Consider the following 71,943-nt stretch of genomic DNA (forward strand, 5'->3'; position numbering starts at 1 on the left):
GCTGAGGAATCTAAGGCCCCAGTGAGTGGTGTAGTCCATTAATTATGTCCAGAGAGCACCTAGGCTGAGGAAATGGATCTGATTGATTGGTGATGTCTGCTGAGGATGTAGAGTGGTCTAGGTATGTTGTATGCATTTGCTACCTATGGGCCACTAGGTTTTTATTTCTCCCCAGTCCACACGTCCTAGATTTAAAAAAAAAAAAAAAACATGTATTTTACTTGTAACTTTTTATGGCCTATTATTGTTGTTTTGTTGTGTTTATTTGTTTGCTTTTGAGACAGGGTCTCCTTACCCTGTCTTGGAACTAGAGATTCTCCTGCCTCTGCCTCCTTAGTGCCACTGTGCTCAGCTTTATGTTTTAATTTGTCACTTTGTGGTGCATGAAGGGTATCAATGGGAAAAGCTGAGCCAGCATTATTTAGAAACCCTAGCCCTGGAACATGGTAAGTGTTCACCCAGGTCTCAGAGAAGGCCCCACACTGCCCTGCTAAACCCTGCCTTCAAAAACAACAACAACAGCAACAACTGTGGACTTGCTGTGTGCCTGGAACTGTGCTCAGCTCAGGGGCACCAAATGGATCTGAGGCAGGAGCAGCTGCTCCATGCTGAACTGTGCTGACCTCAGGCAGGAACTACCGTAATTACTGTAATAACAGCGCAGTTAAGGTTTGGACTGGGCAGGACACAGGCAGTACCGTATTACTTGTACATGGTGCAACTTAAGTTTTTAAGAACTGCTTAACATTTTAAGAAATGATCCTGGATAGTAAAAAAAATTACAGATTCACAATAGAAGAGATTCAGACACTGTTGGATGAATGTACGTAGGCTTGGGAGAGAGAAGAAAAAGAATATAAATAATAAAGTTAATTTCTTAAAAAGAAGAGTAAAGTCTTTAAAGAGATAGAGTACAGATAGTTAAGAGATTAAAAGAAATAAAGAAAAATAAGTCACGTAAAAATGGAAAATTCACAGCGAGTCTGGATTATGTACATTATGTTTTCTTTAAAACTTTTGACTGTGAAGGAGCTAAGTACAGAGAGACATTTCATTACATCAGCTGCCAAGCTAAACCAGAATGGATATAAGGGTATTACGATTTCAAAATTTGGGTCTAAGGATATGATGGTTTGGAGCAGGTCTTCTTTTGTTTTCACAGAGGACCAGACCCTGTGGATTGATTCTATCCAGATATGGTATGATAGACCACGACCTCCCGAAAAGTTACTGTGAACACCCTCAAAAAAATTACTTCATTCAACTGCCAACTGAGATAAACCTGGCACACAGGTTACACCCTAAATGATCTGATTAACAGTGCCCCCATTCAGCAGGAAGCAGTTTGGAGAGAAATAACATAACTGTGCCCATGTTCCCAAATATTGCTTATAAATGTTCTTTTATATTTAAAGGGGGATATGATATAGATATGAATAATTTACATTGGTATGGATTTTAAGGTCAATTTTGTTATATGTATATGTATTTCTGATATTGATTAAGGTATTGTGATTGTGTAGTTCATTTAAAATGTAATGTATAATTAGGAAATATGGGTTGCTAATGGATAATCATCGATGATAGTAAAGCTTGTAGTCATGTTAGTTAGATTTTCTAGATATATAGAGATATATTTCAGTTAAATAGGCATTCTTCATATCTTTCAAAGACTGCAGAATATGGCATTTTAAATGTTTTAATAACTTAGGGCTTTTCATGACAATGAGACATGTCTGCTCCTGGTAGCATCAATCTACTTCAAGAGGAAGATGGGCATCGAAGAGGATCCTTATGGAGTTTGATAGTCATTTGGGCAAGAAACTGCTCTTTCCTGGACTGATGCATGAACTGGACACAGAGAACCTGCAGAGAGAGGACTGCTGAACTTGCCTAAAGGTGAGATGGTCTTTTGGGGTTCCTGATTCATGAAAGAGTCTGCGAGACAGTCTGCAGGACACAGCAGAAAGTGACTGAACTGTCTTTGAAATTTCTTGCTTCATGAAAATGTCTGCTGGATACTATGGGCCTATAGGCTGAAGATGGATGCCCCAATGATACAGAGGAACTTTGGGTGACTGTACAGGCAGGGAGATGTCTCTGTCGTTTCTAGAGTTTAAATTTCTTATTTGCTGAGGTAATAGTATATCCTTCTGGAGTCTTTGATGGAGTTGAAGAATGGATAGATAATTATAGTTTTCCTTTGTTATGATAAAAGATAAAATAGATATAAATATTGTAACTGTAATTCTTGCTTGATAACTGTTTTGCCTTATGTAATTTTACTATGTTAAAATGAAAGCCTTCTTTTTTGTTTAAACAGAAAAAGGGGAAATGATGGAGGTGGGTATTGTATCTTATCTGTTGCTTTCATTGGTTAAGTAATAAAGAAAACTGCTTGGCCCTCTGATAGGGTAGAATTTAGATAGGCGGAGTAAACAGAACAGAATGCTGGGAGAAAGAAGCTGAGTCAGTGAGTCGCCATGATTCTCCCACTCCAGACAGACACAGGTTAAGATCTTCTCTGGTAAGCCACCTTGTGGGCTACATAGATTATTAGAAATGGGTTAGATCAATATGTAAGAGCTAGCCAATAAGAGTCTGGAACTAATGGGCCAGGCAGTGTTTAAAAGAATACAGTTTCCGTGTAATTATTTTGGGGCATAAGCTAGCCATGTGGGCAGACGGGCGCCAGGAACGCAGCCTGGCCGCTCTTTCTTACAACAAATAACAACAACGAGTCCTAGAGGTTGAAGTCCCCAGGGAACTCAGCATCCTGAGACCCTAGCCTGGTATAGAGGGAAACTGTGGGTCTGACCGTGAGGTTACACAGACTCTGAGCACAGAAAGTCTCTGACCAGGCTTTCCAGCCGAGCCCTGCCCACTCCTTCCTCTTTGGCTAACCAGTGGCTCAGTCTCCCAGTCCCAGTTAATCTAAACCAAGTCAACTCAACTCAGGAGTCACTTCCTGGATTGCAAGCATGCAGATTCCTTGTCCCCTCCAGCTCTGCAGCTCACAGGATCTTGAGCCCTGGAGTCTGCATTGTCTTAAGTGTTCCCACTGGCTGAGAGAATACCAGATTTGGGGCAGGCCAGGTGCCAGCAGTTAACAAGAGTCTTTGGGTCCCTGGGCTCTTAAAATGGGACAGCAGCGCCCCCTGGTGGGTCCTGCTGTAGCATCACCCTGCATAGCCCCTCTCTAGTAGGACAGGGTGCCTCCCCTGGAGCCTGACCTTCCGGGTCCTCCCAGGCCCACAGCTGAGTGGAAGAAGTGCCCACTGACCATCCTTCCCACCTCCCATCTGCTTCTCTGTGTGTGTGCTTCCTCGTCACGCCATCTGGCTCAGAGTTTTTCCAGGCTGAATATGCCAAGGCTGTGAGGGACAGTTCACTCAAAAGGCCCTGGGTCGCACATCCTACTTGCTTTATTGTTATGAAAAGTTTTTATCTGTGAGTCTTAATAGAAACCTGATGCTCCAGAAAGAGGTCAGCTGTACTGTGGCTTCCTGGCTCTATACAAACCCACTGCCAAGCACGTGGACCCAGGTCTCTGAGGAGGAAGACCAGTGAAGGTGAACACAGGAACCCCATATCATGCTTTTGGGCTCATCCCCATGTCTCCCTCCAGCCACCACCATGTCCTCTCCATCCCCTAATTTCGGACGCCACCACTTTAGGCTGTATTGTTACAAATCCTCATTTAATAGTTGATTTCAGAGCTGAGCACACGGAGGCCCCTTCCCAACCCTGCAAGGCACAGCCTCAACCACCCTCAGCCCAGGGGACAGGGAACAGCTGCCAAGAAACACCAGTCCAGCTCCTCTTTTTATGGTCCACAGACAACTCAGGTCCTGAGCCAGACCTGAGGTTCCCATGTCCCTTATCAATGAAGAGCTCACTAGAGGCTGCCTGGGGTAGTCCCCCAACCCCTGCTGAGCTGAGCTGCTGGGGATGGGACTGTAAGTTGTGGGAGAAGAATTGCCTACTCTCTGTCTCCCACAGAAACATGAAAAACCCATAAAGAAATTATCAAGGTAGTGGGGGGAGTCACTAACCTTTCCTGTGGCCTGACCCTTGGACATCCATGGGGGCTACAACCACCCTCCCTGGTATTTAATCTAATATGACTTAAGGGTAGGGACCCAGCCATCCTGTACAGTAACACTGGGAGTCATTTCAAGCTGTTAAGAGACCCCAGACAGTAAGAGGAAGAGCCACAGAAGATCCGGGACCCCATACTGGAAGCAGAGAGGCAGGGAGTACGGTCCAGGCCCAGAAAGTCCCTGACATGGCCCTTGCTCAGGAGGGGCCAGAGGCCTTAGTGCTGGATGGAGCATAGGCCATGGGAGAAAGAGCCAGTGAGGGCCCATGGGAGGCTGAGGGTGGAGAGACACAGGACAGAGAGAATTCCAACAGTCTCAGTACTTGGGAACCTTGCTGTAGTCTTCAGAATGAATGTGCCGGCACAAACAGACGGACAACAGCAGCCCCAGAAGCTGAAAAGGACAAACGGAAGTCAGCATGGCCAGCCCAGGTCCCAGGACCCCAGCCCCCAGTTCAACACTCCAGTAACAAGCACCTGAGACAGGCAGGCTGCTGAAGGGGACCCAGAGACGGGCAGTGCCCGATGGGCTGAGGTCACCGCACCTCTAGAAGTCCAGGCACCACTCACCCCCACAGGATATCAGTGCAAGTGGGGGGGGGGCAGAGAATGTAAAACAAAGCCCAGGGGAAGGCTTGGGGAGGGACAGACCTCAATGACAGCAACACCGACACACACGCCCAGGAGGATGGCGAGGTTCTCCTGCAGCCATGTCTGCACCTTCTCCATGCACCCCTGTGGGAAGATTGCATGTCAGGCTACATGCCCCGCAGCAGGAGGCCTTCCCAGGGCTCCCTGACTTATGAGCAGACCCCTCACATGCACGTAGATGATGGTGTGAGCAAAGAGGGAGGCGACTGCGGAGGGAAAGAAGCCCGAGTGCCGGCCTGGGCACAGCTAATGTCTGGAGCACCCACCGTCTCCGGGTGACCACCAGCCCCACACCGACGCACCTCCTCGTGCACAGGCCAGTCTTGCGGGTTGTTTCTGTTCAGGGTGCTGTTGCTGCAGAACCCCTTTTTCACAATGTGCTGGTTGTCCTCTTCCTGCACTTTCTCACAGGAGCAGGGGTACAGAAGCTCTGTCGAGTTCTGGATTTCCCAGTTTTCTGTCCAGTTGTAGAAGCTGGCCCAGCCACAGCACTCCACCTGTGCAGAATGGGGACAGGCTGCTCGATCCACTACTCAGCCCATCTCAAGCAGCCCCCCTCTGGGGAGACACAGACTGGCCACCTCTACATCCCCCGATCCCTGGGGAAGTGTAGCCTGTGGGCTGAACTTAGGTGCTATGCATCAGGGGGGGACTTCGGGAGGCTTTTGAGAAGTAGCACAAACTACAAATACAGCAGCGAGCCCAACAGGGAGCAGTCAGTAAATGCATATGGGGTTGAGGGGGTGAGTTCAAGGGCAAGACCAGTCTGCACAAGCTTATGGGGGTGTAGACCTGGCAGGTGGCAAAGGTTGAGCATGGAGTCTCGGGTCAGGTGCTGGGTTCAAACCCCAGTTCCTTCACTTCAAGCTGAGCCGAGGTTTCCACAAAGGAAGAAGAGGAACTAAGGTCTGTATGGGGTGAGGCAGGTTATACACAGATGGGCCCAGAGACAGTCAGGGCCAGGGCTGCCTCTCAGTGCTCACTCAGCACCAGCAGCTGAGATCTGGCGCTGACTCCCTGACTGTCAGAGAAGAAGGAGACAGGACCGATTCTTCTGTCCTGTCACAAAATGCTCTCGTTCAGAGGGCAGAAAGCCTTTCTGGGATGTAAGCTCAAGCTGCTATCTGCGGGTCCCTTTGGGGATCAAATGGGAGTGACTAGTATCTATTCTGACATCCTTTGGGCCATCTCGTGCACCCAAGCTCAGATCTGTGGTAGCCAGAAGGGGGCGCTCCAAGCATGCACAGAGGAGCTGAATTCTAGGTTGTCTCCCCAGCTGTCAGTTCTGAGAGAAAGGCTGGAGCTTCAGGGGTGGGCCTCACAGGCTCTTTCCCACTGAGCAGACAAAGGGAGGCCTCGCTTATTCTGTGACACCTGGAAGGGACCACCTTTCCAGGGCCAACAAACAAGAGTCAGCCCGTGAGCCCAGGAGCTGTCTCCGAGGCTGTGCTTGGGGGCCAGGGGCACTTGTGTTCCGTCCCCACACATCCTTGCTGTGCAGACATCACACTGCAGGTGTGCACCACCCACATGTCACCACCAGCCCTCTTTACCTGAGCCTGCACATAGTCCCAAGCCTCCTGCAGGCTCTCCTCGCGGCTGCTGCTGGCATTGACCTTGTAGTTCCGAATAATGTCCATCACCATGTTGCCCACCTCCTGTTTCAGCTGCAGAGGGATGTAAGGATCAGGGATGGCCTTGAACCTGAGCCTCGCAGCTGCTAACACACACCACCTGCTTCCCCATAGCAATCCCAGGTCACACTCAAGGCTCCAGATCATGTCGACCACCTTCCTGCTAATTCCTGGTGCCTGTTTGGTCAGTGCTGACCTTATCTACATGAGGTCTGTCCCTTAACCGTTCATCTTTCCTGTCCACACTGAAAAGCCTCCTGTGGCATCGCACACCTTTCAGGACACATGTCAATGTCCTCTTAGTGACTTGCAGGGTCCCACACCATTTGTCCAGGTCTTCCCAATCCCGGTTTCCTCTCTTTCCTGCTGTGCTCCATTATATAAGGCCTCTTGCTCTTTGTGTGTGCTGTTCCCTCTGCCCAGAATGCTGCTCCCCTGTATATGAACATGGCTAGCTTCCCCGTCAAACTCCATCTCCTCAGAAGATCTTGGGCCTGCTCTTCGGAATGCAGTGTTTCCTCTGCCCTCTGTCACCCTTCCCTGCCCTCCTTGTCCTGTAGGGTTATGTGTTGGCACCACAGGTTCGTCTATTCTTTCCTCAACTGTGGGGGCGTGGGCTGGCTCTGGGTGCTGGCTAGAGCCCCCAACAGCTGGAGCGAAGTTAGATGTCTTCACAGAGACTGAGCATGAGGCCTATTGGCTGAGCATGTCCTATTTCTTGCTTTTGTGGAGTGGGCTGCAGTTTCTCCAGAAAGTACTGGGAGTGCCGGGAAGGCAGCTGAGGGACCCCAACCAGAAGCCCGCTTCAGCCTCAGCCACTCAACCTCCTCTAGAGTCAGCAGCACTACATGAGGCTGAGGGCCTCACATCGGTGAGAAGGGGGGGGGGGCTGCAGAGCTGCCTGGCCCTTCGTAGTGGCCCTCCCTTCCCTAGCACTTCACAGCCCATATTCTGACTAGTCCTCGCCCAGCCGAGGAATGCCCTGGTATCTGGTGTGGGGAAGCCCAGGGGTGTGAGGCAGAAGAGGGCTTCAGGAGACGCTGGCCATGGACTCCCAGCTCCTCACCAACAGCCAGCAGTGCATGGGCGACCTTTCGGGTCTCACTTCACTCTGGGGCTAGCTGCAGTGCAAAAGTTCTGCCCCAGAACCGCAAAGGTGGAGACATGGCCTCAAGAAGCACTTGAGCAGTTCCTGTTGGCTTCCCTTACACAGCATGAACAAGCTGGCCACCATTACCTACTTACCTATGCAAGGCCAAGAAAAATCACACTTGGAAGTGAGGAAGGTCACACATGCCCCTCTTCCTGATGTCAGCATTTAATATATTCTTCCCCAAAGGGAGCCTTTGGTGCTGTACCCAGGATGCCCACCTCCTTCAGCTGTGCCAGCAATCTGGGCTGCTCACTACTTCCCTCCTCAACCCAGGGGACAAGTGCAGTGCATCCCTCCCTCGTAGCAAGCTCCTAGCATAAGCTTCAAAGAGCCTCATGGACTGGGGATGAGGCTCAGCTGGTACAGAACTTGCCTAGGTCAACCTGGGGTCAGTCTTTACCATTGCATAAACTGGACATGCTGGCACACATCCGTAACCCCAGCTCTCCAGACTTCAGCAGGCAGGTCAAGGTCAAGGTCATCATGGCTAGGCCACTCTGAGATCAGCCTAGACCACATGAGACCCTGACTCAAAAGACAAACAAGCAAACAAACCACAGAAAGAGAAAGAGAAAGCAGAGGAACAGCACCATAGAATTCTACAGTTTGCAAATCTTTTCAACTCACAGTTCATCAGCGGCTGACTTACAGAACACAATTACTGAGCTATTCCCTGACCCTTCCACCAGGCCCACGGCCCAGGAACCATCCCTGTTCCCTCACCACAGGCCCAGAGAGGTATGTGAACTTAGCCAAGTCACATGATCACAGGCAAGAACTGAAGTTTGGACGTGGGCTTGTTCTCACCCTGGACCCAGATTTCCAGCCACCCACAGAGCTTCCACAGCATTCAACCACATGCTGGTCAGAAAAACTTTAGCTGCATCCAGAGACTCGCCTGTGGTTTGGGTGCCCCACAGTTGGGCTGTCTGCCTGAAGGTCTTGAGTCTGACTGGCCTGACCACCTGGACCTCACTTCTAGCCTCTGGTTAGGAGATAATCCCCAGGCCTTGAAAGCCCGCCTCCCAACCACGTCCGCATCCTCCGCTTGCAGTAGGTCTCCCTTTTATGGCCACAGGGCTCTGTACTTTCCCAGAATGATTGCGTTGACGGCTGGACTTCCCTATCTCCTCCACCACTGTTACAGATAGCCGAAGGTGAGAGAGGCCCTGGGGGACTCCCACTACGTCGGTGATTTCCGTGGAAGTCGCCCAGCATCCTGTAGTCCAGGATGTGGCTGACACGGCTGGGTCTGGAGACCTAGGGTGTCACCTGGGGCTGTACAGACATGTGTGTGCACCTCTTGTGCCAGTGGAGAGGCTTCCTCAGGGACAAGCCACCTCCGAGGGAGGACCAACAGAGGAACGAGCCAGCAATAGTGAGGGACTGAGTGCTGTCACAGCTCTGGAACGGAGATTCATGTCCTCTTGGTCAGTCCCTGGGATGCTGTCAACCCCCCCCCCCCCGGTGTCATCATCCTCTCCCACTTCAAATTGTTCTTCCTAATGAGATCCCAAGACTCCTGGGTCACACCGCCAGCCTGCAGCAGACTCTGTGCCCCAGATCTAGGCAGCTCCCATGATCATAGAGGCTTCCACCTGGACACCCCACCCATCTCACCCCCCCCACTCCCCACACACCAAGGCTGTGCTGTTATCTTTCCAGGTAGAGTGCTGTCACCATCTGAATGGCGGAGGACCTTGAAGCACAGCACACCGCCCCACTTAAGATTCCTTCCCGTGCCTTCCTGTCCCCTGCTTAAATGTTTTCTGTCACGGAGAATGCAGTGCCCTACAAAAGCATGCCACAGGTTGGGATTTTCTCAGCAAGCAGCTCGCCATACTTTATCAGTCTCTTACTGTCTCACTGGCATCGGTCCCCTCAAGTCCTAGTTTTAACTACACAGGATCAAGTAAGTCCTTTCCTGGGCCAATCATCACTGGTGCCCTCTGTCCTTCTCTCCAGGTTCTGTGGGACACTGTATAGTTTTCTAATGTGTCGAAGCAGCCCAGCTTCCCAGGGTCTTACTGAAGAAGTTGCCTGGTGTCCCTCTAGGAATAAGACCCTTCACTGGGGCCATGAGACAGGATATGTCACCTCTAATGACCACTCAAGTGCAATCCGCAGTCTCTAGGAGTGTGTTATGCCCCCCCCCATCACCATAAGCTGACAGAGAACCTGAGTTCCTGTGCAGAGTGAGACTCCAGGGATCAGGGCTCACTGGAGAGACTCCACCCATGTCTCTGTGACCCTGGGCAACCAGCAGCCAGCTGCCTTCTTCCTTCACAGCTGGGAATAAAAGGTCACCTGTCCTGTGACTGAACACAGAGAAGGTTTTGTCTCTGTAGACCTGGCCTAACACCTCTGCCACACAGGTGTGAGTACACTCGTGATTTTAGGCTTCTTGGAGCTGGGAGGAGTTCAGCTCACCTAACACCCTCTCTGGAACATTCTGGCCTCACCCTACCCCCACATGAACCTTTTCTCCTACAGTTCTAGCTCCAGGTTCTGTACTCCAACCCAGCCTGAATCCTTGACACCTCTGTATATGTTAATGGGAGCTATGGTGTGGCTGTCATTCTGCAGCCAAACCAGCCTGTAGCAGGGAAACAGGAAGTCTTCCTTTCTTTCCTGGTCTTCTCACTTTCTACTGCCCTAGGGAGGATCAGCAGAATCCCATGCTTAGACATCTCCCAAGGCACACAGCAACCAGCATCAGAACTTTCCAAGAAGCAAGCCCCCTGAATGCCAGCCCTGGGCCCTTTCTTCTAACACACCAGCTGGATGATTACATAGCAGCCAACAGCCGATGGATGATGACCACACCCTAAGTTCCTGTGACTGCACCCTAAGTCTTGCTCAGCCAGCCTGGCCTATCCTAACGTTGCCCACAGTGGGTGTAGCTGCTATCTTGAGCCCTTACCAGGCCCAGCAGTCTCCAGGTCAGTGATGCCATGACATTTGGCCAGCCAAGAGCCCTAGGCTGCACACCATCTACCTTGCCGCTGTCCACACAGCACTGGGAGATCTTGAAGCATCCAAATCTTACAGATGTGCTGGGGAGGCTGGAGGTGTGACTTGGTGGCTAAGTGCTTTGTGAGCATGCACAAAGCCCTGGGTCTCATCCCCATACTGATTAACACTGGGGGGGGGGGCGGTGAGAGGTGGGAGGGAGTGGGGAGGAGCATGTGACTGTACTCCTAGCACTTGGAAGGGCAGAGAGAAGTATCGCAAGTTCAACGTTATCCTTGGGGACAAAGTAGCTCCGAAGCTAGCTTGGAGGATATGAAACCCAGTCTCAGAACAACCAGACAGGGTTGGTGACATGTCACAGCCCAGAAGGATCTGGGACGTTAGCACAATTGGACCCACTTACTTCCCCAGGGACACCAGCTATAGTGCACAGGGGCCTGGTGTCCTGCTCATGAACCACACTGCCACTGAGTGTCTGCAGCTGCTGTCTCAGAGGACATTCCTGACAGAGACACACCCAAGGGAGAGTGGTCTGAAGCATCGCTCCACAGAAGAGGAAGCTGAGGAAGAACGAGGCTGGGGGACTTCCCACCCAGAGTCTCGGAACCAGGTTCTGATGCACCCTTGAGGAGAGGCCAGTCCATCTTCTAGAAGGCTTCTTCCTCTGCTCTGAGAATCGCTGCCCCACCTCCCCAGCCGTGCCATCTTCAGGAATAAACACCACCAAGGGATGTTTAGTCTCCTTCTGAGATTTACAATGTGCCAAGAGTGGAAATTAAATTCCTTCCAACTCAGGGGTGCAGGGGCAGAACCTCATCCAGCTCAGGGGATCCCCACTGTGTGCATGAAGGAGTGGGGTGTGGAGCCTGAGGTGGCATAGGAAGAGTTGTGGGGCACACAGCATTGGAAAGAGCCAAGGCCCAACTCTTCAGCCAGCCCTGGGCCAGGACTGGAGGCACCTGGAGGTGGGTTCCTGGACTTCTACCACAGAAGTGGGTCAGCAGGCAGAAGGACCCTAGGGAAGTCACTGTGAGGCTGCTAAGTGGGTGACTATGGCCATATTCACCTTGGCTCCTGTGAACCTCGGTTTCTTGGATGGGAAATGTTTGTAAATCTGAAGCTTGGCCCCTGACATAGGATTGATGTCCCCTCAGAGGGTGCTGCTGGCATCACCATGAGATGGTGGCTCCCCTAGGGGTGAGGATGGAGGAGGCTCAGGCTCCCTGCAGAGGCCACCAGCTTCCTACTTAATTGCATTGCAATGTACCCTGGCTGGGCCCCCAAAAAGCCACAAAAGGCAGGAATGAGTACCTGACCCTACATGGAGTTTCCCTTCTCTAACCACGGGCTTCCTGTCTGACATCCAAGCGAGCTACCTTTCATCTAGTAACCCTACCATTTCCTCTTTTGCCTTGGCCACCTGGAGGCCCAGGGCTCAGGTTAGCCCTCCGCTGTCCAGATTCAGAAACAGCAGCTCTGTTCTTGGCACATGCTCTCTTCTCTCTCATTTTGTTGTTTTGTTTTGTTTTGTTTTTTTGAGACAGGGTTTCTCTGTGTAACAGCCCTAGCTGTCCTGGAACTAGCTCTTGTAGACCAGGCTGGCCTCGAACTCACAGAGATCCACCTGCTTCTGCCTCCTGTGTGCTGGGATTAAAGATATGTGCCACCACTGCCCGGTTTCTCTCTCATTTTAATTGTCCATGCTGGGAACCCTCTGTGCAGCTCACCTGGTGAACAGGCTGGGGACGGATTATAAACCAAAGCTGAGATAAGGAACCACTGTGGTGACTATTGTATCAGCATGATCACTGAACCCAGAATGCCTGGATTTCTACCCTGCCTCTGCTGCTCAGTAGTTGTGTGAACATGGGTAAGTTGCTAAACCTCTCTGTGCTTCAGTTCCTGTATCTGAAAATGATCACCTCTCTGATCTTCCGCACACTTTTAAGAAATGACCAAATGACAAACTCGTGTGTGTGTGTGTGTGTGTGTGTGTGTGTGTGTGTGTGTGTGTACAGCTCCAGGCTCCTTCTCAGTTCTGCAAAGCTGAACGCTGGACCAATGTTCTCAGCTTCCAAGAGGGACCTACAGCCACACAGGAAACCCTCACTCGGACTGCACGGCAGGGTGAGAGGGAGGTCTCGGGGCTCAGCTGGGCCCCAGTGGGGCCTCCGGAGGGAGTCAGAGAGCCTGGGCCTCCCTGATTTCCCCACTGGTAGGACCCTGCATCTCACATGACCTGGCTGGTGACTGGTCATGGGTGTGTAAGAAGGTCAGCACTGAGCTTGGGTTGTGGCCTGTGTGGACCCAGCCACAGAGGTGCTGGGGTCCTGGTGACTGGCCAGTGTTTTCCTCTGCATCCACTTCTCTAGACACAGTGGTGCATGTGTTTAATACCAGCATTCGGGAGGCAGAGGCAGATGAATCTCTGAGTTCTGGGTCAGGCTGGTTTGCACAGTAAGGCCCTGTCTCAATAAAAAACATTCGTTTCTCCACCTGTCAACATGGAAACTTCTGGATTGTTCCAGCAGGTGCCCAGACCTGAGCACTGGGCAGTCATGATTCCCAACAGCCAGGCTGAAGGCTTCATGCTAAGTTTCCCAGGTGCCTTTGCGATCCAGTGCAGGGAGGCTATCTGAGAAAAGCCATGGCCTTGCCTGGCATTGCCCTCTCTTTTTCCTGTCATAGCAGGGAAAATGCTGTGCCTGATGCTGTGGCAGCCACCTTGTGACCAGGAGGTTTCATGCTTGAGAACAGCCATCCCAACCAGTCAGTCTCTGAGCTTCTAAATGAGAGTTCTGGAGACATCAGTAGCAAATATCCTTTGGGCTTAAGCTATAGTAAGTCTGATTTTCCATCCTGAGAGCCAAACATTTCTCTGCTTACGAAGCACTAACATTAACAGACTCCTCCCTGGCCTCATCTGCAGCAGACAGACGAAAGTGCTTTAGTGACAAAAAGCTTGCATTTGCCAGCAGCTCCCCCAGCCCCGCCCACTCTGGTGGGTTCCCAGGATCAGCACATCACCAGTCCTTGCTGACTGAGGGTAAGGCAGGCACAGAGAGGGAAGTGGTTAGTCTAAGGCAACACAGCAATCTGAGATTCCATCCCAGGCTCTGATTCCCCCCCACACTGTCCCACATTCAATTACAAGTGCCACCAAGAGGTCTCCTAGGGGCAGAGGCCTGCCAAGGCCAACCCTAGCGTTCTGCCTGGCTGCTCTCACAGCCTTGGTTCCCTAGAGGGGGAGAGTGTCCTTGTGCAGAGGGCTGTCTATGACCTCCTGGGCTGTGACAATGAGTGGCTTCCTATCCACCCATACCCAAGGTCCCTGCTTCAGTGGACCTCACCCACTGGCAGTGGAATGGCTGCTCACCTTGTCAGAATTGAAGTAGAAGAGGACCCCTACAGTCACCTGTGCGATGAGGATCAGCAGAAGGAAAACGAAGTACTGGGGACAAAGAGGTACAGAGTTAACTATGGACCCAGGGGTGTTGTCCCATCCCAGGAAGAACTCCCGACCTGGGGATCTGGGCCCCACAGGCTCAGGGGCCTACTCACCAGCCCCAGCAGGCAGCGGACCTCATTGACAGCACCAATACAGCCCAGGAGCCCCATGAGCATGGTAACGGCGCCCACACCGATGGAGACATAGGCCCCGACCTGCAGCGAGCTGGAAGAAGTTTCTGAAGGAGAAGGGCATCCGCCCAGTGAGCCATGAGCCGCAGGGCAAAGGCAGCCTGAGCCCAGGGCTACTGCCTGATTCTCAGGAGCTGGGGTGGGGGCAGCCATGTTCCCACCCTCTCTTAGTCCTGTGCACTCCGCTCTCATCCAGCCCAAGGTTACTTTTCCTCCTATTGCTGTCTACACCTCACGCCTGATTTTCCCTGAACCCGGAGACTCAGAAAGCAGAAAGGGAGAGTTTGGGTTGCATTTCCTGGGAGGCCTCGCATGGCAAGCTGACATTTGGAGGAGCATATGAGTCAGGGGGCAGACAACACAGGGTCCTGTTGAAGGTGTCCCTAACTGTCCGGACCATGGTGCAGGGAGAGGCTGGAGGGTTGGAAGATGTCAGCTACTACGGGGTCCAGTATGCTTTGTAGGTAGAAAGCCTAAGGAGGTGCAGAGGTAAGGGCAGGAAGTTCGGCATGTATAGGAAATGGGGATCCACCAGGGAATGGCACTGGGGAGCTGGGCAGACTTCATGAGGGAAAGTGGGGCCTGTGGTCAGAGAATAGAGGGGAACTCTGCATTTTGTTTGTTTATTGTTATTGTTTGGATTTTTTTGTTTTGTTTTTGAGATAGAATCTCTGCAGCCCTGTCTGTCCTGGAACTCACAATGTAGATCAGGCTGGCCTCCAACTCACAAAGATCAGCCTGCCTCTGCTGAGATTAAAGGGGTGCCACCATGACTAGCATTCTTTTTTGTTTTGTTTTTCTGTTTGAAACAAGGTCTTGCTACGGTCTAGGCTTAAACCCTTGATTATTGTGCCTCTGAGCACTGGCATGCCTCTGAGACCCAGATTCATACAGGGCCTCGGGACGGAGATTTGCTGGAGAGAAGGAATCCTTCACATGGTGCTCCAGGGGTGAGGCACAGTCAGGGCCAGTTCAGGCGCTCCAGCAGGGGACATAGAACTACTTTGTCATTCTTACTATTTGCTCATCAAGGTGCTGCCTGCAGAGTGGGATGGAGTGGGCACTGTCCTCAGAAACAGACGCAGCTTGGGGTGGTAGCAGAAGGCCCCATGAACCTAGGTAATGTTCCAGGACACAGGAAAGCCCAGGCCCGCTCTCACTGCTGCCATGGTTCTGGGGCCGGCTTCTTTGCAGTTCCACTTAGAGCCTCCAAGAAGCTTGGGGACGTCTTCTGGGATGCGTGGCAGCTCCTGGAGTGGAGCTCCTCACATTGGCCTCACATTCTTGGGTCACAGAGATGGGGAGAGGCCATCAGCTCCCCAGTCTGGCTTCCAGAAGACAGATTGGTTGAGACAAAAAGGGTGCCAGGCACCAGACCATGCAGAGCAAGGTCCTTGGACTAAAGCCCTGTGCACACGCCAGCACTGTCTGGGGAGGTAGAAGTCACACCCTGGTCTCCCTAAGAGCTTCCCTGAGACTCAGGGAAGCTGAGGTACAGGGAACCAGCCCTGTGACACCCTAAGACCTGTTGTCTCCACTCAATCTGTCTGACTGAATCTGAGCAGCCTGAGTTGGCAACTGACAAATGCCCTTGCCCTGTGTACAGTGAAAGAATGTGTCTGACTCAGCCATCAGGGACTAGGGAGACAGAGAGCAGGCTATACAAACTGAAGGGGCTGGGCAGCCATTCAGGTGACCAGTCTCTGCCAGCATGCCACAATTGGTGGCAAACCACTTCCTCCTTCCTCCTCTGGGAAATGGGACTTTGGGCAGTGTCTTGTGGTCATAAGGATTAAACTGCTTACACAACCACTCAAAGCCATCCTAAAGGCTCCACATGGAAAGGAGGGAGCCTTTCTGCTATGCTTGTTTGAGACAGGGTCTTACATAGCTCAGGCTGGCCTTGAACTTTCCCTGTAGCAGAGGATAGTCTTCAGCATCTGCTCTTCCTGCCTCCAACCCCCAGGTGTTGAGATAACAGGCGTGTTATCTCCACACCCCACTTTAGAAATGAGATTCTGAGGTCTATGACCTCACGAGATCCATTGCTGCCATTCCTGTTTTGTAGGTGAAGCAGTGCAGAGAGGCAAAGTAACCTGCCAAGGACCACACAGCAGACCTGTGACGACTGAACCCCACCCACTGGCCCAGATCCAGGGTTTCCTATTAACCATGGCCACCTGCTTTCTCTCCTGAAGATGCCACCTTGAGGGACATGGCAATCACATGATGCAAGGGCTGGGGCATGGGTGCCATCCCTTACCCCTATCTGTGTGCCCTCAGGCAGTTACCTCTTCTCCTGTTCTTAGGATTTTTTTTCTCTGTAAAAGGGGATGGTGTGTGTGTGTGGGGGGGGAATGGAGCCCAGCAGTAGGGACTCACAGCAGGGGGGGGGCTAGGTGAAGGACAGCTATGTCATACAGCAAGTCAGGAGCCCAACATCCCTTTTTGATTCTCCCTCGTAAGCAGGGCCTCTATGAGCCTCTGTTTGCCCAAGTGCCTGGGCTCCTAGATCAGGGTTTCTTTTCTTTGTATTTTGACCTTGATTTTTGTTTTGGTTTTTTTGATATAAGGCTTTCCCCTATAGCCCACACTGATCTAGAGAGCACAACAGTCGCCTGCCCCAGCCTCACAGATCAGCGTGTCTGAGCCTGGCTGCCTTTGAGCCCCTAGAGATTGTAACACAGAACAGCAGTAGGTGGGTGTGTGATGGGTACAACCTGGGCCTGGAATTTATAGAGCTGTGGAGAGTCAGAAGCTTGATCACAAATGGCAGAATGCAGGCAGAAATGAGATGGCCTGCTGACTTTGCACCCTGGCACAATGCCTACCGGGTGTGGGCTGGACCCATTAAGCCAGACTGATTCTAAGGAGAGCTTATCCCTGTGGGTGGGCATTGGGGGTGAGGGTGGGCACAGGAACCACTCCCAACCCTAACCTCACGACAGGATCACTCCTGCTTTCCTCCTGGAGGAAGGCCTGGCCCTGGGAGCCTGGAAACAGGTGTAGACCCTCCTGTCTGTCCCAGCCAGGTTCTGTCTTGTTTAAATCAAACAGCTGTCAGATTGGCCAAAGTTCAATCCAGCTGCTTGGGACAGCTGCTGGAAGTGAAGAGAGCCAGGGCCTGCCACTCACTGGGAAATGGCTGGCACAGAGAGCTCCTGGCAGACTCCACCCCTCCCCACCCGGAACTGAGACAGACCAACACAGCCAGTCATGAGGGCCTCCTAAGGGAGGAGGCAAGGAGGTCAGGCATTATAGCCTCTGAAGAACAGGAGGGACCTTGCATGGAGGCTCACCCCACCCTGGGCTGCATTGAGGACCAGAACTCGGGGTTGGGTCTTACAAATCACCACCAGGAGTTGTGTGAACTTCAGTGTCCTAACGGCTCTTTTCCTTCATTCATTCAGTGGGAACAGAACAGGACTATTGGGATTCAGACCCTGTGTGCACCCGGCTGCCTGCCACTCCTGGCTCTCCCTGTGGTCCTCTGAGGAGAGGACCAACTGAAGCCCACATTTCACTGTGCAGTCAAACACAGGGACAGAGGATGTGGGAGGCTTTCCTGAGGGTGACGAGAATGAGTCCCTCCACCCCCAGCCCAGTCACCCAGGCATCTGCAGACAATGGGGCTCTGTCTGTGAGCGGGAATTTGTCCTGGAACCCTGGCAAGGGTCCCCCGTGCAGTAGTCAGTAACAGGAGCTGGCCATGTCCCTAAGGGCAGCTGTGCATGTATGTCCCTCCCTTCAAGGGCAGGCTGTCTGTGCAGCAGGGGGTGTCTTACGCAGGACAGAAATGAAGCTGTTCTTGTCTGCGAGGATCCATACCCCAAAGCCCAGGATCACGGCACCCAGGAGCTGCAAGGAGAGGGGCAGTCAATGGAAGCCTGGAAAGGTAGGTCAGAAAGCTGCCCCTGAGACCCCAGCAAGGGAGGGAAGGGTAGGAGGATGCACAGGTGTTTCCTCCATCCTGAGAATGTCCAGGGTATCCCTTCTGCCATACACAAACATACACACACACACACACACTGCTCCCACTGATGCCCTTCTTCCCAAGAACTGAAGTTTCCAGAAGAAAATGCCACATGCAGTGAAAGTGCCTCCAAGGGAGAAGAACTGCAGCTGTGACCGCTGGAATGTGACAGGCTGTCTTTGGTCCTCTGAACAGCCATGTATGGCATGCCTTGTGTGTGATCTAACATCATTGTGACTTTTACGGGAATCTCTTCGGAACACGTAAACATCTACCAACCCGAGCACTAAGAAAGGCATCAGGTAGCATCAGAAGCCACAACAGAGATCCTCCCACACCGGTTTGCTGTCACCCACCTACCAGCTGTTTCTACCAATGTCTTTGAAAAGTTCTTGGAGCTCACTTCCGGTCAGTTGGCCCTGCCTACTCCCCAGGCTACCAATCAGCACCCTCGACGTTCTATTACGGGAGCCCTGATACCAAACCTGACTGGATGAAAGGCAGGCTGAGCTGGGGCACCATGACCTTCCTGTGAGTCTGCCCCAGATAACTAAAAGAAGCTGTTTCAGAGCGTAAAGGAAGAAACGGGCTGGAACAAAGCTTGGCCATCTGCCGTAGTCAGCAACTTGACAGCCCAGAGTCAACTGAAAGGAAAGCTCCATTGGAGGACTTGCTAGGTCAACGGGCTTGTGGGTGTGTGTGGAGCTCGGTCATTAACTGATGCGGAGAGCTCTGCCCACTGTGGGCAGCACCATCCTCCAGCCAGTGTACGAGAAAAGCTCGCTGATGATCTTGTGAGTGAGCGAGCAGGCAGCAAGCGGCACTCTTCTATGGTTTCTATTTTAGGGTTTTTTAGGGGGACAGGGGGTTCAAGACAGTGTTTCTCCTTGTAGTATTGCTATCTTGGAACTCCCTCTGTAGACCAGGCTGGTCTTGCACTCAGAGATCCGCTTGCCTCTGCCTCCCAAGTGCTGGGATTAAAGGTGTGCGCCACCACTGTCTGGCCTGTTTCAGATTCTTGTCTTGAGTGTGTGCCCTGAATTACCTCAATGATGGTCTGTGGCCTAGAAGTGTAAGGTGGAATAACCCTCTCCATCGACAATGCTTTTGCTCCTACTGTTTATCATAAAGCAAACAAGCACCCCATCCTAATATAGTATGCTCCACACAGTGACCACAGCTGCTAGTCTAGACCGCCAGTCCGTAGGGTTGTAAACATTCTAGAAAACTATGAACATATATCAAGCCAGACTTTGGTTTTTTGTATCATTAAATAAAAGAAATAAAAATTCTTGAATTTTTTTAATGAGCTTTAGTTTATGACTTCCTTTGATCTCTTACTAGAAAAGCCTCCTGAGGGGTTGGGAAGATAATTCAGTGAGCTTGCTCTGCAAGGACCTGCGAGGACCTGCGAGGACCTGAGTTCAAATCCCCATAAGCACCCACATAAGTATCTGTGCATGCTGAACATGCTGTGCATGCATGCTGCAACCCAGCACGAGGAGGCAGTGGTAGTGCATGAACTGGACACAGAGAACCCGCAGAGAGAGGACTGCTGAACTTGCCTAAAGGTGAGATGGTCTTTTGGGGTTTCTGATTCATGAAAGAGTCTGCGAGACATTCTGCAGGACACAGCAGATAGTGACTGAACTGCCTTTGAAATTTCCTGCTTCATTGAAATGTCTGCTGGAAACTATGGGCCTGTAGGGCAAAGATGGATGCCCCAATGGTTCAGAGGAACTTTGGGTGACTGTCCAGGCAGCGAGATGTCTCTGTGATTTCTAGAGTTTTGTAAGTTGCTTACTTCTCATTTACTTAGGTAATATTATATCCTTCTGGAGTCTTTGATGGAGTTGAAGAATAGATAGATAGTTATAGTTGTTTTCCTTTGTTATGATAAAAGATAAAGTAGATGTAAATATTGTAACTGTAATTCTTACTTTATAACTGTTTTGTTATATGTAATTTTGCTATGTTAAAGTTAAATCCTTCCTTTTTGTTTAAACAGAAAAAGGGGAAATGATGGAGGAATGTCATTGGTTAAATAAAGAAACTGCCTTGGCCCTAATAGGACAGAAAATTAGATAGGCGGAGTATACAGAACAGAATGCTGGGAAGAAGGAAAGTGAGCTCAGACGCCATTTCCTCTCCTCTCTGGAGCAGACGTGATGAAGCAAGCTGCCAGGTCAGTCATGCTGAATCTTTTCCGGTAAGACTGGTGCTACACAGATTATTAGAGATGGGTTGATTGGGATATGAGAATTAGCCTGTAAGGGCTAGAGCTAATGGGCCACGCAGTGTTTAAAAGAATACAGTCTGTGTGTTGTTATTTCGGGGTATAAGCTAGCCAGGCGGCTGGGATCTGGGTGGCAGGAATGCAGCCCGCAGCTCCCTTCAACAGATCATGCTAGCAAGGCAGCCAGAAACTAAGCTTTTGATTCAGTTAGGGACCCTCTGTCCCCAGCCACATGTGACCACAGCATGGCTCGCCTTTTTTGCCTTTGGGCCTGGTCCTTTGTGGTTAGTACCTAGTACTCTACCAACCAAGCAGCAACCCCAACTTCATCCCCATACTTTAAATCAGCTCTATATGACCTATGACACTTGACAATTGTGGGAAATGCTATACACACAGTGGCAATATTGCAATGTCCGGGGCCAGTGAGCGGGAGTGGTCTGCACATGCTCAGTAAGGATATAGCATTTTGGAGATATTTTTGAACTGTCCTGGGTAGAAGTCACAAATTCATAATCTGTGGCCCTGCGCTGGAGGAGTGACGGGGAAGGAATGGATAGGCGCTGTCCCCACCTCCCTCCCTTGTCCGGATAGATGAGCACCTAGGCCCATACACAGCCAGTTAGCACCTACCAAGCCAGCTCTCTGGCCTCTGGTCCCATGTGTCAGCCTAGAGCAGCTCAGAGGAGAGACCCAGCCAAGCCATCCAGCCTTCTCTCCTTCTCTACTAGCTCATCGACCTTTCCCATTGTATCTCCCAAACTGCATAGAAGACAGAAAGAGAAAAAAATGTGTGCCCTTCATCCCAGGTCCTGCGCCTCATCAAACACGACCCTGACTCCTTTCTCCAGTTTCCAAGGCCTGAGATACAGCACTATCATGTTGGCCTTACCCTGTAGTCCCTCTCACCCGGGTCTTGGCCAGTGTCTGTAATGCCACCTGCTCTGTCTGCCCGTGCAGTTGTCCCCTAGATCTGCCAGGCTGGGAAGGGCAGTTCCCATGCTCTGTGTGCCCAGCATAGGTGGTTTCTGTGACTGATGCCCCAAATGCAGGACCTGAGGCCTAGGAGGACCAGCTGGCCTGTTCATCCTGACCTAGTGGAACCTATGGTGGAGCATGCCAGAACGTCCCACCTGTGTGTGCATACGTGTGTGCATACATGCATGAATGTGTACCAGGGGCACTGCTGTAAGTACCATGTACTGGGATAAAGTTTTGAAGAATGATTCTTTGTGAATATTCCAAAGTTCCCATAATCCTTGTGCTTATAATATGAAATTTCCCCTATAAGTAACTCATTCATACTTCAGAGAAACTCCAACACAAGTGGGGTTCTAGACACTATAGAACATAAGACCCAGTTGTGGCAAGTACCTGCTTTATGTAATCTGTGTCTCACAACTATGTAGGGTGAACCAGTGTGGAAAAGCCGCAACTGCAGTGACACTCCAGATCTGTGGAAGCCCCTTCAGGATGCTCACACTCCCACCACCACACACACACACACAAGCCAACACCCATGTGCACCCACTCACACACATGTGCACACCACGGGTCTGGCAACACCAAGGCAGGACTGGTGGTGCCAGGACAGAGGGGAAAAGAAACCCAGCTGCAGATGTCCCACAGAGCTCACATCTGGGAGGGCCTGTCGTGGGGATTTCATAGGTTAATAGAGGGGTGTGTGGAAAGGATGTCCCTGTGGCCTCTGAGAGTTCAAGGTAGCTGTTGGGAGCCTGTTCAGCTGGAGCTGTAACAGGCAACCGGCGAGGGGTGGGTAAAGGGAAGAACAGCCCAGAGATCCCGAGGGGCTTTCTTCTGCCACCCTGCCTTAGAGGAGCGGATGTGTCCACCCCCAGCTGGGCAGAGGGCGCTGGACGGAAATCTTTGCTTGGTCAGGGACTCTATCCCACCATCACCAGTTCTCTTAGGAACAGTGTCCTGGGACCCATAAGCTAATCCCACCTAATACCTGGCCAGAGTCCGGGGCCTTGAGAGGGTTGGGTATCCTGGCAGACACATACTTACAAAGAACAGCAAGTTGAAGAGGAAGAGGAAGTACTTGGTGACTTTGATGCAGGCTGTCCCCATCCTGCAGGCTGTGGAACTCCCTGGAGAGAGAGGGAAAGGGAACAGGTGATGGAGGCAGTCTAGGGACGGGGGTGGGGGGCAGCAGGGAAGAGATCCACTGTCATCATCCCTAGGCCCAGTCACCTCAGTCCAAGCACAAGGTTGCAGCTAGAAGTGTGCCTGCTTTTCATGGTGCTGAGAGACAGAGAGGTCAGATGCCTAGCCCAAGTCACACAGCTGGGAAGTCTTTGGTCCAGGCTCTAGAACTCACCTGGGGAGACACTAGCAGAAGTGACAAGGCCAAGAAATTAGTAAGTGACTGCCAGACCCGAGTGAGACCTAGGGCTAGCTCCCCAGCTTGGTGAGCCTTTCCAGGACCAAGGCTGGGGATTCTCGGATGCTGAGGCTGGAAGGGCCTTCGCTTCTATATATCACAAAACATCCAACAAACGCAGAGAAACACAAATGTCAGCCATGGACTCTCACTCCCATAGCCCCATAGCAACTGCCACATCTTAAACAGCTGCTTCTTGTGTGTGTTTTGTAGCTAAACTGTTCATGCTGGGACGAGGGTTTGCATAATCTCTGCAAAACAGCATTTCCCCAAAACACAAAATCACACAATCTTGCATGTCTCATAGGAATATATACTATTGGTCAGTGCCTATTCATATTTGGGGTTATATGTTCCTTCTGAAAATTCATGTGTAAGTAGCATTTCAGACTCTGGGGGAAGGGGGAAGGGTTATAGGCCCAGCTCCAGGAAAACCATTAAAAAATCCCCATGATGCTGCATTGAAACCCCTAGTCCATGAAGCACATGGCTGGTAGTCTACCCTGGGATGCCCAGGTTGTTTCCTAGTGTTCATGATGGTCCCCTTGAATAACACAAGCCACACTTCCAGTGTGAGGAACCATGACCCCCCACGGCAAAACCCCCAACTCCCTGGGAGCTAGAGAATTCAAAAAGGCCGGAAGTTGGCCTCCCTCTCCTCCCCAAGGCCTGGCGGGTCCCATGGGATGCAAGGACCATCACCAGGCAGCTGGGCAAGGACAGCTGCAGGGGCAGCCTGCCTGTGTCCTACAGTCCTGGGAAGGGGAACCCAGGGCAGAAGCGAGTGGAGACTGTTCATGTCACCCTTCTCTGAGTCTACCCACACAGGGTTCCCCCACTCTTTTCTGATCACGTTCACACCCTACCCTCCATGCTGAGTAGAGCCCCACTTCTACCCTGCACACTTCCAGACTGGAGATGGGGCTGGGCTAAGGGAGAGCATGCAGCCTCCCCTGAGGACCCCGTCAGCCTGTGATAGCTCTGTCATGGGAAGGGTTAAATGCTCCTTTAAAAGGGCAGCTTTAGGTGTGGCTTGAGGCAACACCATCCAGAGAATGGGAAAACCAGCCAAGGGAGGTGATGTCCCCATCTCAGGTGGCATGCAAATAGCGGAAATTCCTGCTCACAGGGGCTCAAGGACTACATGGGGAGATGAGAGGAAATGGGGGTTCACTCTACCAAGATGCCAGGCCTAGGTGTGAGAACTGCAGAGGGGCAGGGACTTTCTATTTTGAGGAGCTTCTGAGAAGCTCCCACACAGTCTCCCGAAGAGGGAAAACAAACCTTGCATCAAGCAGAGTTGGAGTGGGAGATGCCTCCGCCCAGGCCTGGGGAAGGGCAGTTATTGTTTCTCCTCCCCCGCCCCGGCCTCCCAGAACAGCTTGGACCCCCACAGACATGCCAGAAACTCTGGGATAAGCAGTTCCAGAGGAAAGCTACCTCCCGGAGGGAGGACCTGTCCCCACCTATCAGGTGACAGCTCTGCTTAGGCCTGTCTGTTTCCTTCCAGCACAGTCGTAGGAGCAGCTGGACCCAGGCAAGCCAGAGACACTCCTCCCTCCGCATGAGAACTTAATCTAATAGTGTCAGGAAGGCTGAGTGAGTATCGGGAGCTGGTGCCCACTCGCCTGCTTAGGAAGGGGTTGCAACTCTCCCAGCAGGAACCCCTGATGCAGGCCTGTAGTGCGTGCGATTTCAGAGTTTAGATTATGTCCTGTATTGCTTGGCTCCCACATTCTGCAGGTAGTTGGGGTCTCCAGAACAGGCGTCCAGGGAGTAAGAGTGAGATCCAAACAGTTGGGCCTGCTAGGGCACAAGGAGTGGCCTCATAAACAACACCTGCTCTGGACAGCCATCCTTGTTTCTTATTCCCTTCAATCCGCCCAACAAGCCCCAGGGGACCTGGGTTGGACAGGCTGTGACTGGCCCAATCAATGCCCAGTACTGAGTGGACAGTCAAGCTCCTCCCACAGGCAAGTGCTCCCAAACCACTAAAGAATTAGTTCTTGCACTCACAGCGATTCACCTGCTTCTACTTCCGGGCATTAAAAGTATGACTCCATATAGCAATTTTCAAGCTAACCAGGACTATATTCTTTCCCAAAACAAGCAAAATAAAAACAAGAACACTACAGAACAAAAAAGTCACAGTTCTATCTGTAACAGACATTAAGCCAAGACTGGAACTTGTGGGCAGACAGGGCAGGAGGCAGGCAGAGCAGCGACTGCCATGTCAGGGGTTAGCCTGGCTGAGAACTGCACCCTTAGTCCTCACTGAACCTTTCAGCATAGTAAGATCTGCAGGGTCCAGGCAGAGCTGGGTCAAAAACACTGGGATTTTTGAGCTCCATGCAGACTAGGAAGCTGTGAGGCACTGAGAGTCTCCTCCCTCTCTAAACACTCAACCCTCCCCAGTACACCCAGATGAGGTGGCTGGCCCCTCCCCTCAGGCACCGCAGCTGCCACCCACCACCTGGGGCATATTCGCAGGGCCCCTGTTCCAATGACAGAGCCTGGCTCTTCAGAACTGGTCCAGGTCTGACTGGTACCCTACCGGAGATAAATGACCACTCAACTGGCAACAGGTGGTGAGGACACAGGGTTGCTGCTCAAAGGAGCCCTGGCTGGGAGGCCAGGAGGGAGCCTCACTCAGCCTTGGACACATTGGCCACACCCCAGGCCGGAGCCTGTCTGGTATTCCCCTAGTATCCCAGGCCCTGGACATTTGCCTGGCTTCTTGGTTACTCGTCAGATCCGATCACACATTGGTCTAAGTGCATCAGCTCCCTGAAAATAAACTGAGACCCGAAGGAGTAAAGGACCATGGTCAAGGTCTCCAATAGCGGACAGGCAGGGACAGAGCCACTTTGGAGGCAATGAGTTCCTGTCCTGAAACAAGAGCTAGGCAGTGCCTGGCAGGCAGCTCAACTAACTGGGACTTGGGAGCCACCCCTGTCAGTGTAAAAGCCAAGAAGCAGCTTTGGGGGAGAGGGCGTTGGGTGGCCCCACATAACTGTTACAGGTCCAGGCCACAGGTGATGGAGGAAGGTCATTGGTTAAAAAAATAAAGAAACTGCTTGGCTGGCCCTCATAGGTTAGAACATAGGTGGGTGGAGTAAACAGAACAGAATGCTGGGAGGAAGAGGAAGTGAGCTCAGACTCAACAGCTCTGCTCTCTGGAGCAGAGAAGCCATGCTCCCCTCTCCCGGGCAGACGCTATAGCTCTGCTCTCTGAGGCACACGCGATGAAGCTCCGACCCAGGATGGACGTAGGCTAGAATCTTACCGGTAAGACCGGTGCTACACAGTTTATTAGAGATGGGTTGATTGGGATATCAGAATTAGCCAGTAAGGGCTAGAGCTAATGGGCCAAGCAGTGTTTAAAAGAATACAGCGTCCGTGTAATTATTTCGAGGCATAAGCTAGCAGGCAGCCGGGGTGCTGGGGATGCAGCCCCGCCGCTCCTTATTACAACACACAGGTCTTTGTGTTATCGGCAACCAGCAGGCAGTAGAGCAAGATCATTCTCCACACTGGGCACAAGACAGACAAGAGTCTCCCTAGAACAGACAGGCAGTTCAGTTCTGGCTGGGGGCATGCTCAGGTTACCCTGTGATGGGAAGTGATACCAGCTTCAGAGAGCCCACAATCACTATCATACATGAAGGAGACCCCAAAGTCTTATTATGGGGGCACAGGGCTCACCATGCCATCTGAAGGGACACGCTGCAATTCTTGCCCAGTAGGCAGAAATAAGCTCTGGTGAAGGGCAGGGTCTGGCCAACCCCTGCCTAGGCCCCTACCAGCTAGGGTATAAGAACAGACTGAATATTTTAAAATAGTTAAAAAAACAAAAGCTGGGGATTGAGCTCAGCTGGTAGAGTGCTTGCTCAAACTCCAGCAACCTAACAAGTCTGAGAGCATCTAGGGCTATAGGAGACCAGGTCTCAACAATCAAAAAGAAAACCAAAACAAACAAACACAAAAAAACAAAACATACATTTTGCAGTGCACAGAAAGGACATGAAATTCAAATTCCTGTGTCCATAATTAAAGCTGTTTCGGCAAGCAGCCATACCCACCAGCCCATGACATTTAATCCCTGGCCCAGTCTTGCCAGGAGATCAAACGATATTCACACAAGGGTCTGTGCCCACAGACGGGCCTGTAGGAGGTAGCAAGGGTCATGACTGGCCTCAGCTGAGATCTTAGATAAAGAGAACAACAGATGAGGCCAGGGGCTGACTGCTTCTGGGATAGAAGCAAAGTCCCAGGTCAAAAGTTCAGATCCTGGCTCTGCTAGCAAAGTCATCAGGAAGAATGTCCTGGGGCGAGGCTCCCCTCTGTGTAGCAGGCTGTCCTCTGTGCAGTGGGCTCCTCTCTGTACAGTGGGCTCCTCTCTGTGCAGTGGGCTCCTCTCTGTGCAGTGGGCTCCCCTCTGTGTAGCAGGCTGTCCTCTGTGCAGTGGGCTCCTCTCTGTGCAGTGGGCTCCTCTCTGTGTAGCGGGCTCCTCTCTGTGTAGCAGGCTGTCCTCTGTGCAGTGGGCTCCTCTCTGTGCAGTGGGTCCCGTCTATCCAGTGGGGTCTCCACTATGCAGTGGGCTCCTCTCTGTGCAGTGAGCTCCCCTCTATGCATAGGGCTCCATTCTGTGCAGTGGGCTCCACTGCATCCAGTGGGGTCCCCTCAGTTCAGGGGCTCTCCATGGTTCTGACTATCAGGAAAAGAGGAAGTTGGGGCCTGGCAGTCCTGAGGTTGGTGCTCAGAATACCAGGGCTGCGCCTTGTGGCACCAAGGGACACAACACTTGCAGAAGTCAGGGATGAATGTTCCTTTGCAAATGGTGCTGAGCTAACAGAGCCCGCCCTGAGCTAGATGCTCTGAACACTTTTTATAGATGCCTTCCTGCCAGGGTAAACACAATGGCAAGCACATCTTTTTTAAAAAAAATATTTTAACTTTATTATATGTGCATTGGTGTGAAGGTGTCAGATCCTAGGGAACTGAAGTTATAGATGTGAGCGGCCATGTGGGTGCTGGAACTTGAACCTGGGTCCTCTGGAAGAGCAACCAGTATTCTTAATCATTGAGCCATCTCTCCAGCCCCATGGCAAGCACATCTTATGGGAAGCTCTGGAGTGGTTGTGGGGAGCCATGGCAGCCACCCTGTGGCAGGCCAGTCATCCATTTCTAAGCAAGAATAATTTAAACTGGTGGAGTGCTCAATTTTGCGCCAAATCAGTTTATACAGGAAAATGAACACAACAGTGTTCCCTTCTGTCATCTGTGGTATCCACTTTAGGCCTGACCTCCTTTGCGACACTCCCATAAACAGCCCCCTCAGTCCACCATCACCCCTTGGCCCGAAGACACATATTAGTTGGGGGCTTCATTCCTGAGCACTGAATACTAGAGAATCTTCCAGAAGAGGGGTGCAATATCTGACCATCCAGGTTTGAATTCAGTTTTATTACCTCCTAGCTGTGTGACCCTGGACAAATAATTTAACCTCTCTGGACTGCATTCTAGTCCTGTGCAACGAGTAAGCTTCAAACCTATTTTTGTTTGTTTGTTTGTCTTTAATTAGTTTCCCAGGAGCTGATGTAGGTTAAATGTTTGGCATGTGGTGGGCAGTTGCTATAAGTTACTGTCTGTGAACTGGGAGGTCTTGAGAGGAAGACCCAGTGTTCTTTGTAAGATACCCCATAGAGGTGAGGTGAGACTGGATGTAAAGATGACCGGTGGAGTGGCTGTGGTGGATGGTGGATGGTGGACTGTGGAGAAGGAGGGTCTGCCCCAAAGCGCGCATGGCTCTGTGCTCAGCCGCCTGAAAAGTGTCTGAGATCTACCATACCTGAGTTACCCAATGTGCCGCTCATGGGGTACAGTGAAGCCATGCCTGGGCAATGTCAGCCAGTTTTGAGAATGTGCCATGTTGACAGACCCTCCCACCTTCCCAGGAGCCCCCGCGTGTATTAGCGAGGCCCAGGGAGGCCGGTGTCTCTTTGTACTATGTATGGGAGTGGGGGAGTTGTCACACTCTGGGGCACAGGAATGCTGCTCCAGCCTAACCTGAGGGTCTGCCCCTGTGTTCCTAGCCATTCCGAGGTGTAGGGACCACAGTGCTTTCTGGTCCTGTGTTGGGATATGCGGGTTCCAGGGTTCCACTGGAGAGGCCATGCATGACCTGCAGAGGTGGCTGCCCGCCCCCCCGCTTCCTCCTCACCTGTTCAGGGATCCGCTTGGAGCAGAGCAGTAATTTCTGTGGTGGTTTCTCAGATAAGTTCCGGACAATGGACACCCTGTGAAGAGCAAACACCTCTGCTGTTACCAGGCCGGAGATCAGGAGTCGCTGAGTGTTGCCCATTCTAATTCCTAGCATACCCATAGGCAAACACCCCCTCATCTAATGGCTCTAAACACTGTGTGTGCCGCTCCTCAGCATGCATCCAATGGGAATCCCAGCTTTCCAAGGTCCCTTTGGGATCCCATTCCCGGCTCTATGTGCTGTGGGATTGAGAGAGGAGGAAATGGTCCATCATCAGAACACCTAAAAGCTACACAGGTCTCCTTCCACCCTGCAGTTTACCACTCCCCCGCCCTCCTGCCTCGGCCAGCCCAAAGCTGAGCTGGGACCAGTTCCTCCCCTGCTCACCAGCTGCTCCTCCACACTGCAGGCATACCACTGCAAGATCCAGATGCTGGGCACGGCCCTCTGGGCCCCGTCTGGTTTTCCCTTCCTTATCCTTGCCACCCTCGCTCTCCTATGCATGCTTGTTGCCACAGTACTCACAGCCCTGTCTACATCAGGCCCCTTTTTTCACAATTCCTAAAGCAAACTTCTGAGATGCTCCCGCCACAAGTCTCACTTCTAGTGCACAGCATAGCCAGCTTTACCAATGCCCAGTCACACACTGCCCAGCTCCTACATCAGAGGCTGTAGAGATGAGATTGTGTCCCCAGGTGACTCTATCCCATGCTTTCCTCACTGAGGCTTCCTTCCTCGCCAGATCTCCCTAGAATTCAGGGTCTTTCTGCACTTATCTCCTGCCCATGACTCTACAAATGCCCAGGATGCAGTGAGCTCCGTGCACATGGGCGTGAGAACAAGGTAAGAGCTGGGGATCTGGAGAGCTCCGGACGGTCCCTTAGAAACACAGACCAACGTTGATCCTGCAGAAGCCACTGAGCACCGAAAATGACATCACTGACCCCAGCATGGGGCACAAGCTTGAAACCCCAAAAGGATCAGAAATTCAAGGCTAGCCTTAAGTTACATAGCAAATTTGAGGTTAGTGCAGACTAAATGAAATGCTGTCCAAAAGAAGAAGAGAGAAGGAAGAGGAGGAAATGCTGGGTTATTGCAATGGGAGTTAGTTGACTCCTACCAGGATTGGTTTTGAATCTCCTTTGAGCCTGAAAGCTGGGGAAAGCACAGATTCTCTTCCTAGGAAGATGCATGAAGGAGGCAGAGGCAGGAAGATCTACAAGACTGAGGCAAGCCTGCCCTACACAGTAAATTCTAGACCAGCCAGGAATACATAGTGAAATCCTGTCTCTAAAGGAAGTGCTTAGGGTCTACACTCAGTGGTTAAAGGTGTGCACTGCTGCTGCAGAGGGCCAGTTTGATCCCTAGCACTTACGAGGCGTGGCTCACAAACAGCCCAGCCCGGAACTCCAGCTCCAGGGGTCTGGCATCTTCTTCTGTTCTCTTCGGACCCTGGCACTCACATGCAAATACCCACATGCAGACATATAATGAAATATAAATCTTCACAAGTAAGTAAATAATATTGATGAGACGACTCAGCAGGGTACAGACACTTGCTGTCAAGTGTGGTAGCCTGAGTTAAACTCCAGGACCCACATGCTAGAAGGAAAAAGCAAACTCTTAGAGCTGTCCTCTGAGCTCCACGTGCATGCAGGGGTGCATGCACACGTAATACAAATAAACAATTGCAAAGACAAACTTTTTTTTATTAATTCAACTCTTTTATCATTTATTCTTTTGGCAAACATCAGATAACATGAGCAAAGCTACCTTGCTCATAATACTGACATTCCTGGTTTCACTTTTTATAGGCTGTAAACATATGTAAGTGGACAAAACTCTTGGTTGAAGATACATTCCAGAATTTTGACATACACGTTTCCAATGCAGACTACAGAAAGCTCGTGACATTCCCACTAGACTAGCAGCAGCAGCAAATTTAATTCACACACACTGTTTTTACATTAGCATCTGCCAGTCTTAAAAGACTTTAATTTTCATTTAAAGCTAAAATGGCCATACACTTATATCATAAATATACTGGCCATTTTAAAATAAAACATATACACAAAGCCCAGAAATACATAATTAAGTATATTTCAATTCTCATCAAAACAACAAAACATTAATGAGTTATTTTAGACTATCTTTATTGAAACTGGAAGTTGCAGTAACTAAGTTTCACAATATTTTGCTTTAATTCTCAATGCTGATATTTTAACATGAAGATAACATTGCTTCAAAATAAACTCAAAGCATTCAATTCTCAACTTCATTCTTTTGTAAATTTCAGAGGAAAACCAGCAGATCAGAAGTAACAAAGCAGGCACCTTTTAGAAGGCCCTGTGCAGGAGGCAGAGGATGTCTTGTCTGCTGGAGTGCCCTGCGGACCAGCCTGCCACAATGGTCCTGCTCTAACACCACACGCCCTTATTCACTCTCAGACAGTATTCACAATCAAAAGCCCAAATACAAACGTGATGCTCAATCTTACTATATTTCTAACTTGGAAAAACAGATGAAACCAAAAAGCTTCATTTTCATAAATTTGTTTTGTTGGTGCAAGAAATTGCACCTCGAGCCTCTCGCATGATAAGCGTGAGCTACACCCCATGCCATGGCGCTGTGCTGCAGAACAGCAGACTCGCTTATGCAGGAGGGTCACAGCCACATTCTCGTTCCATTGTTGCTGCCCCAGTTTGTCCTAACAAGAGCTCTGCTGTGCTCGCTTTCTAGGACTCAGAGAAAGCCTTGGCTGTAGGTTTGCTTGCTCCATGTTGTATCACTTTTCTTCACTCAAATGTTTAACTATTATATTGTGTGTGTAGGTAAAGCTGAGGCCACTGTTGAGGAGCCGAGCTGAAAGTCAGTCCAGAACAGTTCTCTGTGGACTAACTTAGGCAACTAGGACTCCAACTCTCTTCTAACAGTGTTCTTTGTAGAAGAGTCGTAAAGACAAACTTTAAGATAAATAAATCAATAATAGATTTCTAAAGTGCTCAATGGCATGCTTCCACCCAGTTTCTAAGGATTGCCAGCCCTGGAAAGCCCGTGTGGGACCTGAGTGTCTGTCTTCCGCATCACCGAACCCCTCCAGAGCTGTGTGTGCTCCATCTTGGCTGCACACTGGAACTGTCCTGAAGCACTAAAGCTTGTGGCACTTGATCCCCAAGGCCAGAGATCCTGGTGAACTGTGCAGTCAGGGTCAGGTTTTTAAGCTCTCGGGATGGAACAAGTTGAGGAGCACTCAAGGGTCCAGGCAGGGCATCTTGCTCCTATGTGGGTCAGGCCTGAGTTTCCTGGTGCCACGGTGGCTGGGCAGGAGCAAGTGGCCAGTGTCACGCCATTCATTCTCCCACGCCTCTGCTTTTCCTCACCCTTCCAGCAGTTCAGTTCCCTCCAGTCTCTTAGCCCAGAGCAATGTCATGAGGGCCATCCTGGACATCACTGTCTCTTCTCTGGAGGGCCCAGACAGAGTGAGAGGCACAGGCCACACAGCGAGGCCAGTGCACAACAGAGTCCCATCAATACACAAGTTTATGCCTGAAGAGGCCACACGGGCCACTTCCTGCACCCTGTGTAGCGGGAACCACCTCCTTGCCTATGCTGTGGCGTTCCCACCACTGACATGAGCTGAATAGTGAGCCCCACGAAGCCTGTGGGAGCTGGGGAGGCGGCCGGCACTCACTGTCAGAGTCAATGGCAATGATAATTGAAGTTGGACAACAGTCAGAAACCACTGGAAGCCTGCCGTAGCCTCTGATGGGCACCCACCCTGTAAACATCTACCCAGTGGCCATGGCCTGCTTGGAAGCAAGGTGGGGGTGGATCCCCCAAGAAGGGAGACCTCTATTATCCCCATGGGAGAGCAGGTCTGGCTGAGGCCCCTGCAGGCTGGGAAGTCTGGCAATCATGCCCAATGAGAACGGCCTGCTTACACATAGTAGAACATGGAGGGAGAAAAACTGCCTCGCTTCAGGGCCCTGGAGACCACCTGGTCCAGCCTGGTCCCACAGGCTGGTGTCTGGCACAGGTCCCCAGCCTCTGGACTTTGTCCTGATTGTTCGTGGGTGGAGGCTGGAGATGGTGGTTGTGTCTGTAGGCACCAGTGTGTTCTAATTATCTGTGCAGCCGACTTTGGATTACTGGCTTTTGACCTTTCGTTATCTTAGTTTGCAATCTCTGGTTGTACTTTCGGTTGTTGTTGCTGTGTTAAAATAAAAAAAGGAAAAACAAACAAACACTTGTTGCTCTGGCAACAGAGAAGCATGGGGCCATAAGGCAGTCTGGGAGTTCAGGTTCCCTGGAAGACCTCTTGGGAACCTGCTCTGCTTCCTAGCTGTGGTGTGACCTGGAGAGGAGAGTTCCCAGACCTCACAGGGCCCTGATGGGTCTCCCCTCCAGCAGAGCAGCGCTTGTGGGAGCCTGTCCCACTGAATGCTGGGGGATAAGAAGAAGCAGCAGACACAAGTGCTGTCTCCCCTAGCACCCCACATGTTTACTCACAGGATTCCAAAGTCCAGTCCGTCACCTGACTCCATTAGCCAGACCAACAGGTTCCCACTCTCCGACACTGAAACACTGTGGCTCCGAGATGACAAGCTTTAGCCTGTCATCTGCCACCACAACTTCTCACTGAAGCTCCATAACAAGCTTATAGTTAAAGCACTTCCCTGAAACTGAGGCTCAGAGGTGCAGTGACTTGCCTAAGGCCACCCAGTGACAAGGCAGCATTCCTTTCTTACCTGATGCTATGTTACAAGTTGGTGGAGGCCCCACCCAACCCTTCCTCACCCCTGTCTACCCCCAGACCCCTTTCATTCTGACCCAGCTCCCAAACGGTGACGTTGGCTTCCAGTCAGGGAAGGAGACCAGATCTTCTATTCTTGGTCAGGATGTCCCTTTAATTTGACCACTGAGGCCTATAGAGGTGGCTCTTCTTGCATTTTGCTCTAAAACCTGAGCCATGTGACTGAAGAGGCCTTGATGGAAGGAGAGGCTACCTTAGAAGGACGTTCCAGAACGGGAAAGCAAGACCCTTGAGCCAGCCTACCCACCCAGCCCCGTGCACCACAGGCGTGCACTGAACCACGGCCCCAACCGCCCCAGTGTGCTGGACTCTGTGGCTCCCACACTCAGATGCTCTATGCTAGGAATGACTCCAGACACCCCAGTCCAGTCTTCACTTCCCAGTGAAGAAACTGAGGCCCAGAGACAGCACTTCTGGGGAAATGCATGCTGTGGTGTGTGTCAGAGCTGAGGGACTGGTGAAAGTGGCCAGTGCTCTGGGAAGCTTGATATTTTGATGTATGGGGAGATGTGTCCACATTCATCACATTGGGATGTACAAATCGAGCTGGGCTTGGCCTGAAGCATCCAACCCAGGACTCTGTCCTTGGAGGCAAAAACAAATGACGTCTCAATCTAACTGGCGCTAATTTGGAAGGCCAGAGAGAAAGCTCTAAGTCCCAGGAACACTCAGACTCTGGGACAGAAGTCTCAGATCTCAGATTCTAGGGTCTTTAGGTTCTCACAGACTTCTCAGAAAGCAGTTATCTTTTAATAATCTCACCTCTCTGAGGTAGGGAGGGGAGCAAAGAAAAATGTAGAGCTCAATAAAAAAATTTTTTTTAAAAAAAAAGCAGGAAATTGGGGGGAAAAATCTCCTCTCCCCAATAAACCAGGTCATAGTGTGGATTTTGAATTGCGAGAGACTAACTATAATCTCATTACTCAGAGCTGTGTGACCTTTGACAAGGACCTTGCCCACTCTGGACTTACTGTCTGTAAAGAGGACTATCAAAATGTCCAGAAAGAAGCCAGTCCTGACTTGCTGACACTCTAGGATGTCTTTGGCCAAGTAGCGAAATATCTTCTCCTCATATGAAGAGGGTATTCATGAAGATGTCCCTTGGGATGTGGGACAGGCCTGGGGTTCCTGCAGATGGGCCCAGAAAGGTCAAGGCCACTAAGTCCTTGGAATGGAGTAAGGCAGAAGGCAGTGTGGGGGACAAAGGGAATATGCTCACTGCCCAATCCACCATATCCAACCCCCAAACCTAAGCAGGCCCACTGACGCTCAGGAGGGAGGGGGCAGCACTTGCCCTGATCACACAGGGTTAGTGGTCTAGCTCAGGTGGGCCCTCAGGATTCTAACTCTGCAACACAAGGCCCTGCATATTTTTGATGGGAAGACACTGTCCCGAAAGTCAGGGACAACGTGAGTAACTAGCTCAGGAGACCCTAGAGTCTAAGCAGACAGAAGTGGTGTCCAGCATCTTCAAGGTCAAGGGCGTGGCACTTCACAGTTCTGCCCGCCCTGCCCCAGCCAGCTGGCCAGAGCTGACATACCTAGCTTGATGAAACCCCATTATAAGGCTCAGAGGTAAAGGGCTCAGGGGTCCAAAGGCCACTGAAGGGAACCCCAAGTGACTTCCATCATGAGCTACTGCAGCTCACCAAGATCCCACCACGGGCTAGCCCCAATCAGGACACAGAGCATAGATGTGTGGGACCCCTTCCTCCCTCAGGAGAGCACAAGACAATGAGGCATCAAATCACACACTATGGCAAAGGCACAGCTGTCCTGCTCCCTCCGAGGGACAGCTGGGTCGTGGGAACAGTCGGTCACAGTTCTAAGTGCCTGCAGTTATCCTTGACGGAGAAACCTGTTTCTCCCACCCCCACGCTTGTGACGCAGTAGGCAGACTGTTACTTCAGGAGCCGGTCCAGATGCCCTGGGCTAACCGCCATGCTCACAGCCAGCAGAAACAGTTTCCCATAATGAGGAACTGAGAGAACCTAAGCAAGCTTATCGCTTCTTAATCAGGGGGTTTATAGTCCAAGCACCAGACCTAACCTGGGGCAGACACCTACACTGGACATTGTGAGGTCTGGGGAAGAGACTTGCTCACTCACTCATATGATGGGCACGCTCTAAACCAGGGCCAGGGTTCCTAAAACAGAGCCTGGGTGTGGGCCCCGAGTGGGTGATTAGGGACAAGGAGGGAACTGTAATCAGGACTCCCACATGGCAGCAGGCAGCAGGTTCTGCCAGCTCCATTGTACCCTCCCCAGGCTGAGCTCAGGACAGAGGAGAGGTATGGCTTCAAGGCTGTTTTCTGTAGGCAGCCCTTCCAGAGCCCACCCCACAGCCCTGGCATCTCCACAAGTGTCCAGACAGGTTCACACTCTGCTCACACTCTGCTCCTTCTGCCCCCTGCCAGGCACTTCCTCCTTCCCTCCCTCCCTCCCTTTGTAGATAGGTTATGATCTGAGCCCTACTGTCTTCAAACTCACTCAGCAGCCAGGGATTACCTTGAACTTCTGATCCTCCAGCCTTCGTTTCCTGAGTGCTGGGATTTCAGGCATGTGCTACCACACCTGATGTATGTGATGCTCGGAACCGGACCAAAGCTCCATGCACACTAAGCAGATGCCACCAACTGGGCCACATCCCAAGCCCCTGTGACTTACTTTCCTGGACCTCTGCTTTCGTCCCTGAAAAATGACCAACTTCCTGCTGCCCGTGACTGCAGGTTTAAGAGGTATTTGGCCTCTTTGGTGGGAACATAGGGTGAGACTGCGTCACACACCGAGGAACACACACTCCTCCCAGGTGAACACAGAAAGCTGGGGTGGAGGCAGATGTACTCCTAGGACAGGGTCTTGCTGATCTCCTGCTCCAAGCAGTGGCCCAGGCTGGGAGAGAGGAGAGGATAGGGCCCTCTCACCTGTCTCCCCCTCTGTGGCTCCTGTGCCTCTCCCAGAGTCCTCTGGGCCACTCTGCCCTCTCACCTCTGGGCCACCTCTCTAACAACTGCAGGGCCTGTAACACACAGGGTCAACAGCCACTTCCCTAGGAATATAGCTCAGACGCTGGCCTCATCACCCTCTGTAGGGTAGGCACCAGGCTCTAAGGAGGGGGTGGCTCAAGACATCTAGTTCCACAAGGAGCAGCGGGTTGCACTCTCAGGAGGCCAGGATGAAGGCTGAGCTGCCCCTGACTCCCCAGCAGGCAGGGCCTAAGCACAGCACAGGCAGGAGAGCAAGCACTGAGGAAGCCACTGCATTCTGAGCTTCCCACTGGGACCCCCTGGGGCTCTTGGGTTTTGTGGGGCTGCTCAGGAGCCATGACCAGGAGCCGTGTCTAGGGTGGCTGTATGATTAGCCAGGATGGCTGGGACATTGATGCTTTGCTCAGAGAATAATAGAGGATCTTAGGGGGAGCCATGATAGGAAATGAGAAAGGTGAGGGGTAAAAAGAGGCAAAGGTGTGTGAGGAGGGGAGAGGAGGGGGAGGGAGAATAAGAGGAAAGAAGACAGACAGATATCCAGGTGACAGGACCTCAGGTACGCTGGTCCCTACAGGTATGCTTGGGAGAGGCTCTCAGAGGGTAAGTATGCAAACCTCGGGTCCTACTGGCACACCAGAAGTCTGACCCCCAGGTCCCTAGCAACTCCAGATGCTGAGTTTCCGCTCACCATGTCTTGCAGCCAGGGCCCTGGACTCCAGTGGGGTGTCTACGGGCCTTGTATCAGCTCCTCTGCTCTCCCCCAGGAGCTACCAGCAGCTACCTGCCTCCCCAGTCTGTTTTCCTCAATCCAGGCCATATACCCTCCAGACTCGTGAGTAGTCCTCAGGGCTAGTCTTTATCGCCAGACGGAGACAAGGGAGCTTGGAACCTAGCCTCTGCTACACCCAAAATCAGGAGAAAAATGGGGAGCAGGAACATTTTGGGGGTAGGGAAAGTTAAGACAGTCTTTTCGCACAGCTAGGCTGGCCTCAGACTTAGGGCGGTCCTCATGCCTCCGCCTTCCAGGTGCTGCAATTAGAAGCCCCAGCCACTGTGCCTGTCCCCCCCGAAGGAACTCGGTGTCAGCCAGCAGCAGGGACGCTACAGCAACAGAGAGCCCATAGCCTCTTTCCTCAGACTCCAGAGAGAAGGACAGGAACCAGCTGGACCGGCTCTTTCCTTCATTCCTTATGGTCGCAAGCCTCGCTATACCAATATGTGACACCCCTACCACAGTCCCTAAAGTTGATGGGAATCCTGGCCCTTATCTCCTCTCTTATGTCTTGACACTCCTCTCTCCTTGCATGACTGCCGCTTCCTTTCCTTCTCTTGGCAGGTGGTAGGCCAGGCCTCTGGGATGGTAGGTCCTGCTGCGGGCCCCTTCGAGGGTGGCTGTGTTCCTTCCTGCTGCAGGAGGTAGGAAGTCTAGGTGGTAAAGGGATCAGGGACCAGTATGCTGATGACTAGGACAAACAACAAGCCTTCCTGAGAACCCCGGCTCCCTGTCTAAAAACTGAGGCCTGGTGTGTGTGTGTGTGGGGGGAGGTGGTCAGGACTGAGCCTAGCCAACTCTGGGGCTGGAATTGGCAGTGCCCACATCCAGCTGCAGTGCCAGCACTCACGTTGCCCTGGACCTGCCCTCGCCCTGGTACCAGGGAAGAACATCCTGCCCTAGAGTAGATGCAGGCTGTGGAGTCACTGGCATTTGAAGAGAGCCTGGACAACCCAGGGGGGATTAGTACTTTCCGAGAATGCCTCCAAGTCCCTCGTGGGAAAAGCACCCTTTCCTTAAATGATCAGCAATGACTCAAGGTCAAGACATGAGAGTCACAGAACTGAAGCTGGCAGTCCCTGGAGCACACAGACCTGAGAGCCACAGGCCTGAAGCCAGCAGTCCCGGAGCACACAGACCCAGATATTCTGAGCCCCAGGCGTCTGCCAGGGCCCAGTCCCACATCTGCTCTAACCCTGTGCTCAGGCCTAGCTAGGGGAGGCCACTCAGCGAATCAAGCTGGCCAGGCAATTCATGTCACCAGCCACATAAAGCTTGAGGTTGGACATTTATGCCCCCATGCCTAACTGGGAGAAGAAACTCAGGGAAATCACAGCTACACCAGGTCCCAAGCCTGCAGACTTTCCTCTGCTCAGTCTTCAGGGCACTAGGGAGGAGGAACAGGAACCAGTTGGACCAGTTGCTTGGTCCAAGGACCAAGGTTTCCTCCAGAGAGGATGGTGGCATAAAAGAAGGAGGACAAGAGATGGCAGACATTCAGGCAGAGTAGTAGGCCCCAAACCCTGATATGTGCAAGTCTGCAAAATACTGTTCCGAAGACATATGTGCTCTAGGAAAAGGAAGGGGCAGAGTGTGTCTAGGATCCCAGCCCCATCTCCACACCCACCTGGGCTCTTACACGCCAGGACTGCAGGCTGCCTGGACCATAACCTTTCCTCCACATGGGCTCCAGACCTGGTCCTTCATGGGGTCTTGGGTCCTCATACCAGGGCCCACCAGCTCCCTGGGGCTGAGGAGAGAGGGGCCCAGAACCCTCTCTTCTTCAGGAGGCAGTGTGGTGGGGGAAAGTCAGGTACCTAACGGGGCTGACAGCAAAGTTCTCCTGAGCTGTGGGATCTGGGCAGCAGCACCCTGCCGCTGTAAGAACAGACTAAGAAACATCCCCTCCCTGGCTGTGAGAAACTCTCCATGGCCAACAGCTGTAAAGCCCAAGGCATCATTATGAGAAAAGAGGAGCGGTCGCCCCAGGAGGGAGTGTGGGATCTGAACGCCAGCCCCATGCCTTTCAGATGGCAATGTGAACAGGCACTTCTGCTCTCAGCCCTCAGTTTCCTCAGACGTGGGCACTGGTGACCTCCACCGGGGAGGCTGACCTGGTAAAGAGTTCTCTGCAAACAGCCCCAGGTGGGCCTGGCTCACACCAGATTCACAGGAGCCACAAAGCACCCTCCCTCTGTTGCAGAGCCCAGGCTGAGGGAAAGTTTCTGGCTTCCTGGAGCACATACTGGCTGGGGAACTTAGATCGCCTGTTCCTGAGGAATCGGGGAAGCAGAACAAGGCTCTGTCTTAGGAGGCCCTCAGTTCTCTGTGGATCTCCCTGGGTAGGCGCAGTGCTGGAGAAGGTATAGAAGGCCTGGCAGCTTCCCTACCCACACACAGGAAGAAGCCGAGGAAGGTGAAGGGTCAAACGTTAGTGTAAGCCAGCTTGCCTGAGTCTTGCGCCCTCACACCCAGGCCTCAGGAGCTCAATGCAGAGCCTTGGGTTCTCTGGGGCTGAGGGGACAGGGCATGTGCCAGGGCCCCGGTTCTCCTGCAGTAAATGGGGGCTCTGATATGTGTGGAATTCCCCATTCATACAGTATCCCCATGGGAGAAGGGATGGAGGGTGGTCATCAGCCTCACTGGGTGCCTCACTGGGTGAACCTTTATGGAACAGGACACAAGCCCCACAAGTTGGATTCACTAAGGGTTGCCCTTAGTCCTGGGATGGAGGGTGTGTTAGAAACGTGTTGGTCAGATGGTAGAGCAATTGCCTAGCATGTGCAAGCCCCTGGGTTCAATCTTCAGTGTGGAAAGGAAAAGAGAGAAATGCACATACTTGGCCCAGCGAGAAGCTTCAGCGGGTGAAGGCCTTTGTGGCCAGGCCTGACGACCTGAGTTCAGTTCCCAGGAACTCCCAGGTTCCATGTGGTGGGATGGGAGGACGAATTCCCACAATGCATCCTCTCGCCTCCATGCCTGCTTCCTCCCCTAGCCCTCATCCACATACTAAAACGGATGATGCACACTCCCAGGCCATGTCCACCCCAGTGGGACAAAGCTTTCTTAAGCTTCCTACAGACTGGCGCGCACACCAGAGTGTGAGAAGCACAGCACCTGTCACACCCACCTCCCACTCCTGAAATGCCCCACCAGTGGCTCATCTCCCAGAGCTCTGGTTCCAGAAGGCTACTAGAAAGAACAAGTCATGGCAGGGACAGGCCATTAAATAGTAAAGCGATCCATGACTAGTTAATGATACTGCAGACTCCAAGGGAGGAGGGTCCAGAGTCATACGGAAGAGAGACCCACCTGCCTCCCAAACACAGCACGCTCCTGTGCCCACACTGCCTTTCCCGTGACCACCTGGCCCAAAAGCTGCCTTGAGGAATTTACTACTCACTCTGGGGGCCAGAAGGCCTGATCACAAAATACAGCAGGGGCAAGGTGACCACTTCAGCCACATGGGTCATTATGAAATATTAAAATGGGGCAGGCAGATGCTCAGCACAGGGGATGCACCTCCTCTTCCTGGAGCTAGGAGCGGGGTTGTGGGGAGTCATGTGGCAAACTCCTCCCTATGCCACAGTAAACCCAGGCTCAGGCTCACAGGAAGCCACTCTGATGGCACAACCCCAGTCTGGGGGTGTGAACACTGCTTTTAAGGTTTTTTTTTAAAAGCCCAAACATCAAACTGTTCACAGTGGTTATCTCTGAGTAATTGTTTCCTTTAAGCATATGGTTCTGTGCACTGTAAGTTTTTCCACAAAATCTCTCTTCAATGATTAGAAAGTTTTTCATTTTTGTTTTTTATTTGGTTCATATGGAAAGAAAGATTCTTTGGTCACTGTTGCTTTGGGACATATATGTGTGCATGTTGTTCCTGTATGTATGTGTGTTCACATGTATATAGGCACACACATGGAAGGCTGAAGTTAAAGTCTATTGTCTTCCTGGGATTCCTCTCCACTTTATTTGCTGAGATGGTTTCTCACTGAACCTGGAGCTTCCCAGTTCCAGCTAGTCTACCCAGACAGCTTACCCCAGAAATTCCCTGTCTCTGTTTCTAGGGCTGAGGGGAGAGGCAGCTGCCTCATCTGCTGAGATTTTATACGGGTTCTTAGAGTCCTCACATGTACAGGGACCACGTTTACCCATTGAGCCACCGCCTTAGCCCATGAGGTTGCTTTGCTTTGATTTCTAAGTCTATGTAAAACCACCACTCCTTTTTAATGCTAGAACCATTGTTTGGGTCTACTCAACTCTAAAGCAGCAACACCCAAGTCTAGGCTGGGCTTCTTCAATCTGAACACTAGCAAAAACATAGAGGTCCAAGTCCCTAGCTGATCCTTGGCACTCCAAGCAGCCATAGCAAGCTCCCTAACCCCAGTGCAGGGCTGCCTGGCTCAGCTCTCGTTTGCCATTGCCATCACACTTGATCTTCCTGCCAGTAGGCATTTTGTTTAACCTACCTGCAAAGAAAGGTGAGGAAGTGCTACAGGCAGTCTGGGTGTGACGGCGCACGCCTTTAACCCCAGAACTTGGGAGGCAGAGGCAGGCAGGTCTCTGTTGATTTGAGGCCAATCTGATTTACATAGTTCCATGACAGCCGGAGCTATGTAAAGAGACCCTGTCTCAACCAACCAACCAACCAATCAATCAATCTGGGTAACCCTGGAGTGCCAGTGTCTGAAGAATGCAATGAAGGTGTATGGCCCTCCCAGCAGCTCTCTGCTTACAATGTATATGTGTGCCTTGAGAACACGGCACCACGCTATACTGTCTCCTGGCAAAGGACAGGCCTGCTGCTCTACCCTACAGATGATGGGGTAACAGTTAAACTAGGCCAGGGGATCTTTTGGACAGACTAGATAGAACACACATCCTCTTGCCCTAGCCCCCTCCACAGGCCAGAGGTCAGAGAGGCAGATGTCCTAAATGACAGAACATGAACTGAGGCCTAGACACACACACACACACACACACACACACACACACACACACGCGCACACACACAGGCCAGAGGTCAGAGAGGCAGATGTTCTACATGACAGAACATGAACTGAGGCCTAGACACACACACACACACACACACAAACACACACACACACACACACAAACACACACACACACACAAACACACGCGCACACACAGGCCAGAGGTCAGAGAGGCAGATGTCCTAAATGACAGAACATGAACTGAGGCCTAGACACACACACACACACACACACGCGCACACACACAGGCCAGAGGTCAGAGAGGCAGATGTCCTAAATGACAGAACATGAACTGAGGCCTAGACACACACACACACACACACACAAACACACGCGCACACACAGGCCAGAGGTCAGAGAGGCAGATGTCCTAAATGACAGAACATGAACTGAGGCTTAGACACACACACACACACACACACACACGCACACGCACACGCACACACACAGGCCAGAGGTCAGAGAGGCAGATGTCCTAAATGACAGAACATGAACTGAGGCCTAGACACACACACACACACACACACACACACACGCACACACACAGGCCAGAGGTCAGAGAGGCAGATGTCCTACATGACAGAACATGAACTGAGGCCTAGACACCCACACGCTCGTTATATAACTTCAAAGACATCAATCCTCTCCAGTGAGTCCACCGAGCTTCTATGTCCTCTATAAATGGTGATGCCGTGTCCAGCCCCCTGCAGCAGCACACTAATAATCCAGCTCCTGAGACAGAGTCGGAGATTGTTTTCTCCCTATAGATGTGCAACTAACTACTAACTGCTGTTATTAGCAACAAGTGGTGAACCTGTACCGAGTGCTGGCCACATTTGAAGTGTATGTGTGTGTGTGGGAACACACATTCCTCTCTCTGCTTGTTCCACCATGGAGGAGCCTCTATCGAGTATACACTTCCAGCCTTGTGCCCAGCCCTGCCCTTCTTCAGTCCCTGCCCCAGATCCAAGGGTAGCTTATCTGATGGACTCTCTGGGAGACACACTAGGCTTGCTAGGCCAGGCTCCCCTGGTGCAGAGCCAGGTTGTCTGTAGAAAGCCGCCATCCTGGTGTTATCTGCTCTTGCCACCTGGTCCTACAGCGGGGCAGGCTCCCGACAAACGCCATCTGCATCCAAACAAGTGACTCTCCTGGTTCCAGAATAGACAGTGTGCAAGCCCCAGGTCCAGATCTAAAGCCATTTCCTACCATAGACTTCCACATATGTTAAACTCACTTAGCCCTCATTCGACGCCCTGGCTCAGAGAGGCAATTAAGCAAGCTGTCCTTGTCGACTGCTGGTGACAGGCTCTGTGAAAAGCACCTAGCTTTCGGTTGGGTCACACCTCTGCTACCTGTGATATTCTCACCCATATCTGGTGTTGGTTACCCAATCAGGCTGTGGCCCAGGCACTCCCTGGGAGTCGCCTGAGTCTTAACAAGCTGATATGTTCTTCAAACCCACACTCCACCCCTCCTCTAAAATACAGGATTGATTAACAACCAAAAACTCAATGTGACTTCAAGTTTACACAATCCATTTTCTTAATTTTGTTGTGTGTGTGTTCATTTTTTAAAATTGAATATCAAAATAAGTTGAGCTTCTGACATAAGGTTTAGAAAATAGGAAAATTTTAAAAAGCAATAAATGTTTCCAATATGCATATTTGGATATAGTAATGGGCATATATATTTACTTGGGGTGTTTAGTTATTTATTGCATGTATGAGTGTTTTGCCTATATGTACATAAATACACTGTGTGTTTATGAGGCATCCACGGAGGCCACAAGAGGAAGCCAGATCTCCTTGGAACTGGAGCTGCAGACAGGTGAAAGCCACCATATGGGTGTTAGGAACTGAACCCAGGTCCTTTGCAAGAGCAGTAAAGTGCTCTTACCTCCTGAGGCAGCTCTCCAGCCCTATTTGGTGGTTTTTCTTTTGTTGTTGTTACATTTATTTATTTGTTCATTCATTCATTCATTCAGTGTCTGTGTGTGTATGTGTGTGTGCATGTGTATGTGTGTGTAGGCACAAAAGTGGAGGTCAAAGGACAACTTTTGGGAGCAGTTCTCTCCTTCCACCATATGTGGCTTGAACTCAGCTCATCAAACTTGGGAGCAAGCTTGCAGGCTGAGCTACCTCTCCATCCAGCTGTGCACATTTAAACAGGTGTTTATCTGCACTGGGGCCTTGGTGAGGAGTCATGAGGGAGCAGCCCCTACCACTGTGTGCCTACAGAGCCTCCTAGCAGCGACTGAGCTTTGACAGTCTCCACCTTCCTCCTGGGCTGGCTCAATGCAGGCATCAGGCCAGCATCCAGATGCCCTCTCCCTGGGAAAAGCTCTGCTCTGCCTACAGTGGCCTCACATGTGCCTGGATGACAACAGCCCCACAAAGCAGCTGCAGGATGACAGCTAACAGTCTGGGAATGGCTGCAGCTTGTCTGAGGTTTCACAACAGGTCTTAAGGACAAGCTGGAGTATGAAGCCAACTGCCTGGTCTTTAGATTCAAGGCTGCCTTGAGGCTCTGGTCTGCCAGAGACTGGAGCAATGGCCATAGCAGCAGGTATGGAGACAGTACCTAGCAGGAGCCAGCACTGTTAGAATTCTTTCACGAGCATTAGCTCTTATGTCTTTGTCAAACACACAGTGAAGTGAGCATCGCTGTCCCTTGGTGCCTGCAAAGGGCACCAAATCTGGGCATGGCCAGAGTCCCTTGTGAACAGTAGTGCAATGTGGATAGCTGGAGCCCATCCAGTGCGCCTTGAGCTATCACTACTGTCACCCTGCATCACTAGGAACTAATGACAACTCCGCAAAGCCTGCCCACAGGACAGTTTCCCCCAAACACACCAGGTCTACAGCTAGGCAGAAGTGAAAGCCCTACCTTAGGAATGGTTAATTCTAGCTGCCAAAGTAACAAGATCATCTAGGAGACCAGACTCTGGGCTTGCCTGTGAGGGATTATCTAAATTGGGTTAATTGAGGTGGGAAGAAACACCCTGAGTAGGCAGCACCAACCCACAGCCTGGTGTTTCAAACTGCAGGAAAAGGAGGAAGCTAGCTACTTTCTGACGGCAGATATAATGTGACCAATCGCATAAGCCGCTGCTCCCATAGTATCTCTACCATAGCAGATTGTATCCCTTCAAACTGTGAGCCAAAATACACCCCACCCCACCCCGCTTTAAGTTGCTGTTTATCCAGAATTCTTTCATAGCAACAAGAAAACAAGACAGCACAATGGGCAAGCTGTGGCCGTCACCTGCACATGTACTGACACTGACTGGTACTAGGGGTGCAGATGCATGCCCAACGTTACACCCAACTAGTAAACAACCCCGAGCACTCTGTTCAGTGTTGTGTCAGCCCTAAGCACAGGCCCAGACACTGAGCTAGCACACAGGGGACTCCTACCTTATCAAGAAGAGCTGGGTTGTGGCCCAAAAGGCACAGACACTGTAGCACAGGTCATGAAAGCCAAGCACTTCCCAAACTGCCCAGGTGGTCTGTGGATGATGCCTGGCCTGGGCATCCTGGAGCTTCCTCAGCCCAAGTCCACATGCAGTAGCTCTGTCCACTGTCAGCTGCTGCCGGGGAAGTGCCTTTGGCCGAGTAAGGGTTCACTAAGGGCTGCAGAGGTCCCTCACTAGGCTAAAACTGAGGAAGCTGGCTTTTTCTCCTCCGTAAAGGCCCAGGCTTCACAGGGAAGCGGAAGCCCTGTTGGCAGCCCACCCCCCCCTTCCTGGTGCAGTTTCAAGGTCCTGCTTCCTGAAAGTGTGACCCCAAAGAAGTCACCAAGGATCTCACACTGAGCTAAGCCCTACTGAAGTTTTCCAAAGACAACCCTCTTATCAGCCATTTCCTGAGTGTTCACTGTGGGCCAAGGTACATAAATGGGCGGGGTAGTCCCTGCCCAGGAGGCTGTCTATATGAGTCTCTGTCTGTACGCCTCAAACCAGTCGGAAGAACCTAGGAGCACCCAACACTTAGAAATGACTAGTGTCTTGGGACACCCTATTATGAGTGCATATTGGAGAGGCATAGAAGGCCGAGGAGGAAGGCATATTGAGAAATGTCCCTGGTGGAGCTGGAATGAGCTAACCAGATGCAGACCCTACCTACACTCAGCCATTCAGCATCTGCCCTACGCTTTTTCCCATACAAGTGTTTGTGGGGTCCTCACACCACCCCACGAAGCCATAACCACCACTATCATCACTTTCCTGGTTCAGAAATTGAGGCTCAGAAAAAGTTTCAGAGCTGGGATGTGGAGCCCGAGGGTGCAGTGCTGAGCCACATGACATGATATGTGCTCGGCTCGATCAGGCAGAGTGGGGGGTACAGACCAGGAGGCGGGACAAGCCTGGCAGAGGGCACTGCTCAGCCCACTGTACTGAGCTTGGGCCTTGTATGTGTGTGCTGCCTGAAAATGAAGTAATGGCTGGCTGACAGCAGGGCCCGGAAGAGATGCCCAGAGAGGACTCCTCTCCGTTCCCATGTGGACAAGCACGAGAGCTAGCCCCCATTTGTCTCCGCTCTTCTCAGCTGCTTCTGCGCATCAGCCTACGTGTGTCAGCTGCTAACAGGAAGCTCACTGTGGTGCTGGGGGAGTCCCAGGAGTGAGTCAGGAGTAAGTCAACTGGACAGACCCCAGCTGGACCCTGAGGGCTCTGGCTTCAGGGAGGTTCCTCTCAGCAGGACAGCGTCAGCAGCTGAGGGGAGGGGAAGGACATATCTAGACCACTGGGCCCTGTTTACCTCTGGGCTTCCCTTTCAGGCTTCTCAGACTCATGCTGGCCCTTTCCTGTGATTAAACAGGTCACCTCCCCAACCCCATCCTGTTCTACAGAGGGGTCCAGGCAAGCAGCCTGGGTTCGCCACATCTACACCCCTTCCGCCAGCTGCCTCTTGCAGAGCCAAATCTCGGCTGTTTGTTGCTAGTGATTATATCATGGCTACAACCCAGCTTCCCACAGGGCAAAGGAAGTGGGCATAATGGCTTAGAGAAGAGGCTAAGGCTAAGGTCTCAATGCAGGAGAGCCTGCAGGCTCCAGACATTTTAAATCAGGACCTAGGCCGCTGGGTAAGGCGGCAGTGTCTTGGGACACCCCCTTCCCCAGTGAATGAAGATCAGACCCTACTTGGCCCTCAGATGAAAGAATTGGGTCCCCAAGGTGGAGGGAGTTGCCAGTCAGTGGGAACTTCCTCTTCTAAACTAAGGGGATGCCCCTGCAAGTCAGACTTTAACCCCAGGGAACCAAAAGCCATTCCTTGTGGGAAATTTGTGCCCAAATGGCTGACCTCTCACCCTACCTTCTTGGGGCTGAACAGGGAATCCTGGGTACTCTTCCTATCCACTCTGATCAGATGTCCACTGCTGGTTGACACAGGCTCCCCAACTCAGCCCAGACCTCACTTCTTCATTCAATAGCCTTCATCTTCCTGTGACTGCCACTCACTCAGTGTAACCACCTTCATGAGCCCCAGTTGGGCCCCACAGCAGGGCAGGGCAGGGCTATACCCCCTCGCCCTGCTGCATCACCCTTGACCCGCTGTCTTTTCTAGCCTGTAGCCTCCTTCCACCGCAAGTCCCTAGCCTTGTTAGGTCATCTGCCCCTGTATGTCTGGCACACGCGGTGTCAAGTTTTACATCCCTCCCCTGCTCTCTCTAACCTTCGGTAGCTCTACTCACTCTGTGATACAAGCCCAAGCTTTCCTTATTCAGAGCCTTCTGGGGTTCATCCCCCCACTATCTCTGCATTGCCCACCCTAAAAGCCCAGCTGTAGCTAGAGCAGTGTTTTTTTGCACAGTGTTTCATTTGGGGGGTCAAATGACCCTTTCACAGGAGTCACCTAAGGCCACTGGAAAACACAAGGTATTTACACTACAACTCATAACAGTAGCAAAATTACAGATATGAAGTGGCAATGAAAGCCATGTCATGGTTGGGGCTCACCACAACATTAGGAGCTGTATTAAAGGGTCGCAGTGTTAAGAAGGGTGAGAATCACTGAGCTGGACCAGCAACTCAGCCATTTCCCCAGAGCTCGCTCAACAGGCTGGCCTTGTCTTTGAGCATCTTCCTCTGCCAGAACACTCTGCCCGAACTTCCCAGTCCTGAAGGCCCCAAAGGCCCTTCTCATCCTTTCTTTGACTATCTTGTGTCTCATTCCCTGATCCAAGTTCCTTCCCAGATGCTGAGAAACCCAAGGTGAGGGCCCGGTGTCGTGCTATTGCTTGGCATTCAAGGCACAGAATGGGAGTGGTGGTGGGAGGGGTCTCTTTCCACCAGTGTGGCTCCCTCCTCATGGCAGAAAATGCTCATCTAGTGCCACCGAAATGCTGACTCTCAAGGAGCAGGGAGTGTCGGTCCAAGCTTAATCAGGACAGAGGAGTTCAGGCAGAAAGTCCTGCCCATGTCTCATTCCCATCCCTAACACTGGCTCTGGCTCTCCAGAGTCTCCTCACAGATTATAACACACACACACACACACACACACACACACACACACACACACACACACACACACACCAGCACCTTCCATGCCTCCTGGGCCCATTCTGCTCCCACAGACCATTTGCTCATCCTACCCCAAACTGAGCCTCCAGCCACTAGAGCTTCACAGCGCCCTGGGACTTGCCCTGGACTTATACTGGCTGTAAGAGAGGCTCTCCAGGCAGGGAATGGGTGAGAGTCTCAGAGCAGCTCAGGATGAGGGCAATGCCAGCCAGGTCCCTTCAAGAACGCACATCTACATCCTCAGCTCTGTTGGGTATGCAGTATGGACTCTTTTGGGGGTCTTTAAATTCAACACTCATCAACCCCATGCAATGAAATGAACTCAGGCACTCTTTAGTTCATGTACAACAGAACAAGGTGATGGTGGCTGGTGGCTGTTTCTGGCTCTGGTGAGGTCAAGGAGGAGACAATGGCAGCTACCCATCAGCCCTTCAAACCAAGATGAACCCCCAAAATAAGTAGGTTTATTTCCCAGAAGAAAGGCAACCTATCACCTGCCCACTGACATCACAGGAGCCTCTCAGTGAGGTTTCTGGGCCACCAGTGTCTTGTCAGGCATTGCACACACGGTTTCATTTAGTTCTTTGCTACTACTGTTAGGTCGTTTTCCCCAGAGTCACAGATGAGGAAACTAAAGTTTGAAGGGGGAGTGGAATTTAAATTGGCTGAGTCCCAAATCCTTGACAAAGCCAGGACCCAGGGACCCCCACCACTATCAGGAGTGGAGCCGCTTCAGCACAGGTACCTAATCCTGGGCACAGCAGGGAGCTCCCGGGCCTGGCTAGATTCTAAGCAGGTTTTGTAGGGTTTCTCCTTTTACTTTCCATTCACCCCAAAAGTGCTATTCCTTCACCAGCTCACCTGGAAAAGCCTGGCCGTTTCCACTGCGAGTCCGGCTCAGTGGAGCGCTCAGAAGTTAGAAGGAAGGAAAGAATGTTAATTGCTCTACTTTGGAGTCCTGTCGTGGGACTCAGTAACTCAAGGTGACATATCAAGTCATTTTTCTCAGTGGCATTTTGCAGCTGAGGTCTAGCTACGCAATCTGAATGCGGGTGGCCTCCCGCATCGCAGTGCCTGTTACCTGCTAGCCCTTACCTTCCGGGGCTTTGGTGAGAAAGGGCACTCCGGGAGCACCAGGCTCACTTCAATCAACTTCCTCCTTCTGGAACCCGAGTAGCTCAGGGTTGGGGGCAGGGACCGGCCTAGGGCCACAGGGCTGGTGTGTGGCGCAGCTAGAACTAGGGAGTTCGGGACTCGGAGACGAATGATCTTTCTCAGCCCCTAACTGCTCCGGTCTGTTACCTGTTGCCAAGCCAGCCGCGAAGGCTGCAGAAGTTTGCTTCCAGCTGTCCCGCCCCACTTCAGGCCCCTCTTACCTGCTGTCTCTGTTCTGGCTATACGCTTTAAGTCCGGCTTCTTGAACTGGCACCTCAGTCCGCGTCTGACTGCGCAGCTTGGTTCAATCCTTCCACTCTTCCCCGCCACCCCCTCCCGGAGTCCACAAACTCAACCGCCTGTCAGGCCACGCCACGCCCCCGACACCACGCCCTCGACACGCCCCCATACTGCTCCTTTGGGGCCTGCGGGAGGTAGCACCAAGCTCCGCCTACCACGGCCTCCTGGTCCAATCAAACGGTCACACCCTGGGCTGTCCTTTGCCAACCCTCAGCTCCGCCTCCAGCCCTGCAGTCTGCAAGCAGCGCTCTTTCCTGTCCACTAATAGCCTGGAGGTGAGGCTGTGCGCACGGTTTGCTCCGCCTGCTTTGGACCTCCAGAGGATGAAGCCTGCCCTGGAACCCAAGTCTCTGCATTGTTTTCTGTGCCCTTCCAGCCTCTAACAGCCCTGCCTAATAGTCCTTTCCCCTGCAGTCTTTCTCATCCTTCCCAGGTCCCTCCTAAACCGCTGGCGGCCCTCCTAAACCCTTCGCTCAATCTCTTTCTCCAGCGGTTTACCCCCGGGCCTCCAACTGGGAGGCCACGCCCCATCTCTGCTCCTCCCCAAAGATTCTCTGCTTCGCCCTGATCTTGTTCCCCCTGGCAACCCCTGCCCAGGGCTGCAAGCCTCGGGCCCCCACGCTGGCATTCTATGACCTGGCTTATCCTGGCGCAACCCCGGGAATGGCGTGGGAGCGTTCACGTTCCAAGACTAGGACTCCACGTGGAGACTGCCAGGACCCAAACACTTTTTGAAAATATTAATAGCTACCAATGTTTGAACCCTTGCTGATTAGCCAAGAGCTGTGAAAGCCGTGATCTTTGAGTTCTACTAATGGACTATTTTCCTTGAGCCCATTTTACAGATGAACAACCCAAGATTTAGAAAGATGAAGTAAGTCATGGGCTAGAGTCTAACAGCATAGTCACCCTAGCTTTCTTGGATTTGGGCCCTTGAAGAAGTGGCCCAGGCCAGCCAGCCATAGTACAGCAGGTTGATGAGGGCCTACTTAGCAGGAGAGGGTTGAAGGCCTGAGTCCTCCATGGCTGTCTTCTCCCTTTAGAAAGTGGGCTGCAAAGATCTCCAGAAGTCTGCTCACCTTACCTTGCATGTCCAGACTGTGGGCGAGCCTTAGGCATGTTATCCAGACCCCTTAACCTGTGCGCTGGCAAAGCTTGCATCAGCAGGCATTTGCGTCTCAGAGCAGCCGCTGTGGAGGGTATGAAGGAGCCTGCTTCGCAGGAACCCAACGCATAGGGAACGCTGGATGCCCGGAGGTTGGCAAAAGCTCTGTCCTCACCCCCAGAAGCGCCACCACTGCCTGGGAACTTGTTAGGAGCGTGTTTGGAGTTTGAGACATCCCAGAACAGAGTGAGAAACTACAGTGGTTTGTTTTTACAAGGTTTCCAGATGATTCTGAGTTAGCTTTGAGTTTGAGAGCCACTACTTGGAATAGATAAACACTTAGGGTCTAAGACTCACAGGACCGAGGTAGACCTGGCAGCTGTGCAACCCAGGGCAAAATAAAGTACTTAGAATTTGCCTGTAAGAACTAGAGACTAACATGCCAGGTGGTGGTGGTGCACACGTTTAATCCCAGCACTTGGGAGGCAGAGTCTGGACTAACAGCCAGGTATGATGGCTCACACCTATCCCAGTATTCAGGGTGTAGAGTCAGGAGGATCAGGAGTTTGGGGCCAGCCTTACCCACACAGCAAGTTTGAGGTACTACATGGGCTGCATGAAATCTTGTCTAGAAACAAAAAAGAAACAAAAGACAAGTAACAAAATTATTAATGTTAATTCTGAGGGTAACCCTTTGAAAATAAAAATTTATTTTCTTTTGACTTGGTTTTTTGAGACAGGGCCTTGTGCAGCCCAGGCTGTCCTCAAATTTTGCTTCTCCTCCAGCTTCCCGAGTACTGTGCTTAAGGATATGAGATACTGCTCCTGACTTGGGGATAAGGAGAGATGGCGTTCACTGAGATGTTGACTGAGGTTTCTGTCTGGTCCAATCCCGCAACTGTTTAGTCCCAAAGAAACACACAGAGGTCTACATTAATCATAAACTGGTTGGCCTTCTTATGACTCTTATAACTTATATTAGCCCATAATTCTTGTCTGTGTCAGCCATGTGTCTTGGTACAGCAAGGCATTCTCATCTTTCTTCCTCTGCATCTGGGTGACAACTGCAGACCGACTCTTCCCTCTTCCTAGAATTATCCTGTTCTCATTGTCCTGCCTCTACTTTCTGCCTGGCTACTGGCCAATCAGCATTTTATTAAACAAGTACAAGAAACAAATCTTTACAGGGTAAAACCATTGTCAGAAACCTCTGTTAACCAATGTCACCCAACGTGAGGCAACTGCATCCACATAAAACCTGAAAGGGTTTGGGAAGGAATTCTAGACACAAAAAGAACAGAGTTAAGCATGGCCTCATGGCAGCATTTTCTTGGGTGTGCTCTGTTTGCTAGAGGCAAGCACATCTCATTTAAGAGAGATTTCCTGATTCCACTTTAGCTGCAAAAATCTTGCAGCTCTTTTAAGAGGTCCCACCATGAAACACTTAATTGGTGTTGATGAATAGCCAACCGCATGCTTTTTGGTGGTGGCAGGGACCTTGAAACTTCATAAAGTTGTGACAATAAACATGGTCCCAGCCAGTACCTTTGACATGAGGGTAGACTCTCAGAAAGCTAAGGAATAGGGTGTATCCAGTCATCAAAGCCACAGCTTTAATTCTAGCCATATTGCTAGCAAATTAAAAACTCATGTGGTCAGAAAAAGAGAGATATACAGTAAAGAGAGATTCAAAGATGAAGAAAGCCTCTAAATGGTTTACAGTGTGTTTTAAAATATATGTAGGCTTGGGAGAGAAAAGAAAAAAAGACAAAGTCCTTAAAATAAAAAAGAAAGAAAGAGTAGTCAGGTGTGGTGGCACACACTTTTAATCCTAACACTTGGGAGGCAGAGGCAGGAGGATCTCTGTGAGTTCAAGGTGTGGTAGCACACACCTTTAATTCCAGCACTTGGGAGGTGAGTTAAATGACAGCCTGGTCTACAAAGTGAGTTCCAGGAAGCCAAAGATACACAGATAAACCCTGTCTCAAAAAACCAAAAATTAAAAAGAAAAATAAGAGAGTTTAAAATAAAGCCACATAAAGATGGAAAATACACAGAGAGTCTGGATACTGTATGTTATTGTGTTGTATCTGAATTGTTTGAATGCTGAAGAAGAAGCAACAGCTGCTAAAAGATATTTGATTATAAATGCTGCTGGATTAATCTAAGATAGGTATTTTGAAAATGCCTTGACTTAAAAATTGGAGTCAAAAGATATGCTACTTTGGGGAAGAGGTTTTGTTTTTGTTTCCACAGGAAATGAGAGGCTGTGGATTCATTCTGGGCTAAGAAAAATCAAGTTTGATCAAGGAAACCCCAAAATCTCCGGTAGAAGATGGCCAGATGATCCAACGTTTCAGAAGACCTCTGTTGGAGTTTCCTCTGAGTTCTACATCCAGAACAGTCAAGACTGCTAGCTGAGATGATCGAGCCTCACAGGACTTTCTAGTCAGGACTTGACTGTAATTAAAAATTTTCTTTAGGTCCCTATAAGATTATCAGTGCCCCAAATCAGCAGGAAGCAGCCTGGAACACTATGCCCACATCCCCCCAAAATGCATTATGGGTGTTTTTTTGTTGTTGTTGTTTAGAGTGTTGGCTACAAGTCATGTGGATAATGGTAAGGAAGAAAGCTAAACAAGGAAGATTTGATTCAGAGTTCTTGTTTTGAAAAAAAAGGAGGGGGAAGTGCTGTCAGACAATGGTTTTACCCTGTAAAGATTTGGTTTTTGTACTTGTTTAATAAAATGATGATTGGCAACTAGTCAGGCAGGAAGTATAGGTAGGGCAACCAGGCAGGAAGTAGAGGAGGGGCAATGAGAATAGGAGAATTCTGGGAAGAGGAAAGTCAGTCTGCAGCCGTCACCCAGATGCAGAGGAAGCAAGATGAGAATACCTTGCTGAAGAAAGGTACCAAGTCACATGGCTAATACAGACAAGAATTATGGGCTAACATAAGTTATAAGAGGTTTTTTTTTAAGAAAATATTTTTTATGGTTTATTTAACTTTATTTTACGTGAAGGTGTCAGATCCCCTGCAACTGGATCTTCAGACAGTTGTGAGCTGCCATGTGGGTGCTGGGAATTGAACCTGGGTCCTCTGGAAGAGCAGTCAGTACTCTTAAGCACTGAGCCATTTCTCCAGCCCCAAGTTATAAGAGTTTTAAGAAGCCTGAGGTAATAGGCCATCCAGTTTATGATTAATGTAGACCTCTGTGTGCTTCTTTGGGGCTGAACAGTAGCAGGACCAAGTGAGAAAGAAATCTCATGCCAACACCGAGAGTTCAGCCTGGTGTGTGGACTAGCCAGGTCTGGTGGTATAAGCTGAAGTCCCAGCACTTAGGAGGCAAAGGCAGGAGCATTATGAGTTCAGAGTCATCTAGGCTGTCTCCAAAATGGGTAATGAATTAATTAAAGAATTCATATACCTGAGTTTAGGAAACAGGCTGGAGAGATGACTCAAGGGTTATGAGTGCTTGATGCTCTTCCAGAGAACCAGAGTCTGGTTTCAGCACTTCAATTGGGAAGACCACAGCAGCATGTAACTCCAACTCCTACCCACCTAAAATCTTCTTTCTGCTTCTGAGGCCACCTTTGCATGCGTAGCATGTACACACACACACACACACACACACACACACACACACACACACCATGTAAATTAATAAATAAACACACAAATAAATAAAAATAATCTCAGGGACCTTTCCCGAGACAACAGCCATTTATTCTATAAGATGCCAAGATCTTATCAAGTTCCCAGACACTGTGGATGCTACCAGTGCAGAGACACAATGAGAGACTAGGTATGTTACTGTGTCCTGGGCTGGGTGCTAAATCTTGACCCTGTCCAACCTTTGCCAAATGACCATAAAACACCATTCCCTCCCATCCTGCTTGGGGTTCTGCCTTGATCTCCATGATAGGATGTTTGTGATGGTGATTCACAGACTGCTGCTGTGTGACAAAACTTTTACTGGGGTGACCAACACACACATCAACTCACCGCAAGCAGGGAGCTCACAACAGACCAAAGTGTAAATGCCACCAAAGTCCAAATTGGTGAAGCAATGAGTTTTATTGGGGTTACTTACTGGAATATGGGTGAGGGGGTTACTTACAGGAGTAGAAATGACTCATAGACAGCTGCGTTACCACAGCCTACCCCAGCATGAGTGAATTTAATTGAGGCTGGCTTACAGTTTCAGAGAGTTAGTCCATTATCAGCACGGCCCATAATATGAAGGCACACAGGCAGACATGATGTTGGGGAATTTGCTTAGAGTTCTCACATCTGTATCCATGCCCATAAGTGTGTGAGCACCCAAGGAGGCTAGAAGAGAGCGTCTGATCTCTTCAGATGCAGTTTTAGACAGTTGTGAACCATTAGATTGTGGGAACTGAACCCAGGTCATCTGCAAGAGCAAGTACAAGCTTTTAACTCGTGAGTCATCTCTGCAGCCACTGGGAGTTTATTTGTAACAGATATTCCTGTAGTCCTTTACTAGGCATTTTGTCTGTTATGAACCATACACTAAAGTGAATTTACGAATATCTCTAAGACAGAGATTTCAAATATCCAGCCTTTATGTAGTTACTGCAAAGCAGCCTGCCATTTTTGCAGTAGATGGTGGAGACCATTATCCACAGCCCTCACGCTCCTGTGTAAGAGCTGCTGCATAGAGGAGGCCCGTGCTGTGTGCCTTTTGGTGGGGAGACAAAACGAATGTCACCTCAGTTCAGGCATCCACAATGCCAGACCAAAGGAGCAGATCCAGCAGTCTATGTTGTAGGGAGAGGGCCTGCTTGTTCTTCCTGGCCACCCGGCTAGCTAAGCCCTGAAAAAACCACAAGGAAATTATATTAATTAAATCACTGTTTGACCCATTATCTCTAACCTCTTATTGGCTAACTCTCACATCTTGATTTAACCCATTTCTATTAATCTGTATATGGCATTAATATGTGTGTGGCAGTGGCTTACCGAAAAAGATTCAGTGTGTCTGTCTCTGGCGGGTCCATGGCATCTTCCTCTTACTCCACCTCTCTTCCTCCCAGCATTCAGCTCTGTCTTCCCCACCTACCTAAGTTCTGCCCTATCAAGTAGGCCAAGGCAGTTTCTTTATTCATTAACTAATGAAAGCAACACACATACAGAAGGACCTCCTACACCATATCTGGGTGAACCAATGGGTCTCTTGAAGTTACTCCAGGGAGCACAAGTGACCTCAGGCAGCTACAGCATCACCCAAAAGTCCTTCAAAGTAGGAGTGACATCTCATGAAGGCTGTATCCCTGGACTCCTAACAGGCTGACTGCTCCACCAAAGAGTCTCTCCTCTCCCTAACAAGGTTACTGTGGGGAGGGGCCTTGAGAATTCTGGTCATTGTGAGGCCCACAAGCCTTGGACACTTCCTTAGCTTTCTGAGTCTTCTGAGCCTCCTTCTTCCCTTTGAGAGGGAATATTTCAGTTCAGAGGAAACAGCTATACAAACTCCCCTCAATGATTTCATGTCCAGATCACCATCCACCAGAGGTGGGTGGGAAAGTACTGGGGAAGGAGAAACAGGAAGAACAGCCCTCACACTAACGGGGGTGGAGTACACAATAGCAGGTCAAACAAAGCACTCTCCAGCCAGGGTTGATCATGGGTACACAATCCCAGCACTCTGGAGGAGACAGGGCATCCTGGTCTACATAGGGAGTTTCAGGCCGTCAACAAAATAAAAATCTCTAGTAGACCTCCCCCGCCCCCGAAAGCCTGTGGTGGGGACATAGACTTCTGTTGTCAGCATTAAAAACTTGGAAATTGCCAGAAGGAGGTGGTGCATGCCTTTAATCCCAGTAGTTAGGAGGCAGAAGTGGGTGGATCTCTGTAAGTTCAAGGCCAGCCTGGTCTACAGAGTGAGTTCCAGGACAGGCCCAAAGGTACATAGAGAAACCCCATCTTGAAAAACCAAAAACTAACCAACCAACCAACAAACAAAATACTCCAAACTTGAAAATTTCACATTAACATTTAACTATGTATCTTTTGGTGATGGGAAAAAAGGGCCAAGTATCTTGATGTGAGTTGGAACTGAGCAGCTGCTGGACAGACCTGGGCTGCAGTTGGTAGACCTGGTCTGCAGCTAGACAGACCTGGGCTGCAGATGGACAGACCTGGGCTGTAGTTCCTCACTCCAGTTGCAACGTGCATCCTGCAAGTGGCCACACACCAGGCCCCTGATGCACCCCATTTACTTGTCTTCTTTCTGTCCCCTGCCAGGCTCCTTTGGGGATATGCGTTCTTATGGAAATCCATGAGTATTGGTTGGCCTTCCTATTGCTTTATTCAGCCTTCTGGTGTGAGATGGCTCTAGCCCATACTGTTTTCTTATCACGTGATCTTGAGCATTGGCCTCCTGAGGCTCCCTCTGTGCTAGTTTCTCCACCTGTGGGCTGTAGCATTTTACATGAACCCTTTTTCCTTCTATAAAAATGAAGTTATATATTGCCCCCTGGTGTCCATAGTTGTCAGTGCAGCCAGTCAAATGCTCTGGAGAAAAATCAAAGATGAAAGGTGGTTCGGGAGTGGGGGAGGAGAGAAGTGAAAAGATAAGAGTTTGTGTTTCCGTGTGTGTTGACACCTCCCTGAACCAGTCAGGGTCTCAGGTTAGTCCCTATGACCAGGGGATCAGGAGAAGGCTTCAGATCCCACACAAGGACCCAACATCAGGCTTTCTTCCTGTGTCAAGCCTAGGGGCTTGTATTCACAATCCAATGTGGCTGGTGCTGGGGACCTGATGCCTGGTGCAGACTCTTCACGGAGCAGTGCTGGCCAATGAAATGCAGCTACAGACTAATTCACGGCTCTGCAAGCACACAAGCTTCTGGGGGCAAGGAGCTGGGTCAGAGAGGTACATCAAGCTCAGGATGCAGGGGAATATCCCTACCCACACAACAGTGCTGGCCTGATTTGACCCTGTCGCTGTCCCCCTCTCTGGCTGCAGCCTCAGGAGGGAAGTTTGTAAACGTGGGGGAACTGCTGTGGTGATTGCCTGGCCCAGCCAAAGGGTCTGGGAAGACCTTGGAGAGGCACTTGATTCCCAGCATTCATTTCTAGATCCCAACCTGGAGCAGAGTCTGCAGGGGGCAGCGAGGCTTGTGCGTCCAGACAGGCATCCGGGGAGCCTGCCACTGTCTTCCACATGCAGTGAAAGGATGACAGGCTTGTTTCCATGGCCATTTCTATCCGTACTTAATTAAGTACTTTGCTTTACGGAGGAGAAAACAGAAGTTAGAGGAAATAATCCAGTCTTGACAAGGTCAAGCAGCTTGGCTCTGATGGAGGTGGCATTCAAGTCCAGGCACCTTGACTCCAGGGCCTGTCTGCTATGCCTGGTCAATTGCTCACTGCCCACTGTGACTGGTGTCTGACAGCTCCTGGGTCCCCAGAGAAGAGACGTATGCAGAACCAGTTAGCCACAGACTCCCCAGGCTGTTGGTAAAATAAATCATTTTCTCTTTAGGGAGAAATTCATCTCAGGTATTTTGTCAGAGAAAGAGAGAGAGAGAGAGAGAGAGAGAGAGAGAGAGAGAGAGAGAGAGAGAGAGAAAGCTGACTAACATAGGAAGCCTGACTCCAGCCCTCAAAAAAGCCAAATCAAAACCTTTGTCTTGTACATTGATCTATGTCTGTCCTAGGTCCTCCCTCTTGGAGCCCCAGTCTTCTTGTGAAGCAGGGAGAACAAACTCAGCATCACAGAGGAATAGGCAGGTGAGTGAGGCACAGCCAAGGCTTCGGGCTTTAGAAGCAGGATGAAGTTCAAAAGGAGAGACCTAATGACAGGGATGGCAAGGGTGCTACAATGATGGCAATGACGGACATGGGCATTTCTGCGGGTGATGGTGGGGATGATGCTGCCCGTGGGAGAAGACAATGATAGTGGCTAGTGATGCCCACAGTGGTAGAGGTGATGGCAATGGTGATGATGATGGTGCACGGTGGTGATGGTGGTGACCACTGTGTTGATGGTGGTGACCACTATGTTGGTGGTGGTGACCACTGTGTTGGTGGTGGTGACCACTGTGTTGTTGGTGGTGACCACTGTGTTGATGGTGGTGACCACTGTGCTGATGGTGGTGACCACTGTGTTGATGGTGGTGACCACTGTGTTGGTGGTGGTGACCACTGTGTTGGTGGTGGTGACCACTGTGTTGGTGGTAGTGGTGACCACTGTGCTGATGGTGGTGACCACTGTGCTGATGGTGGTGACCACTGTGCTGATGGTGGTGAGCACTGTGTTGGTGGTGGTGACCACTGTGCTGATGGTGGTGACCACTGTGCTGATGGTGGTGAGCACTGTGTTGGTGGTGGTGACCACTGTGTTGGTGGTGGTGACCACTGTGTTGGTGGTGGTGACCACTGTGTTGGTGGTGGTGACCACTGTGTTGGTGGTGGTGACTACTGTGTTGGTAGTGGTGACCACTGTGTTGTTGGTGGTGACCACTGTGTTGGTGGTGGTGACCACTGTGTTGGTGGTGGTGACCACTGTGCTGATGGTGGTGACCACTGTGTTGGTGGTGGTGACCACTGTGTTGGTGGTGGTGACTACTGTGTTGGTGGTGGTGACTACTGTGTTGGTGGTGGTGACCACTGTGCTGATGGTGGTGACCACTGTGTTGATGGTGGTGACCACTGTGTTGGTGGTGGTGACCACTGTGCTGATGGTGGTGACCACTGTGTTGTTGGTGGTGACCACTGTGTTGATGGTGGTGACCACTGTGTTGATAGTGGTGACCACTGTGTTGTTGGTGGTGACCACTGTGTTGATGGTGGTGACCACTGTGCTGATGGTGGTGACCACTGTGCTGATGGTGGTGACCACTGTGTTGGTGGTGGTGACCACTGTGTTGGTGGTGGTGACCACTGTGTTGATGATGGTGACCACTGTGCTGATGGTGGTGACCACTGTGCTGATGGTGGTGACCACTGTGTTGGTGGTGGTGACCACTGTGTTGGTGGTGGTGACCACTGTGTTGGTGGTGGTGACCACTGTGTTGGTGGTGGTGACTACTGTGTTGGTAGTGGTGACCACTGTGTTGTTGGTGGTGACCACTATGTTGGTGGTGGTGACCACTGTGTTGGTGGTGGTGACCACTGTGTTGGTGGTGGTGACCACTGTGCTGATGGTGGTGACCACTGTGTTGATGGTGGTGACCACTGTGTTGGTGGTGGTGACCACTGTGCTGATGGTGGTGACCACTGTGTTGTTGGTGGTGACTACTGTGTTGGTGGTGGTGACCACTGTGTTGACAGTGATGACCACTGTGTTGATAGTGACGACCACTGTGTTGTTGTTGGTGGTGACCACTGTGTTGTTGTTGGTGACTACTGTGTTGATGGTGGTGACCACTGTGTTGGTGGTGGTGGTGACCACTGTGTTGATGGTGATATGGCAGGGGTTGTTAAATGCTGGTATGCTTATGAGGTACTAAGGTCCTTCCTGGTAAAGAGTATGATGATGATTTATAGCATTGATGGAAATAACAGGGATGGAGATGATAGTGCTAACATCGACGATGGTGGTGAGGATGTTAATAGGACAGGGGTGGAGATAACGGAGATGGGGCAGTGATAGAGATGGTAGTGGAGATGGCAGTAGTGATGACAGAGATGATGGCCATAATGTGATGGAGGAAGTGATAAAGACATGCTGGTGAGAGCAATATGGTAGAGGTGGGGATGGCCGGGGTGACAGAGATGGTGGTGATGATGGGGATGATATGATAATTGGGGATTAAAGTGAAGCATATGCTGTTAGTGATGGAAAATTGTTGGCTGAGGTTTCTGTCCCACCAGGTCCCACAGCCATTCAGTCCCACAGAAACACACAGAGGTCACATTAATCATAAACTGGATGGCCTATTATTTCAGGCTTCTCATAACTCTTATAACTTATATTAGCCCATAATTCTTGTCTGTGTTAGCCATGTGGCTTGGTACCTTTCATCAGCAGGGCATTCTCATCTTGCTTCCTCTGTGTCTGGGTGACAACTGTAGACTAACTCCTTCCTATTCCCAGAATTCTCCTGTTCTGGTTGCCCCTCCTCTACTTCTTGCCTAGTCACCCCGCCTCTACTTCCTGCCTGACTAGTGGCCAATCAGCATTTTATTAGAATAATGTAAGCAACAGGATAAAAGACCATTGTCCCACAGCACTGAAGATGATAATGGTGGGGTGATGATGGTGGGGAAGATGGTGGTGATGGGTATGATGGTGGTTACTATAGAGGTGAATAATTTGCATTGGTACGGATCTTGATTTATTGATACAAATTTTAGGTCAATTTTGTTATATGTATATTTCTGCTCTTGATTAAGGAACTGTGTTTGTACAACTCATTTTAAAATATAATGTATAATTAAGAAATATAGATTAATAGATAATCAACTATAATAATCAAGCTCATAGCCATGTTATTTAGGTTTTCTAGATGTACAGAAATGTATTTCAGATGGATAGATATTCTTCAGATCTTTCAAGGACTACAGAATATGGCATTTGAATATTTTAATAACTTAGGACTTTTTGTACAATGGGACACATCTACTCCTGACAGCACCAATTAATTCAAGAGGAAAATGGGCATCGAAGAGGCTTCTTATGGAGTTTGTTAGCCATTTGGGCAAGAAACTCCTCTTGCCTGGACTGCTTGATGTTATGCTATATGAACTGAACATGTAGGGCCTGCAGAGATATGACTGTTGAACTTGCCTAAAGGTGAGATGGTACTTGGGGTTCCTACTTCATGAAAGAATCTTCTAGACATTCTGCAAGATGCAGAAGAAAGTGACTGACAAATTGCCAATATAGGCAGAACTGCCTTTGAAATTTCCTGCTTCATGGAAAAGTCTGCTGGACACAATGGGCCTGTAGGCTGAAGATGGATGCCCTAATATTACAGAAGAATTTTGGGTGACTGTCCAGGCAGCGAGATGTCTCTGTCACTTCTAGAGTTTTGGAAGTTGCTTATTTAAATATTATTTAATATGCTTCTGGAGTATTTGATAGATTTGAAGAGTAGAACGTTATAGTTTTCCTTAGTTATGATAAAAGATAAAGTAGGTACAAATAGTGTAACTGTAATTCTTGCTTGATACCTGTTTTGTTATATGTAAATTTACAATGTTAAAGTTAAAACCATCCTTTTTATTTAAACAGAAAGGGACAGTGATGTGGGTTTTCCCTCTGTATGCTGTGAATACCATTGGTTAATAATGAAACCGTCTTAGGCTTGCATAGGGCAGAATGAGAGAGGTAGGTGGGAAAAATAAACTGAATGCTGGAAGAAAGAAGGTGGAGTCAGAGAGAAGCCATGTAACCCTGCTGGAGATAGACACTGGAACATTATCAGGTAAGCCACAGCCTCATGGTGATATACAGATTAAGGAGATGGGTTAGTTTAGGATATAAGAGTTATCCAGAAATACACTTAAGCTACTAGACAAATAGTATTGCAAATAATGTGGTTTCTGTGCAATTATTTTGGGAGTCTGGGAATCTGGGAAATAAACATGCTGCCCCTTACAATAAGTGGTGATGAATATGATGGTGGAGATGGATATGATGGTGGTGATGGATATGATGGTGGTGATGGATATGGTGGTGGAGATGGATATGATGGTGGGGATGGATATGGTGGTGGTGGGGATGGATATGATGGTGGGGATGGATATGATGGTGGGGATGGATATGATGGTGGTGATGGATATGATGGTGGAGATGGATATGATGGTGGGGATGGATATGATGGTGGAGATGGATATGATGGTGGGGATGGATATGGTGGTGGTGGGGATGGATATGATGGTGGGGATGGATATGATGGTGGGGATGGATATGATGGTGGTGATGGATATGATGGTGGAGATGGATATGATGGTGGTGATGGATATGATGGTGGAGATGGATATGGTGGTGGAGATGGATATGATGGTGGTGATGGATATGGTGGTGGTGATGGATATGATGGTGGAGATGGATATGATGGTGGAGATGGATATGATGGTGGAGATGGATATGATGGTGGAGATGGATATGATGGTGGGGATGGATATGGTGGTGGAGATGGATATGATGGTGGTGATGGATATGATGGTGGTGATGGATATGATGGTGATGATGGATATGATGGTGGTGATGGATATGGTGGTGGGGATGGATATGATGGTAGGGATGGATATGATGGTGGAGATGGATATGATGGTAGGGATGGATATGATGGTGGGGATGGATATGATGGTGGTGATGGATATGATGGTGGTGATGGATATGGTGGTGGGGATGGATATGATGGTGGTGGTGATGGATATGATGGTGGTGATGGATATGGTGGTGGGGATGGATATGATGGTGGGGATGGATATGATGGTGGTGATGGATATGGTGGTGGGGATGGATATGATGGTGGTGATGGATATGGTGGTGGGGATGGATATGATGGTGGGGATGGATATGATGGTGGTGATGGATATGATGGTGGTGATGGATATGATGGTGGGGATGGATATGATGGTGGTGATGGATATGATGGTGGGGATGGATATGATGGTGGGGATGGATATGATGGTGGGGATGATGGATATGGTGGTGGTGATGGATATGGTGGTGGTGATGGATATGATGGTGGGGATGGATATGGTGGTGGGGATGGATATGATGGTGGTGGTGATGGATATGATGGTGGGGATGGATATGATGGTGGTGATGGATATGATGGTGGAGATGGATATGATGGTGGGGATGGATATGATGGTGGTGGTGATGGATATGATGGTGGGGATGGATATGATGGTGGGGATGGATTTGATGGTGATGATGGATATGATGGTGGGGATGGATATGATGGTGGTGATGGATATGATGGTGGGGATGGATATGATGGTGGGGATGGATATGATGGTGGGGATGGATATGATGGTGGGGATGGATATGATGGTGGGGATGATGGATATGATGGTGGGGATGGATATGATGGTGGTGATGAGGGATATGATGGTGGGGATGGATATGATGGTGGGGATGGATATGATGGTAGGGATGGATATGATGGTGGGGATGGATATGATGGTAGGGATGGATATGATGGTGGGGATGGATATGATGGTGGGGATGATGGATATGGTGGTGATGATGGATATGATGGTGGGGATGGATATGATGGTGGGGATGGATATGATGGTGGGGATGGATATGATGGTGGGGATGATGGATATGATGGTGGGGATGGATATGATGGTGGTGATGATGGATATGATGGTGGGGATGGATATGATGGTGGGGATGATGGATATGGTGGTGGGGATGGATATGATGGTGGGGATGGATATGATGGTGGGGATGGATATGATGGTGGGGATGGATATGATGGTGGTGATGGATATGGTGGTGGGGATGGATATGATGGTGGTGATGGATATGATGGTGGAGATGGATATGATGGTGGGGATGGATATGATGGTGGAGATGGATATGATGGTGGTGATGGATATGATGGTGGGGATGGATATGATGGTGGAGATGGATATGATGGTGGGGATGGATATGATGGTGGTGATGATGGATATGATGGTGGTGATGGATATGATGGTGGGGATGGATATGGTGGTGGTGATGGATATGATGGTGGGGATGGATATGATGGTGGTGGTGATGGATATGATGGTGGGGATGGATATGGTGGTGGGGATGGATATGATGGTGGGGAAGGATATGATGGTGGGGATGGATATGATGGTGGTGATGATGGATATGATGGTGGTGATGGATATGATGGTGGTGGTGATGGATATGATGGTGGTGATGGATATGATGGTGGGGATGGATATGATGGTGGTGGTGATGGATATGATGGTGGTGATGGATATGGTGGTGGGGATGGATATGATGGTGGGGATGGATATGATGGTGGTGATGGATATGGTGGTGGGGATGGATATGATGTTGGTGATGGATATGGTGGTGGGGATGGATATGATGGTGGGGATGGATATGATGGTGGTGATGGATATGATGGTGGTGATGGATATGATGGTGGGGATGGATATGATGGTGGTGATGGATATGATGGTGGGGATGGATATGATGGTGGGGATGGATATGATGGTGGGGATGATGGATATGGTGGTGGTGATGGATATGGTGGTGGTGATGGATATGATGGTGGGGATGGATATGGTGGTGGGGATGGATATGATGGTGGTGGTGATGGATATGATGGTGGGGATGGATATGATGGTGGTGATGGATATGATGGTGGAGATGGATATGATGGTGGGGATGGATATGATGGTGGTGGTGATGGATATGATGGTGGGGATGGATATGATGGTAGGGATGGATTTGATGGTGATGATGGATATGATGGTGGGGATGGATATGATGGTGGTGATGGATATGATGGTGGGGATGGATATGATGGTGGGGATGGATATGATGGTGGGGATGGATATGATGGTGGGGATGGATATGATGGTGGGGATGATGGATATGATCGTGGGGATGGATATGATGGTGGTGATGAGGGATATGATGGTGGGGATGGATATGATGGTGGGGATGGATATGATGGTAGGGATGGATATGATGGTGGGGATGGATATGATGGTAGGGATGGATATGATGGTGGGGATGGATATGATGGTGGGGATGATGGATATGGTGGTGATGATGGATATGATGGTGGGGATGGATATGATGGTGGGGATGGATATGATGGTGGGGATGGATATGATGGTGGGGATGATGGATATGATGGTGGGGATGGATATGATGGTGGTGATGATGGATATGATGGTGGGGATGGATATGATGGTGGGGATGATGGATATGGTGGTGGGGATGGATATGATGGTGGGGATGGATATGATGGTGGGGATGGATATGATGGTGGGGATGGATATGATGGTGGTGATGGATATGGTGGTGGGGATGGATATGATGGTGGTGATGGATATGATGGTGGAGATGGATATGATGGTGGGGATGGATATGATGGTGGAGATGGATATGATGGTGGTGATGGATATGATGGTGGGGATGGATATGATGGTGGAGATGGATATGATGGTGGGGATGGATATGATGGTGGTGATGATGGATATGATGGTGGTGATGGATATGATGGTGGGGATGGATATGGTGGTGGTGATGGATATGATGGTGGGGATGGATATGATGGTGGTGGTGATGGATATGATGGTGGGGATGGATATGGTGGTGGGGATGGATATGATGGTGGGGAAGGATATGATGGTGGGGATGGATATGATGGTGGTGATGATGGATATGATGGTGGTGATGGATATGATGGTGGTGGTGATGGATATGATGGTGGTGATGGATATGATGGTGGGGATGGATATGATGGTGGTGGTGATGGATATGATGGTGGGGATGGATATGATGGTGGTGATGGATATGATGGTAGGGATGGATATGATGGTGGGGATGGATATGATGGTGGGGATGGATATGATGGTGGGGATGGATATGATGGTGGTGATGGATATGATGGTGGGCATGTATATGATGGTGGGGATGGATATGATGGTGGGGATGATGGATATGGTGGTGGTGATGGATATGGTGGTGGGGATGGATATGATGGTGGTGATGGATATGATGGTGGGGATGGATATGATGGTGGAGATGGATATGATGGTGGGGATGGATATGATGGTGGTGATGGATATGATGGTGGGGATGGATATGATGGTGGGGATGTATATGATGGTGGGGATGGATATGATGGTGGGGATGATGGATATGGTGGTGGTGATGGATATGATGGTGGGGATGATGGATATGATGGTGGGGATGGATATGATGGTGGTGATGATGGATATGATGGTGGGGATGGATATGATGGTGGGGATGGATATGATATTGGGGATGGATATGATGGTGGGGATGGATATGATGGTAGGGATGGATATGATGGTGGGGATGGATATGATGGTGGGGATGATGGATATGGTGGTGATGATGGATATGATGGTGGGGATGGATATGATGGTGGGGATGGATATGATGGTGGGGATGGATATGATGGTGGGGATGATGGATATGATGGTGGGGATGGATATGATGGTGGTGATGATGGATATGATGGTGGGGATGGATATGATGGTGGGGATGATGGATATGGTGGTGGGGATGGATATGATGGTGGGGATGGATATGATGGTGGGGATGGATATGATGGTGGGGATGGATATGATGGTGGTGATGGATATGGTGGTGGGGATGGATATGATGGTGGTGATGGATATGATGGTGGAGATGGATATGATGGTGGGGATGGATATGATGGTGGAGATGGATATGATGGTGGTGATGGATATGATGGTGGGGATGGATATGATGGTGGAGATGGATATGATGGTGGGGATGGATATGATGGTGGTGATGATGGATATGATGGTGGTGATGGATATGATGGTGGGGATGGATATGGTGGTGGTGATGGATATGATGGTGGGGATGGATATGATGGTGGTGGTGATGGATATGATGGTGGGGATGGATATGGTGGTGGGGATGGATATGATGGTGGGGAAGGATATGATGGTGGGGATGGATATGATGGTGGTGATGATGGATATGATGGTGGTGATGGATATGATGGTGGTGGTGATGGATATGATGGTGGGGATGGATATGATGGTGGGGATGGATATGATGGTGGTGGTGATGGATATGATGGTGGGGATGGATATGATGGTGGTGATGGATATGATGGTAGGGATGGATATGATGGTGGGGATGGATATGATTGTGGGGATGGATATGATGGTGGGGATGGATATGATGGTGGTGATGGATATGATGGTGGGGATGTATATGATGGTGGGGATGGATATGATGGTGGGGATGATGGATATGGTGGTGGTGATGGATATGGTGGTGGGGATGGATATGATGGTGGAGATGGATATGATGGTAGGGATGGATATGATGGTGGGGATGGATATGATGATGGGGATGGATATGATATTGGGGATGGATATGATGGTGGGGATGGATATGATGGTGGGGATGATGGATATGGTGGTGGTGATGGATATGATGGTGGAGATGGATATGATGGTGGGGATGGATATGGTGGTGGTGATTGATATGGTGGTGGGGATGGATATGATGGTGGTGATGGATATGATGGTGGTGATGGATATGATGGTGGGGATGGATATGATGGTGGTGATGGATATGGTGGTGGGGATGGTTATGATGGTGAAGTGGATGATGATGGTGAAGTGGATGATGATGTTGAAGGGGCAATGATCATGGTGGCAGGGGTACATTTAGAAGATGTAGGAATGGTGTGGTTTCTGGTAGCATCAACTAGAGTTCTTTTTTAGCTCTCTTAGTCTCTTTTTCCCTCTGCTTATCAGATGACATTTGATTTTCCTCCCAGCCGTGTTCTGGTCAGCAGATCCTGGGTACACAGTACCCATCCATTCACCCCGTTTCCTCCTCTGCTGCAGAAGCCCATCAGTCCCTCTTACGTCCTCAGTCAGCCACAGCACCTGCCACCCTTGCCTGGTCACTGACTTTTCTGACCATTATCCTCATCTGCACCAGAACAGGTGGTGCTGCCTGCCTCCTAAGGGCCGTTGGGAGAACTGGATAAACTCTCCGTGTAGGATGCATGATGTTCAGGAGTGCGGATTGCGCTCTTACAGGGAGTCACTTCCAGTGACCAAGGAACACTGGGGAATGTTTATCTTTTTAGTCGGCACATACTATCTGCTTATCATACGCTCTTACCACCACGTTTTCTCTTCCCTCACCGCGGTGACACATCCCTAACACGAGCATCCGGAGGCAGCCTTCGCTTTGGCTCCCCTATGGCACAGTCCACTCCCGCTGGCGGAGCGACTGCAGCTGTGGCGGTGAGATGGGGATGCCGCAGGTCACCTAACGTCTGTGGTGCAGAAGCAGAGTGAGAAGACTTGCGCTGCGCTGGTCAGGGCTGTTCTGTACTAAATCAGCCAGGGGCCAGGCCCGTGGAATTGGCGTTGCCACCATCAGGGAGGCGCTCTTCCTCAGTTAAGCCTTTCTGGAGGCATCGTCGTCACAGACCCTTTCAGAGTTATGTTTCCAAAATGAGTCTAAGCCCTGTCAAGTTGAAGTATGACCACCAGGTGCAACTGAAGTAGTTGGTCACCTGTTGCCATCACCCCATGCCTCCTGTCGTCCTTCTTCCCAATGCAGTTACCTCCTTCATGTGCACCTCCCTCGGTTTCAGTTAAGGTGGGGTCTCGCTAGGTAGCCCTGGCTGACCTGAAACTCGCTCTGTAGAACAGGCTGGCATCAAATTCACTCACAGAGAACAGCCTGCCTCTGCCTCCCAGGTGCTGTAGTTGGACTTTACTTTGGGCCACCAGCTCACAAATAATGACACAGAGACTTATTAACTATAAAAGCTTGACCATTAGCTTAGGCTAGTCACACTAGCTCTTAGGACTTAAATTAACCCATATTTTTATTCAGTGTTCTACCACGTGACTGTTACCTCGCTTCCCTCCTGTGTGTCTGACTCATTCCACATATTGGTGGCATCTCCTGTGCCCCCGTATCCTTCTCTGCCCAGAACTCCCACCTAGCTCTCCTGCCTAGCTATAGGCCATTTAGTTATTAAACCAATCAGAAGGAGGCTTATGCAGAGACACAACTTTACGGAGTAAACAAATATTCCTCAACATCACTCTCAGCCTGTCTTCATGTTTTTAAATGTTAGAGTTCACATGTGAGAGGAAATCAGTGGTTGTTGTCTTTCGGAATCTGACATATTTTGCACAACATGATGCTCTTCAGTCCTGCTGAATTCTCTGAAAATGTCATAATCTTGTTCTTCAAGACCAAATATAAACTCCACTGTGGGCCGGGCGGTGGTGGTTCACACCTTTAATTCTAGCACTTGGGAGGCAGAGGCAGGTAGATCTCTGTGAGTTCAAGGCCAGCCTGGTCTACAAGAACTAGTTCTAGGACAGGATTCAAAGAGAAGCCCTGCCTTGACACAAACAAACAAACAAACACTACATTGTGTCCCTGCACCAATTCTCTTCAGTACTTGAGCCTTTGCTTTTCATAATCTAAGTATCCCTTTGGAACTGAGGGAAGTAGGGAGGGAGAGGGAGAGAAGGAAGGAAGAAGGAAGGAAAAGAGGGAGAAATCAGCATAGGCAGGGCGACAAACAGCAACATGTCATACTTGTAAATAGCCAACAGATGGCGCCCAAGCCCATTTAAGACGCTGTGCGCACAGTGGTCCAGGCTGCCAAAGTGGTGAGATTGTTGCCAGGATAATTCTGCTCCTGAAGTTTGCTGCAGAGCTGTAGAGCGCTGAGCACACTGACTTCTCGAGCGCTCTGCTCCCTGAGCCTTCTCAGTTGTGTGACCCACCTAAGTCTCCTGCTCTTTCTAGGATTTCTTTGTGGAACAGGAAAGGGCAGGTCAGGTCTCTCCAGGGTGACCCTCTACTCCCACCCACATCCTGTGTAGAAATTCCTGGGTGAGGAACGAAGACCCCACTCTCAGTGAGATCCTCCCTGCTGTGATCCACAGCATCTCCAACAGCTGGTGCCCGGGCTGGTGAGGGTCTGATCAAATGCAAGCCTTGGTTCTCCACCCCAAATCCCTACTGTACTACATATCCCAGGCTCACCCCCCCCCCACAACGTCCCATCCCTCTTACCTTGGAAAGGGTCCCGTGAGGGCCCACAGACTCTGTCCACCCCCACTGTAAATATGTTTGACAGTAGCCAATGGGTTGGGCCCAGGTTCTTCCTGTCTGCACCTCACCTCCAAGCTTGCCCAACGCCACTCCCCAGTTCCCCGAGAACGGGCTGGGTGTCTGAGGAGGCCAAGCTAGTGTCTTGGCCAGTGGGATACCAGCCCAAGATCACCAACCACCCTCTCACTATCCTCCCACTTGTAATTAACTCTAAGCCAGGCCAAGCTGGGGCCTTGCCCACCATCCACTGATCCCAGAAGAGGGTGAAGCCAACTTCCTGAGGTTATAGCTGGCTGCTCTGCTCATGACTGTCCATAAAACACCCTTTTCCTAGCTCTTCATCCCTTGAAGAAGGACCGGGAAACTCCAGCGGTTCTGAATCTGTTGCCATCAGCTTCCCGTTATGTGGCCTGGAGAAAGTCACTTCCACATCCTCTCTGACTCCCAAACTCCCTTTTCCCCAAGGGGACCTCC

The 71,943-nt window shown here is 50.4% G+C and overlaps 1 protein-coding gene across 1 annotated transcript; it reads right to left on the bottom strand.

Annotated features, from left to right (window-relative positions):
• Positions 1-3,681: 3,681 nt before the first annotated feature.
• Positions 3,682-50,636, bottom strand: Cd82 (CD82 molecule). The gene is made up of 10 exons (XM_075961489.1): positions 50,502-50,636; positions 28,989-29,064; positions 22,390-22,472; positions 17,938-18,010; positions 14,075-14,199; positions 13,890-13,964; positions 6,307-6,420; positions 5,056-5,250; positions 4,754-4,837; positions 3,682-4,496 (listed from the first exon to the last, which is right to left on the bottom strand). The coding sequence occupies exons 3-10, from the start codon at positions 22,450-22,452 to the stop codon at positions 4,419-4,421; spliced, it is 807 nt and encodes a 268-aa protein (XP_075817604.1). The 5' UTR covers positions 22,453-22,472; positions 28,989-29,064; positions 50,502-50,636; the 3' UTR covers positions 3,682-4,418.
• Positions 50,637-71,943: the final 21,307 nt, after the last annotated feature.

Source organism: Microtus pennsylvanicus, chromosome 2, assembly GCF_037038515.1.
Source record: "Microtus pennsylvanicus isolate mMicPen1 chromosome 2, mMicPen1.hap1, whole genome shotgun sequence".
In the NCBI taxonomy this organism is placed as follows: Eukaryota; Metazoa; Chordata; class Mammalia; order Rodentia; family Cricetidae; genus Microtus; species Microtus pennsylvanicus.

Bases quoted from the DNA above. Each gene is read 5' to 3' on its own strand.
- Cd82 (XM_075961489.1), bottom strand. From the start codon at position 22,452: ATGGGGACAGCCTGCATCAAAGTCACCAAGTACTTCCTCTTCCTCTTC. The intron at 13,965-14,074 runs GTGAGTAGGCCC...CTTTGTCCCCAG, and splicing joins TCCGCTGCCTGCTGGGGCTG to TACTTCGTTTTCCTTCTGCT. The intron at 4,497-4,753 runs GTCTGTCCCTCC...TGTCCTTTTCAG, and splicing joins TCGGTGTTGCTGTCATTGAG to CTTCTGGGGCTGCTGTTGTC.